Below are 56,943 nucleotides of genomic sequence, written 5' to 3'. Positions count from 1 at the left end.
TCTTTACCATTTTGGTTCGGCCGTCCTGGTTGAAAGAGCTTTTTCTTTTTTTTTCTTTTTTTTCTTTTTTAAATCCATGAATTAGCATAGCACAGAAAAGCTATTGGCCTGTTGTGGCAAGTGAGCATGCGCAAAAGCAAGGATGTATTGAAATGCAAACTTGCAGACGAGTCACACCGTTTGCATATCAGTCAATGTCAACACTGGTCAAAAAACGGGGTGAGGGGTCGTAATAGTTTGTATTGGGAGATTAGGTTGTCGTTGCCTCCTCCCAAATACATACATACCCACCACAAATGAGATATAAATATTTTCGAGGTGGTATCGTGGAGTACAATGTGAGTGATTACTTAAAGTGATATAACATGTGGTGGCAAGGTGGGTGGGTGGTTAGTGCGCAGCCCGACGGTGCAGAGGTTCAGGGTTCAAGTACAGCTACTGCGGTCTCCCCATGTGGAGTTTGCATGTTCTCCCTGTGCCTCTGTGGGTTTTCCTCGAAGCACTCTAGTTTCTTCTGTTGTGAATTAAACACATCAAAATGTATCGTTTACCAAATTATTGGAATGAGTTATCGGACTCCACTAACAAAACATAACCTTCTTTCACCCAACAATGCATGCTCTTTTCTTTTTGAGAAAATTAACAAGAGACCGGCATTTCCACACGGGGGCAGATTTATTTTCTTAAAGTATTTAACTAAGTGAATTCCATCGAATAGCCGAATTTTTGTCGAATTAGTCTTCGCCGAGCCTCCCTCTCAATTGTCCATAGCGATTATTCTTCTTCTTCTCTCCCGGCCACCCCCATGGGCGGGGCAGGAACGCCCATGTGGGTTCCACCTCGTCGCCACTTCTTCTGGACCGGTGCGTCACGAAGGCCCCTCTTGCACCGGGAAGTGCTGATTATCAAATCAGGGCCTGGCCTTCTCCTTCAGCATCCTGTTATCAACAGAACTAAAAGAAACATTCGCATTTGGAACGGCGCGACCTGTCATTCACTTTAAGCCTTCTCTGTGAAAAATCTTCATTGCATTCAATAAATGTAACTTGTATAAAATTGTATAAAATCCCTTATAATCAAATAAATAAAATATAAAATCCTTCACCTCCCACGTTCTTAAAAACATGCATGTCAGGTTCGTTGGCTTAGGTGTGAATGAGCGAATGAGTCGTCTGTCCCTGTTGGCCTGCGACTGGCTGCCAGGGTGTCCCCTGCCCACTGCCTGAGGACAGCTGAGATGGGCACCAGCACCCCCACAACCCTACTGAGGATAAGCAGTGCAGATAATGGATGGATATAACATGTAAAATTCAAAAATGATAACATTTTAATGGCCTTTTATTTTAAAAGGCCGTTTTTAATGAATAAAATGTTTGTTTTTAGTCGGTTTATTAATCTATTGTTCCTTTTTATAACTGAATTATGCCACTCCTGGGCTTCCATAATAACATACTCTTACCGTTTTACATTGGAGCCTCCACAGACTCCGCCGCTATGCCACAAGTGACACTAGCCGAAAAAAAGAGGCGTGGCGAGGGGAGTGAAATTGATGCTAGGAATCTAATGGACTCAAACATTTCAATGCGGTGGAGTATTTCCGACGCTGCTTTGATCACATTATTGTTTTGTTGAACTTTTTTCGTTTTCCATCAAGCGTTCTTCATCATATTTACCTTAAATTCCGGACTATAAGCCGCTACTTTTTCCCCAAACTTTCAACCCTGCGGGTTATTCAGTGATGTGGCCAATTTATGTAATTTTTCTAACGGCCGCCAGCGGCGCTCGAGTACAAAAGGTAAGATTTAGACCGGTAGGATATATGCGCCGAGGAAGACTGCAACTTCACTAAAACTGGCCGCATGCGAAAGGCAACTTTTTCGCAAGTCTGCCAGTGGATCCTGACAGCGTGGGGCAGCATCAAAAAATCCACCATCACCAACGGGTTCCGACAAGCCGGTCTGCTATGTGACGGAGAGGAGGGCACAGAATCAGGAGTGGATGGGAGCGTGGGACCACGTCTATATGACGTAAGTTTCTTTCCGACACTGAGGAAGACGACTTTGATGGCTTCATTTCTAAGGAGGAAGATGAGGACGGTTTACTGTGATTTTTACAAGTACGGTATGTTTTTTTAACAGACCCGTTTACTGTGTTGCGAGCGTGTTGCTAGCGTGTTGCTACCATTAACTGCCCGGATGAAAGATATATTATTATTATTAAAGCTTTGAAAACTCTCTTGGTGTACCGTCTTTCTTTGTAAATATGTGTAACCATGTATAATATGTATTTGCAACTGTATATTTTTGTAATGTATTTATTTGTATTTATTTTGGACACTTATTCTGATATGTTTTGGACGGGCGAATTAAAAAGAAGGGGCGTAACAATAGGGGCTGACGGGAAGTGGGGACCGGTAAATGTGAGTGTTTGTGGACACCGCGGACAATAGTGGATATTTATTTTTCCCACCCTTACCTTTGGAAATATACACTTTTTTTAACGGGACCCGGACTCTGCCGGTCTGCATCAAACCTTAAGTACCGGTATCATTTTCCGTTCATTTTGCCGGCTTTGATTTTTAGACTGTTTACTTCAATGAAGGATATTCAGTTACTATCGCGAGGCTTAAAGTCTGGGTTAATTTTGTGTTAGTGTTATGTTCGCGCATGCGGCTTATACACAGGTGCGGCTTGTGTACAAAATCGGTTTTCCTCTTGAAATGTGACGGGTGCGGCTTATAATCAGGTGCGCTCTATAGTCCGGAATTTACGGTAAGTCTATCCTATCCTTTATTAAGGAAAATGGAGTTTTAAAAATGCTAAAACTTTTGGGGAGGCGGGGGCTGAATTTGGGTGTGCTTGAGCACCTCCAAAAACAAAAAACAAAAATCCATAAACTCCTGGTTTATTTCTCACTAACTTCCTTACTTTTGTGCAAGTACTTTGACCACTTCTGACACAACACACAAACGCACACAAATACACAAGCGAGCCTTCCACCCACCTGAGGAATTTCATCCCTAAGCAGCTAGTCAAAGTTGTGAGGAAAGTCGAAAATATTTCAATCCAGATTCAATCTCTATTCATGTCGCGCCGCCTGTTTACATTCCGCAAGATGATCTCTGGCACGGCGGCGGATAATTAGGCCTGGCAGTGCACGTGCCCGCTCAAAATATTAGCCTGTGTGTGTGTGTTCGTTGGCACCCCGGCCAGGTTAAAAGCACTTAGTGTTGCAGCAATAACAGAAGAGACAGAGTATTTGCGCAGCATGTGACATGTACATTTACGCTCTTAAGACTTTAAACTGCTTGATTATTTCCGTTTCACGTTGTTGACACGTTTTTGCTGGTTTTCTCCTTACATAGTGAAACTCGTGAGGCAGAAAATGATTCGTTTTTTATTAATTGTTGTAAAAATTCAAACGGTTATTTGAAAATCTGGGGCATATTAGGGTTTTTTTTTTCAATAATGTGAAATATGTGTCCATCTTACCCTGTGGAGGGTCAGTTATGAGACTGGGGTTGTTTAGAGTTTTCTAGTTATACAATTTTGCTAAAGGGGCGTTCAACGCCACTTCATATTGTTAGGGAAAAAACTATAATATAAATTTAGCGTTTACCAAATTGTTCGAATTAGTTATCTGACTCAACTAACCAAACACAAACTTTATTCTCCTAACAATGCGTTCTTTTTTCTTTATATTAGGGAAAAATAATTGACAAGAGACAGGCTTTTTCACACGGGGGCAGATTCATCTCATCTCATCTCATTAGCTGCACCGCTTATCCTCAGTAGGGTCGCGGGGGTGCTGGAGCCCATCCCAGCAATCATCGGGCATTGGGCAGGGGACACCCTGAACTGGTTGCCAGCCAATCGCAGGGCACACAGGGACAGACAACTCGCTCGCTCATCGCTCATTCACACCTAGGGACAATTTGCTTAGGCCAATCCACCTGAAATGCAGGTCTTTGGAATGTGGGAGGAAACCGGAGTGCCCGGAGGAAACCCACGCAAGCACGGGGAGAACATACAAACTCCGCACAGGAAGTCCGGTAGCTGGATTTGAACCCACACAGGAGGTTCCCAAGACCTTAGAACTGTGCCGCACACGCGCTAACCACTGCGCCGCCGTGCAGGGGCAGATTTATTTTCTTAAATTATTCCTTAAGTGAATTCCATCGAATTTAGCCAAATTATTAATTAGTCTTGTCAAGCCCCCCATCTTTTCGTCTCCGCTCCTGTCTGTCTGTCTTGTCTCTTATCCGTCTTCCGTCCATTTTGACACGTCCATGCTGACTCCTCCCCTGGGGCGGGCCAGGTGCCAACTGACCTCCTCCTCGCCGGAAGACGCCGCCACGTCTGAAGGACTCACAACAAGAAAGCTTATCAGAAACCTCGTCTCCTTTTCCCGCGTCACCCCTTGTCCTCGTTCTCGTTTTTATGTAAACATAATTCTTGTCCAGGCCACACTGACCCCAAGCCCTGAATCCCTGTGAAAAATCCCCACTGCATTCAGCAAAATTTAATTTGTATTATATTAAATCCCTTATAGTCAATTAAATAAAATAAAAAATCCTTCAATATCAAAACAAGCCACCGTGACAAAGTTCCACAGGATTAATTTTATGTAAATGGTGCTAAAACACATATTGAAGAACAATTAACTTTCTTACTCCATATTTTTCTTTTAATATCTGGGTTGTTAGACAGGTAAAAAAAAATATCCTGGATTGGAGCAATTCCATTAAGGGTTTTTTTTTCAGCATATTCTTGGCACAAATGAGGCACAGAACAAAGCTGTTTGAGTCGCAAGTGTGCCGTCTAAATGGCTGACATTCACTTTTATACCAGTAGGGTAGACAATATGTATTATTTAGCACTTCCGAAAAGTAATAAACTTTATGAAAATACTGGGAGAAAAATGAAAGGAAAAAATAGTGCGGTTTCGTCACTTTGATTCTTCGTTTTTTTGTACTGATCATTGAGCTTTGTAGCCCCCACTTTTCGTTGTGCTTCACAATACAGGGATATCTAATGGTCAAATATTACACAGTGTCCTAAAAAAAGGAAGTGGACAAATCCCTACTTCACACTAGACCAGTTCTGACAAGTACTGATTAAATGTAAGGCCATTTTGGAGCCGGGACTCCAAACTAATAACGCAGCTTAAAGCAATGTAAATACTGAATACTGTGTAAATAGAAACTGTACATCAAGAGGTAAAATGATGATATCAAGAAGTCAATAATTACTCGGGAAAAAAATGAAATAACATGAAGTGTATTAAATACGACGTTATAATTCTGAATATTTCAGACATAAATAAGGTACAGATTAAAGCTGTTTCATTTACAATTCGAAATACCTGACAATTGGTTTTATAAAAGGATGCCAGGAAATGACAAAAACAGTACTTAAAGAAAAAAAGCTGTTATTTGTGTAACCGCGGTGTCCCACTAAAGATCCACATTCACGCTGGACTGGATGATGAGGTTTTTATTACAGTTGCTGCAAATGAATGAGTCACACACAACACGTGGTTAGCTCCTCTGCTGGCTTTCAACACGTTAGCAGCGCGCGGTAGACTGCCCAATACATTTTCTTTACAGTTGAGATACAATACAAGTTCAGAAAGTCAACCATGACAATTATTTTTACATCAATTTTAACATGATACTTTTAACAGAAGATCGTATAGTGTTTTTTTTTCAAAGTTTAGAATGAATTCAACATATTTTTCTTTAAACTGAATTTTAACCAACATCATCCTTTTTACATATAGAAATAATAACAATAACGAGTATAAAAACTGGTACAATTTACCTGCAAATGACTGAGTCACACACAATACGTGGTTAGCTCCTCTGCTGGCCTTCAACACTATAAGGGGAATTAGCATTTTAACACAACATGTAACGTCCGGCAAAACTAACATAAATGGCGACAGAACCAAACAAAAATAAATCCAAGCAGCTTGACAACATCAATCACATTACTGTGCATGTTGAGACATTTGTCAGCTGTGGTTTTAATGTTTAAAATTAACTTTTTGCGGAGCACCAAAGGATCGTGCCTTACCGTTAGCAGCGCGCTGTAGACTGCCAACGGCATCCGCCTTCTGGTCACAAGATCAAAAGCCAAACCAAACCTTACCCCATACCAGCAGGTGGCACTGTTGGACTCATCATTGCAGGACACTTACACGAAAACTATACAACATATTTCAGCAGGAATTCCAACAAAACAAAAGTTATTATTACACCCGTTACATTTGCACCAGCCCTTTGTTTAGACCAGTTCTAGCATGTCCTGATTAAACTCTTTTCTAAGCAGGACGGCAATCTAAAAACACCACTTGGAACAATGTAGAGACTGAATAAAAACTGAATAAGTGGATTTATCAAGAAGTCAAATTATTATAGCAATAATTAAACAATGACATGAATAACCATGATGTGTGTTAATTATGACTAAATAAGTGAAAGACTATTTATGCAGTGACAGATCTTTTTCTTTTTTACCAGAAGCTTGTTTATTTGACGGTGACAATTGTAAATTTGGGGCAAATATTTGAGTAGAAAAGGGTAGAGGGACAAAAGCCTAAATTTTGTTTGGTGCAGTAAATGTTGATATTTTAATATTTACCAATGAGGTTTTGCAAATGATTCTTAAAACGCGGCCGCATAAACATAGCGTGACGTCAACGTGGCCGCGATGGGGTTTGGATGAGAAGCTTTGTAATGAATCGCAGGCATTTTGGTCGCATCTCAACATTACGAGAGAGAAACTGGAAGAACATCTAACGCTAAAGTAACATTTCCCTGCTGTTAGGCTACCTAAGTGCTTGCCGAGAGCCAAGGAACAAAGCAACAATGCTTAGTTTCAACATTGTTCGACATTCCGTTCTTTAAGTTCAAATGAGGTCTTTGCATTACACACGACTGTGAGAATTTGTCAGCAAGATGGAAATTTTTGGGTAGGGCATTCTTCTGCCTTTCTTTTTATTTGATTAAAGGGACACTGTGTATTATTTCCGAGTTCAGAGTTAGGTTAGGAAAAACGTACGGTCATTGGCAAAGAACAACGAAACTTCGTTCGGAGCATCCAGTCATCCTTTTGCAGTTAAAAGAAAATGAAAAGATCCATAAATATTCAGAATAAATACAGATAAAAACCCGATATATGAAAAGTATTAAAAGTAAAAGTGCAGATATGGTACCATAAAAACTCAATAGCAGCATAATTAAAGCAGTCAATGTTCAAGTACAATGACCACTAGATGTCGCTGTATTGTGCAGAGCAACCGAAAATGAGTGCTAGAAGGCACAGGGAACATTACAAACTAGGGAGACTCAAAGTGACCAAACCGCACCATTTTTTTATGTTTTTGGCCAGTTTTTTTTTTTTTAGGTTTTTGTTTTTTAGTGGGACCAGTAGCAGCCAAATGGCGTAAAATTATGTCAGCTCCCTCTACGTGAGGCTCATGTGATGTAAAATAAATACAAATGTTTTGACCTGAGAGTATTTAAGAAAACAAATCATTTAATAGTTTTGCCTATTATTCAATCAGTATGTGGTTTTTCTAATGAATGGAGGGTTTTTTTTTACCTCAAGGAGATGAAATGATCTGCATTTGAAATGATCTGCAGTTTATATATTCCTATTCAAGTCAAGACTTCCCGAAGCGCTTTACAGTGTGCTTCACATTTCCCAATAGCGGCCGTGCAGCCATGTAAGGCGTATTGGGGTATTAGGGGTTCAGTGTCTTACCCAAGGACACTTCGACATGTAACACGGAGGAGCCGGGATTCGAACTGTGATCTCTTGATTCCAAGACGAGCACTCCACATTCACGCTGGACTGGTTGATGAGGTTTTTATTACAGTTTCTGCAAATGAAATGAGTCACAACACGTGATTAGCTTCTCTCCTGGCTTTGATCTCGTTGGCAGCTCTCTCTGTAGACTGCCCGAAGCATATCAAAGAGCTTTCTTTTCAATTTACATAAAATACATTTTAGAATATCACAATACATTTTTACATCCATTTTAACAAGATACTTTTAACAAGAGATCGTATAGTGTTTTTTTTAACGTTTACAATGAATTCTACATATTTTTCTTTAGTCTGAATTTTACCCAACATCCTAAATCTTTTGGTGTTCATTTCCTCAAAGTTTTTGTGACTTTCTTTTTCACAAAACACATTGATTCTTTATTATTGATTATTTCTTAATTATAAATTAAACCACATTCCAAAGATAGAATCATTCATATCACATATCTCAAGCAGTATTTTTGTATGTGTCTGTTCATTTCAACAGTTTTTTAAAAATATTGTTTTCAGGACCATGTTAGCTCGCTCGCTAGAGCCTCCCGCCCAACCCTTTCCCTCCAACAAATGAATGTCGGTGTGTGAACACAAACAGTTTATGCAGAGGCTCGTCTCTTTTGATTGCATGTGACACGTTCCAGACAAAGTGGTCCTTGCCATTTCCAGCAGGACGCCACGACCCGTGTAGCGGGCACATGAGGAAATGAGCCGGCCGCGTTCGTGCGGCCAACAAAGAACAGAAGCTTTGTTCCCAAAGCTACGCTCCAAAACTCATTTTTATTCCTATCCTCGGCCAGTTTGTTTGGAAACCTTCTGCCAAACCTGAACCCGACGACGGACAATCTCATCGAGGGCCCCTTTGACAATGGGGGGAGAATACACTTTGCTGTGACGGATGTGAACACCTTTAGGTGCCTTGTTGGAGGTTCTTTTAGGGTTTGTTGGCTAAAGGTGATATTATGTTCACCAAATGCCAGACAACAACATAGAATTTCCTTTGGATGCTACAAAATGGCATCAAATTTTAGTTGACTAAATGAAACTCCTTACCTCTAACAAAGGCCCTCAAACGTACAGTGTGCATTATTTAGCACACTGTACTCCTAGCTGTAAAAAAATAAAGATGAAATGAAATGATCTGCATTTATATAACTCTTTTCGAGTCAAGACTTCCCAAAGCGCTTTACATTGTGCTTCACATTTCCCAATAGCGGCCGTGCAGCCATGTAAGGCGCTAACCTGCTAATTGGGGGTATTAGGGGTTCAGTGTCTTACCCAAGGACACTTCTACATGTAACACGGGGGAGCTGGGATTCGAACTGCGATCTCTTGATCCCAAGACGAGCGCTCTACCTCCTGAGCCACTGCCGCCCCCGATAAAAATAAAATTAATTCGTTTGAAAAAACAATATTGAATTTTTAAAAAGAGCATAAATACATGAACAATCATACAAACATGTATTTTTTATTCACTCATGGGTTGAGGAATTAGCATTTCTTTTCACCCAGAGTGAGTCAGTCGGATGCGAAGATTATAATTCATGCGTTTGTTGCCACCCATCTCGATGACTATAATGCACTACTCTCCCAAAGTTCCAAATCAAGAGCCTTCAACTGGTACAAAACGCTGCAGCGAGGCTTTTAACTGAGACAAGAAAGCTTGATCACATTAACCGATTTTAGCTAACCTGCATTGGCTCCCTGCTAGCTTAAGATGTGAGCTAGAGCGCTCGTCTTTGGATCAAGGGATCCCAGTTCGAATCCCGGCTCGTCCGTGTTACATGTCGAAGTGTCCTTGGGTAAGACACTGAACCCCTAATACCCCCAATAAGCAGGTTAGCCCCTTACATGGCTGCAAGGCCGATATTGGGAAATGTGGAGCACATTGTAAAGCGCTTTGGGAAGTCATTGACTTGAAAAGCGCTATAGAAATGCAGATTATTTCATTTCATTTCATATGGTGCTTTTTGGCCACTTTGAGACACCATAGATTGTATTCTTCCTTTTTTTTTTTAGCCCTCGGTTTTGATTGCCCAACACCAGAGGCCAAACGTGGTGCCCGTCTGGAGCCTTCAGGACCACCTGAGAAGACTGATTTTGATTGGATATATTTGATTTTTCTAAATAGATAGATAGATGGATAGATACTTTATTCATCCTCGCAGGGATTTTCTTCCTCATGCCATGAGGCTCTTTAACTCCACCCGGCAGAGTAAAGGCCCACATTAAACCACACCACCTACATTGGATATTACCGAATCTTACTGCAATATGTATACTGTGTAGCACTATTTAGTTACTCTATATAACACGCTACAGTGGGCATTTGCACGTCACACTGGGTATTTGTATATTGTATTCTTTTGGCTTTATTATTGTACTGTTCTCAGCTCAGGGATGCTGCTGGAAATGTGAATTTCCCTTAGGGGATAAATAAAGTATCTATCTATCTATCTATCTATCTATCTAAATTCACACTTCCAGCAGCATCTTTGTGCTGAAGAACAAAACAATAATAGAGTAAAAAGAATACAATACACAAATACCCAATGTAGCGTGTTATACAGAGTATCTAGATAGTGCTACACAGAATACACACTGCAATAAAAATACGGTAATATGCAATGTGTTGGGGTGTGGTTTAATGTGGGCCTTTACTCCCCCGGGTGGAGTTAAAGAGCCTCATGGCATGAGGAAGAAAAGATCTCCCCAGTCTTGTACCACAGGACTGTGACAGCAGTCTGTCGCTGAAGCTTCTCTTAGTGGTTAACTGAGCAGATTTTAACCTATAATACTCATAATTGACAAATAATTACAATAATAATATTAATGACATTCTAATGCCATAGTAACAAAACAGTTTTAACATGTTATTTTTTAAATGATTATTATACGGGTAGCCCTTCACAATAATCTAAAACACAAAAGTAGCTCTACAGCTCTAAAAGGTTGCGAACCCCTTCACTACACTATACAGCGACATCTATTGGTCTAATAATACAAATTGTCCCTTTAAGGTCAATTTGGTCGTAAAAGAGATCAAACTTGATGATATCTTACTTTGGGAGATTACGAAGAATGTGTTGGCCTCCCCCCCTCAGATTACTGGATGCCCAACAGGACTCTGATGATGAACTTGCCTTTCTGAGTGCCTGGCATTGTTTGGTACACGTGAGTCCAAATATTCACCCCCTCCCTCCCACTCCTCTTACATGCACAACCACCTTTCAAAACTCGCTCAGGCACTAAGAACATAGCATTCACTGAGCAATTAGTGTGCTACTTTGCAATAGAGAACCAAAATTTGCAAGGTTGAGCTTGCAACCTGGTAGTCATAGGGCGATCAATATGTCTAGGTATTGTTTTATTGTCACTTTATTGGTATCAAATTACTCATCCTGGCAGGCTTTTGTGTGAGGATCTGCTAATAATCCACCCGGTACTTTAAATATTGAATGACAACAGATCTTCTTTATACCGTATCCACCATTTGCTAACGTTCAATCCATTACAATCGATCCGTCTGTCATTCAAGTACGCATCCATTTGTCTACTACCACCACCATCCATCCATCAATCCAACAACCTGTAACCTAGCCATCCATCCATCCATGTATTCACACATTTAGTCGCAAATATACCCATCCTGTCACTGACCAGAAACCGACACAGGACCCTATAGCGCTAGTTTTCTCAGTTTTTATTATTAAAGAGGGAGAGCAGGGCTTGCTTCCACGATCCGATGGTTGACAGACAAGAGGAGCAGGAGATGCGGAAGTGGCACTTCCGTGGCTAGCGAGGAGGGTCGAAGACAGGCGGGAATTACAAGTCGTTAGCCGGGACTAGAGAGCAAGGGCGGTGTCAAGTTCGGAAACGAGGTCGGCAACAGGAGGCAGGCAGGTAACGGGGCAAAACAGATCGGATAACAGACAGACAGAACGGGGCAGAGTCAGGTCCGGAAACAGGTTGGCAACGAGGATCAGGCAGAAAAAAACAGGGCAGGAACAGAGTCTGACGTAAGATCTTATCGAGCTGGGAGCAACGGTTAGCATAACGATCGTCGGTGGTTTGAAAGGAGTACATCAGCCAATCAGCTGTCCGGGCTTTTTGCGCCAATTATTATTTTACATCAATTTATTATTTATCGATCAATACACTAATCCACCATCATCCATCAATTAATCTACCATTTAACAACCCATTCATTTATCCATTCATTCATCAATCCATCCGGCCATGCATCCATCAATCCACTGAGTCATCCATCATTCATTTACCAATACAGCCATTCGAGATACCCATCCATATCTCTAATGATGTATTTATTTTTCATCCACCCATCTATCTATCTATCTATCTATCTATCTATCTATCTATCTATCTATCTATCTATCTATCTATCTATCTATCTATCTATCTATCTATCTATCTATCTATCTATCTATCTATCTATCTATCTATCTATCTATCTATCTATCTAGTACCATTTATCTATCCATCTACTGATCCACCATCATTCATTCATCAACCTACTATCAAGCAATCTAACATCCACCCCTCCATAAATCTATCTACCCATCAAACGTTTATTCACAAATTTTGGCACAAACATGCTCATCCATCTTCTACCAATCCATCTATCAAACATCCTTCCATCTGTCAAACATCTATCCGTCCATCCATTAATGTATCGCGAATTTATGTATCTACTAAAACTATATCCGCATCATCTACCATCAAGCCACCCATCCATCTATCTACACATCAATCCATTTGTTCACACAAGATACCTATCACGACCGGGACCAGCAGGAGACCCAAATGTGGAGCGTTTCACACAATGCTTTATTAAGGGCTCCGGGAAGCCAGGGCGAGAGGAAAAAGACAGCGATCTGGTGCTCGCTGGGCAGGAGGAGCGGGAAGCCCTCGCTAATGAAGCGTGGTCGGAGATCGGAACAAGTCGGGCAGCTGGGACGGGAGAACGGAGCGTGGTCGGAGATCGGAAGCAAGTCGGGTAGCCGGGGCGGGAAACGAAGCATGATCGGAGTTCGGAACAAGTCGGACAGCCAGGACGGGAGACGGAGCGTGGTTGGAGATCGGAAGTAAGTCGGGCAGCCGAGGCGGCAGACGGAAACAGAATCAGGCAGGATACGGGTAGCAGGGACAGGAGAACGGAGTTTGGATCGGGGATCGATACAGGAAACAGGTCAGGAACAAAACAGGAGCCGGAGTCAAAAGTGCTTGCTTTGCATTCGCTGAGGTTTGCTGACGGACTGACAAGTAGTGAACGAGAATGACATGCTTAAATATGAAGAGGACTAATTAGGAAACAAGTGGCAGCTGGGGCTGAATGAGTAAGCGCAGGTGAAGGCAATTGGCAAATCATGACAATACCCATCCATCATCCACCAATCCACGTCGTGATTGACAATCTGGTGCACCTGCGGCGGCTTGATTGGCGCCAACAGCCCGGACAGCTGATTGGTGGACACTCCCTTTTCAAACCCCCGGCTTTCTCTGAGTCTTTGTCAGATCGTTGCGAGCTGTTGTATTCCACTCAGTGAGCACTCCCGTCCGACTCCGTTCCTGCTATACCTTTATCCTGCCTGATCTTCGTTTTAGACCCGTTTCTGGACCTGACTACGCCCGTTCTGCCTGCCCCTGTTACCTGACCCCGATTACGAACTTGACATCGCCTCTGATCTCCAGCCCCGGCCAAACGACTCACCATTTCCGGCTGTCACTCCAGCCTCGCTCGTTCCTGTTTTCCGTCAATCCTCGGATCAAGCAAGCAAGCCTTATTCTCCCTCTCTTTTCAATAAAAACTGAGACACGTATGCTATTGAGTCCTGTGTCCGCTCTGGTCTGTGACAATCCATCTATCAAACGTCCATCCATCCGTCAAACATCCATCCCGTCCATCCATTATAGCATTGCTAATTTATATATCTACTAAAACTAAATCAACATCATCCATCCATTACTCTACCATCAAGCAACATACCCATCTATCTACACATCAATCCATTTATTCTCATGTTTAGTCGTCAAAATACCATCAATCATCTGTCAATCCATCCATCTATTATTGCATTGTTTATACCCACTCATCTTGTCAATTATTCACCAATCCGCCCATAAATAATTATTTTTTTTGTCCATATAACCATATATAATTGACAGCGGTACTAGCCCGTCAATTTTAACATTCATCTACCATCTACTGAGTTACCTCCTAAATGTATTTTTCATTCAACTATTCAAGTAAATCATCCAGTTTTTATATCATCCCTCTGTTTGATCTACCCATTCATTGAAGAGTGTTTATCAGTAGATTGTTGGATAGCCATCTTCAGTCCACCTGCTGAGAAACTCATCCAACTATAAGTTGTGTACTTGAGAAATACAAAAATGGATACACCAATCTACTGCCAACCATGTATCTATACTTTAACAAAGCATTACCGTAAATTATGACATCTGGTTTACCGCTAAAATTACTTAATTCATCCATATTCTGATACGGGTGAACGAAAAATGAGGGGCGGAACAAACGCGGGGTGCAGAGTTTAAGTGGGGACTGCTAAAGGTGAGGGACAGACAAGGAAAGAAGAGGGAGTAAAAAGTTGGTTAAAGAAAAAGGAGTTGCGTGAGTAAATGTGTTCATCTGATACATTTTTCCCTCCCTTACCTTTGGAAATATACACTTTTTTCCTTGGATTACTGTCAACGGGACCTGGACTCTGCAGGTCTGCATCAAACCTTAATTACCGGTATCATTTTCTGTTCATTTTGCCGGCTGTGATTTTTAGACTGTGGACTTTAATGAAGGACATTTAGTTTCAATCTCGGGACTTGAAGTCGGGTTTGGGTTAATTTTGTGTTTGTGTTTGTGTTACATGTTTAAATGCGGGCGCATGCGGCTTATATACAGGTGCGGCTTGTGTATGTACAAAATCGGTTTTCCTCTCAAAATGTGGTGGGTGCGGCTTATAATCTGGTGCGCTCTATAGTCCGGAATTTACGGTAATTATGCGTATCAATGAAATTCAAACAAGTCACTTCTTCTTCACTAAGTTTTATCTTCCTTAAGACAACACTTAGCTACGTGCAGGTCGTTGAGGTCCATTAGGAAACCTGGCAGCAAAGCAGCAAACCACAGCGAGAGACCGCAGAGCCCCGGGGCCAGCTTACGCGTGAGCCTGCTGTTCCAAAGGGTACACGCTGTACGACGTACGGTGTGTACGTGCAAATTGGCATCCACAAAGGAAAGACACTTGAACTGGCTCCTTCAAAACTGCTACTTGTAGCATACTTGGCGTGAAAAAAAAATATAATGAGGGGCTTAAAAAGCCACACTCTCATTTTCCTGTCGTTTACTTTGCTGTTTTTATGCACGAGGGCAAGGCATTTTAAGGCGAGATGCGGTTGAGCCATATCCCTCAACGTAAAATAATTGACAAGACTGTGGTGGGAATGGATGCTGACGTAAATTCCCAATCAGGACTAATATGCTCGCAAAAATAAGATGTGCAGTGCATGCAACATTTTCTCATCAATGCTTAAAATGTGACGATTGCTTGTCAAAGGAAAAGTCCAGTATGGTGTGACAGAATTTGCGGATCCTTTCAGTATTTTCAAGGCAACACGCTGCAGCGATGTGATCGCACAGGAACGAAAAAAAAAGTAGGTCACCAGGCTGTGACAATATATGCCAGCCGTGTGGTTCCTGGCCCTGGTTATAAAAGACAAGAGACAAGGGATACCATCAGCATGCTTGAGCGTGATCGTTAAAAGGAAATACAATTAGCGGTTCATTTGGATAAACGAACTGCAGACAGATTAAGTGCATCTTTATTGGGGGAACATTTTATAGCGGTTATCATCTGTCGAGATAGTTAACTAACATTCTTCCACTCATTCATCTATTGATCTACCAAGTTATTTATATACATCCAAGTTTTCCAGCAGAGGGCTATTTGAAACTTACTTATTTTAATGGCCTGCAGTGTATAATTAAAAGCTGTTTGCTCAAAAAATGGGGTTTATACCCTTTAAATCCTTGTATGGATGGCTTGATCAATGAATTAGGTCAGGGATGTAGGTAGGTAGGTAGGTAGGTAGGTAGGTAGGTAGGTAGGTAGGTAGGTAGGTAGGTGGTGTTAGGGATAAATATATTACAAATGTAGCGTTTGCCAAATTATTCAAAATAGTTATCTGACTCCATTGACCAAACATAACCTTCATTCACTTAACAATGCATGCTCTTTTCTTTATGGAATAATGAACAAGAATAGCTGGCATTTTCACACGGGGGCAGATTTATTTTCTTAAAGTATTTAATTTAACTGAGTGAATTCCATCGAATTAGCCGAAATATGGTCGAATTAGTCTTCGTCAAGCCTCCCTCTCACGATCGATCTCCTATCTCTTGAAGGTCTGTCTTCTGAAGTTCTTTTCACAAGCTGGGGTGTTGGCTCCTCCCATGGGGCGTGCTGACTCCTCCCATGGGGCGTGCCGACTCCTCCCATGGGGCGGGTCAGGTGCCAGCTTCACCACCTCCTCGCCGATAGGCGTCGCCACGTCTAAAGAAAACTCATATCAGCAAAGCGCTTCTCAAAACAATGCCAAGCGTTTATCAAAACAAGGCCTAACGTCCTTCGTCAGCGCCCAGTTATCAAAATTCCCCAGCCAAAACACTCTGCACTTGGAACGGCGCGACCTGTCACTGACCTTAAGCCTTCTCTGTGAAAAATCTTCATTGCATTCAATAAATGTGACTTGTATAAAATTGTATAAAATGCCTTATAGTCAAATAAATAAAATATAAAATCCTTGAGTAGGTAGGTATGTAGGTAGGTAAGTAAGTTTGTAGGTGGGTAAGTGGGTAGGTGGGTAGGTAGGTGACGTGCAGTGAGGCACAGTCAGATTTACGAATCGATGAACTTACATCTCATTCATCCTTTTATTGGCAGAGCTATATAGCCATATAGAAACTGTACCATGGAAAAATATATTTTATTGTCTTACCTTTACTTATAAACAAAGTGTATGTGCAGCGCCTTTTGAATAAAATCATCAAAAAGTTATGAAAAAGAAGTCCATGCAAAGTGACAAAATTGCTAATCCTATCATTAACCCTGTTGTTTGGAGCTAAGGTGTGCGCCAAATCAGAATCCTTGTTCTCACTATCTGCCATTGAGCAAGAGAATTGCCTTATTCTGTATCTGCAAAATCTCAGCACAGTGATGTTTTACATACTAATTGTATATTGTGAAAATTCAGCAATTCTGAAAAATGAAATACAGTACCAAAATTGTGAAGTCAAATGAGCTTGAACTTTAACCATTTAACATATTTTGTATTATATATTTTTATTATGACAGGTGAGGCCTGCCTCCACCTTCTGCACTTTACTGGTAGGTGAGTAGGTCGGTACTGTAGGTAGTAAAGTATGTAGGTTGATAGATAGAGTTGCATTATTCGTTTCCTCCCATTTTCAGTGTGTGTGGCCTCTATAAAACGTTTTTGCACGACTCTGTTAAAAGTCTCCACACTTAGCTTCGCTGGTAATGACTCAAATCAGAGAGTTCATTGTCGAGGCAACTGCTTTTGAACCGTGCCTGCCTTTATGTTGGCGGATTTGCCCAGCAACGAAGTGACAATGATGATGTGCACGTTATTATTTTGTGTGCCAATTGTTGTCAAGAAAAAAGGTACCTTGTCCTAATTATTATTATTCAGTATGTAAAAAATGTACCGTATTTTCCGCACTATAGGGCGCACCGGGTTATAGGGCGCACTCCCAAAAAATAGTTTTTGGTCCTACATCTTCCATACATAAGGCGCACCGGATTATAAGGCGCTACAATGGGAACGTCGACAAAACAGTCAGATAGTTCAGTCAAACTTATTACCCCCTTAACATTCCCAAAGCTTGCAAAGAAGCAAATACGTGTCTCAGACATATACGGAAACAGTGTCCGTACGATGTCACTCAAATGCATCGTTCCAAATATCATTCGGAAGGTTAAAGTCTTGGGATTCAAAAAATACCAACCATTCCTTAGTTTCTATTTTCTTTTTCGTTCGGAACTTTACTGTGCATATGACAATAAACACTTGGAATTGAGTTTAATTTAAAAAAAGACCCATCACAGAAACATCGATATCACTCTGAAACAAGATACAGGGAAAATATATAGCCGGAGTAGCTCACCGAAGTCGTTGTGTTCAATAATAATGTGCAACCATGGTCCTCTTATATCCGTGAGTGTAGTAAATCCAGGGAAGTAAAATATTTACAAATACAGTACAGAAAAGTAAAATACTGTTTTCTCTATGACGTCAACCCAACATGCTATTCACATTCATCTTTTTCGGCCAATTGCAGGCTTTGTTTTGCCCTTTTAGCCTATGCCAGCCTGTAAATGATAAAAAGGATCCGCCCTCTTTACTTTCGAATAACTTTAGCCAATAGTGATCGATTCAACTGATGATTGACACATCTTTTTCGGCCAATTACAGGCTTTGTTTTGCTCCTTTAGCCTTTACCTCCGAATAACTTTAGCCAATAGTGATGATTGACACATTGGTTAGCCAATGAAACGCCGGTATATAAATCCCAGCATACACAGCGGACTAATTTTGCGTTCGGGGGAAAATCTAGTCGGCGGCTGCTTTCATTAGTTGCAAGACTTTGCGACTTAATATTGATCCATATATAAGGCGCATGGTCAGCTTTTGAAAAAAATTAAGACTTTTAGGTGCGCCTTATAGTGCGGAAAATACGGTACCTTCATTTTTAAGGAATATTAAAAAGTTGATTCAATCAAAAATGAAAATGACATTACTGTTTAAGCAATGGTTGTTTTTTTTCGAATGGAACTAGAATGCATTCAATTCAGTCAAAGTTAGTTGCTCAACTGAACGGTGGCCCAGCTTGCACCGGATTGTTTTTATGACAGCAATGTCAATGTGCCGAGTGCCCATCATGCCCTGCTGATCTGTTTAATCAAGTGTCTGCTTCAGACATGTCCAATTCAGGACACGGCGACGTTGGGAACAGAGTGTACCAGTTAGCCAAGAGTCACACCAGGCCTTCAGGGTGTGTGTCCTTAACGTGAGTGTATAAATGATAATGACTTCCCATCTATCCTCCGTTGCTTTGTGTAACTGCCAAATGATGGCAGCACTCTTAGCGTGGGACTTTAGCAAGCTTGTGAGCATTTCCACGTAAGCTGTGGCTTACAGCAGTTCATTGTGAGAGTTTCTATAATGTACAACAATTTTGACTGTTCCATTGTTCCATTTTAATTGTTGACGACACTACAAAATTAAGTTTGGGTACAAATCTACAGGAATTGCAGGCAGATATGGCTGAGGAACAAAGTAAAAGAATGGTTTGATAGAAACAGACTGTTATTAAATGCATCAGAAACATGCTATTTAGGAAATGCAAAAAGACATTGAAATACAAATAAAGATAAGTAACGTTCCAATATAAAAGGTTTCACTGTAGAAGGAAAAAATACATGCAAATATAATTAACAGACATGGGGACTTGAGACTTAGTGACTTGGACTCGAGTCGACTCGAGTCGCTGTTTTTATGACTTGTGACTTGACTTGGACTTGGCAATCTAAGACTCGGGACTTGACTTGTGACTTGACTTGCCCAAGAAAAAAATACTTGGGACTTACTTGGGACTTGAAGGTGAAGACTTGAGACTTACTTGAGACTTGCACATGTGTGACTTGGTCCCATGTCTGATAATTAAGTAGAATAATACATTTTCATATTCAAATTATGAATTCATTTTCTGCATTAAATTATTGTTGGTGATATACTGATTAAAGGTGTCACAATCACCCGGATCTGGAACAGCTGTGCTCAGGACTTGGCGCCAACAGCCAGGAGAGCTGATTGGCGCACCCTGTCCATTTAAATCCTCAGCTTCCGGAAACAAGCTGTCTGATTGTACTATGCTACCTGTTGCCATCTGCTCAGAAAGCTCGTACCTCCGACTCTTTGCCTGCCTCCTGTTTTCTTCTACTTGATCTCCGTTGCCGACCCGTTTCCGAATTTGCCTACAACCTGCCCTGCCCGTCTGACTCCTGATCACTCTTCCGAACACGACGACGCCCTTCTTCTCCAGCCCCGACCAACAACACGACGATTACGCCTGTCCACGACCATTCCTGCCAAGCCTTCACCCGCCTGTCAAGCTTTGTCAATCCATCAAACAACGGATCGAAGAATCACGCCTTGTCATTCCTTCCTTCCAATAAAAACCAAGAAACGAGTGCAAGTGGTCTCAGTTTTCCTTCTGTCTCGCCTGACAAAAGGGATAACCACAAACCTGTCTTTTTGCATTTCTCCTTTTATACATCCTTTTTTTCTTAACTTCTTTATACAACATAATAATTTGTAATATAATGCATCAAAGCAAGTGAGCCTTTTGACAGCCGGCTCTCTTTAATGAGTTGAGCCGAAAAAGCCGGTTCTCTAAAAAGAGACGGACTTCCTTTCACTACATAACTACCACATGAAATCCGAGGCGGCAGACGCATGCGCAAAGTAGCATCATACCGCTCGCTTCGTTTGCAATGGAAAAAAAACGATACAGCGATAGAGGCTACAGCGGCGAACTCGTTTGACTTGATTGATTTGCCGTTTTGTGATAGTCGGTGTATACCGGATGATACCCATAATTGACAAATTTGCGTTTTCCCGTACAGATTTTCTTGTACGTCGTACACGTCTTAAAATGCATAATAAACGTACTTTGTACGGCAAAAACTTACAGGTTGACAGGTATGAGATATGTACTCTTATAGGACTTTTGGTCCAAAATGTTTGTCTCAAACCACTAGAAAACTTTCTAGTTTTTACGCCTGATAAGGTAAGTTCCTTGCACATTTTGTTTGTGTTCCCATTGCTGCTGGACACCTGTTCGGCTTTCGACTAAAAACAAGTTGGCATGGCTTCCTGCGAAGGTTGCGCTCTTCTCTCGAAGCAGGTAGCCCAACGAGAGTAATATATCCCTGAGCTAGAGCAATATAGATTGGTAGTTATAGATGCAGCGGACACCTCTAGTAGTGTGGGTGGTTGTGAACCTGTTAGCATTAACCCTAAACATCCTGCTAATCAGAGTTGAAAAGCTACTTTTTCATTGGAAATAGAATCAGAATTGTCTTTATTATCTTTGTAACAGGGGGGCAGCACGGCGGCACAGTGGTTAGCGTGTGTGCGGCACAGTTCTAAGGTCTCGGGAACCTCCTGTGTGGGTTAAAATCCAGCTACCGGACTTACTGTGCGGAGTTTGTATGTTCTCCCCGTGCTTGCGTGGGTTTCCTCCGGGCACTCCGGTTTCCTCCCACATTCGAAAAACATGCATTTCAGGTGGATTGGCCGGTCCAAAATTGTCCCTAAGTGTGAATGAGCGAGCGAGTTGTCTGTCCCTGTGTGCCCTGCGATTAGCTGGCAACCAGTTCAGGGTGTCCCCTGCCCACTGCCCGATGATTGCTGGGATGGGCTCCAGCACCTCCGCGACCCTACTGAGGATAAGCGGTGCAGCTGATGAGATGTGATGAGATGAGATCTTTGTAACAGGGTAATGAACATTGCTTATAACAATATTAGATATGGGTCATGCCAGGATAAACACATAATAAAAGGGTTAAAAGAGAAAAATAAGAGAAAAATATTTCAGGATATGGAGGCAAAGATTGTGTTTTGAGGCTGGTCTAAATTCTAAGGGTCATGAAAAAGTAGTGCATTGACATTTAGCAGCAACAGAATTTCAATTAAAGCAAAAATTGTCACTGATTAGCACCAAGGGCAACCAGTTTGCTACGCATTTCTAAAATAACAAGTTAATACAAAGTTGTTACTATGTTGCCACCATGTTTTTTAATTGCTGCCGCCAAATGTCATCGCTCTTATTTTCATTGAATTACTGTTACAAATCAATTTTCTTTTTCATTGCATTATTATTATAACTTGGGCCAGTTTTCTAAGCACTATGTTATAATTATTTACATTTTTTGCCCATTTATACTGATATTATTTTATCTTTTCAAAGTCTTATTACATGTTTCACTCTGGAGTTCAATGTTGATATTAATGAAAATACAGGCATTTCTATTCTATTCTAAAACATCTGCCCTGGATAAGGTGTGGTTAACTTTAAAAAATGCTAGTTTTTGAATAATTTGGAAGAATTAATCATGCATTTAAAGACACGCTAGTTGAATATAAGGGCAGCATGGCAGCGCAGTGGTTAGTGAGTGTGTGACACAGTTCTGAGGTCATGAGATCAAATCTTCCTGTGTGGAGTTTGCATGTTCTCCCCATGCTTGCATGGGTTTCTTCCGGGCACTCCGGTTTCCTCCCACATTCCCAAAAACATGCATGTCAGGTTAACTAGCCAGCTCAAATTGTCCCCGAGGTTTGAAAAAGCGAGTGAGTTGTCTGTCTCTGTGTGCCCTGCAACTGGTTCGCAACCAGTTTAGGGTGTCCACTGCCCACTGCTAGAAGATGGCTGGGATGGGCTCCAGCACCCCCGTGACCGTACTGAGGATAAGCAGTGCAGATAATGGATGGATGGATGGATGGATGAATGGATAGTTGAATATAAGATTTCTTGTAAACTGGCATCAACCCATCACTGAGGAGCCATTTACTTGGGTGTTCTTAGAGGGCTATCTGGTGCCCACAGGCACCACCTTGGTGACCCCTGAAATAGGAAATACTTTATTCATTTTCCAGCCACTTATCCTCACAATGGTCGTTGACTTTAGGCAGGGGGCAGAGAAGACCCTGGACTGGTTGCCAGACAATTGCAGGGCAAACAGAGTTAAACAACCACTCATTCATGCTCATTCCTAGGCACGATTTTGACATGCCTAATAACCTACGGTTTTGGTACATGGGAGTACCAAGGTCACAATCGTGCATTAAGGTCTCTCTCTTCCTCTCTCTTCTCACTCACCTTATTTGTTCACTCACTTCCAGGGTTCCATTATCTTCCTTACATCTGCAGTCACTTGTTGGTATTTCCCTCCTATCAGGACCTTTCCTCGTTACAATTTAAACACTTGGTGTCCTAGGCTCTGTGCTAGGTTGTTGCTCTCCATGCCACGCTCAAGCATTCGTGTCTCAGCGTCTTGTACCGAAACCTTGCCTGCCATTTACGAGTATGACGGACTCTTGGACTGTTGCCTTCGCTGTTTAGACTTACTGGAACACCAACCCCTCATCTGCATCTTAGACCACGATTGTTGCCTTGCTTCCTGACTTCCTGTGTACAGAACCCTGACTTCTGCTGTACTAATCAGTGCTTCTTCATTTTGCTTCTTCATCACCTTGAGTTGGTTCGTAACAGCCGAAGTAAACCCACTTAAGCAAGGGGAAAACATGCAAACGCCACACAAAGACCCAGGATCTGTAAACTGTAAGGTGGACATGCTAACCAGTGACTGTGCAGCCCAGAGTGTGCCGTTAAATGTTATTCAAAAAGTGGTTTTGAATACAGAAAAATGAATGACCTTTGACGGAATTTCATATTTTCGTTTCTGATTTTACTGGAATCGCGCTCAGGTTTATCAAACCGCAAAGCGTGAAAAGGTCTCACGTGTGGAGTGAAAGTGCAAAACACTTCCTGAACACTACGCTTCACTCACCTTACGCTAACTTGTTATGAAAACAAAATTCCAAAGTGCCTCCAGCAGAACACGGCCTGAAAAGGAAGATAGCTCCCATTTGATCTCCATAATGGGGGGAGATTTCCAAGCCTGTTTTTATTTCACGGATGCCATGTAGAGTGCTCATATGAAACACACACAATGAGTAATGACAAAGGCAATAAAAAACAGCGTGACTCAGAGAAATTAATAGAATACATCCTTGCGGGGGACTGAAATAGCAAAGCGGGTCTGTGGAACATTAGTATTGAAAGGCCATCAGCGGCAATTGTTTCCTAGTCAATTATGGGTTGAAACAATGTAAGCAAGCGAGACGAGAACACATACCAAACACGAGGCTCTCCCCAACCTTTCCCTTTTGAAGTGCCTCTTGACCCAATTATTTGTGTTTTCCTTTCTTTTTCCAAGCTCCACATTTAAATGCGAAGGAGATAATTGCGAAGGGTTTGTTGTGAAAGCACAAACAAAGCAGGATGATACAGCCTGAGGGGGAGAACACCTACAGAGTGAATTCCGTATTATATTTCAAAGCCCACTCCAGGCTGCATGATGGTTTCAGGTATGCCCCATAATACATAATACATATTTTTTTCTATGATATAGAATAAAATAGAATAGAATATAACTTTATTATCATGGTTACAAAATGGGTTGAACATATTGTGACAACGAATTTTTCATACATAAGGCACATTGGAATATAAGACGCAGCACGGCGGCTGAGTGGTTAGCACCTAGGGACAATTTGGACCGGCCAACTAACCTGATGTGCATGTTTTTGGAATATGGGAGGAAACCGGAGTGCCCGGAGGAAACCCACACAAGCACGGGGAGAACATGCAAACTCCACACAGGAAGGTTCGATCTCATGACCTCAGAAATGTGCCGCACACACGCTAACCACTGCGCTGCCGTGCTGCCATCAAGAGAGATATGATAGCAAAAAAGTTACAGGAGACATGTAGAAGTTGCATTTAGTTGGAAATGTCAACGATCTGACAAAAAATTGGATTTCACTTTAAAATGTAAGTCTTGACTCAGCCAAGGCTCAAATTTGTGATGTCTCATTCTCTGAAGTGGGTGCCCAAACGTAAGGCCACCGAGCCGGTCTCCGTCCGCTGATCTGCATGAGAACAGGGCGCACTGCTCTACAATTTGAAAGAAAATTTTATGTGCGCCTTATGGGCATCAAAATACTGTAATGTCCAAAGCAACAACAAAAGAGGATTTGCAATGAGCGTTTAAAAGTTGGCTTCTGAGCTGCGGTTGAAGTTCTGCAGTTCTCCTATGTTTCCTTTTAGCAATAAACAATTAAAATATTACCCACAAGAGGGTACTTAAAGACAACTCCTTATGTGCCTCAAGGGCAAACCAGTTAACGTATGAAGTATCATTTAATTGTAACTACGCATTTCCAATTGTATCCATCGTATTTTCCCGTATATGTAAAGAAAACTGGAATAATCAAGTCAGGTCAAATTTATTTATACAGCCCTTAATCACAAAAATGTCTCAAAGGACTGCACAGGATTACAATGACACAATTACCTGATCTTAAAACCAACATGCGGGCAAGGAACAACTCAAAAGAAAAAGAGAAACCTTGAGAAGGGACCTCACAAGTGGTATACCCCTTTCAGGATGACCAGGGTGAATTACATTTAGCATTACAGTACACAAACATAGTAAACACTAGTTAACATGTTGAAAATTTGTCCAGAAAGTGCATGACAGCAGCGACGACAGCTTCCCATCTCTGCCAACTGGTCCATGCAGGCGTTCACATGCTTCAGGTCAAACGCTGGTCTGCTGACTCATCTCAAATCGTCCTTCTCCTTCGTATCACCACCAGGTAGGCAGTCGGAAAAAGACAGGACAATACAGAATATGAGGTGGGCATCGATCATAAGCTTTGGAATAGAAGTGTGTCTTAAGCCTTGATTTAAAAACTTCCATTGAGGTTGCAGAATACAAGTCGCACTTTTAATTTTCTGGCTAATTTAGGGTTTCTAGGTGCATTTTATAGTTGGAAAATACAGTACTTTGTATTACCCCTGAACACTAAAACCTAAACAACAGGTTAAAATGTAATGAAATCCAAAATGACAGAAATATGAATAACCTGTATTAACTCCTGAGCCATGGTGACCAAAATGATTTTTTAAATAAAATAAAATAAAAATAGATAAATAGAAGATTTCATACTGTCAATTTAGGAAACATGATACATTAAGGTTAAGAAAAAAACATCAAGCTGGTCCCGGTAATTAATTTAACGCGCGGTATACTCCGAGATAGATTCTTTTTTTATTTTTCAAATCTGTATCGATGGTGAGAAAAGATTGTGTAAACCCTGTCATAATGTGTTCGCTGGATGAAGATGTGGGCGCAGGAGATCTCACAAGTGAGTGATAAGAATCTACCTACATGAATACTCTTATACATACATACAGCGACCACTACGAAAACATATTTCAACCCCAAGCTCACTGTCATTGTACCCGAGTGAGACCTTGTCTAGAGAAGGGACTGCACAATACACAAAGAGGTAAGTATTAGTTTCAGGAGCGAGCAGCAGCAAGTCAACTGCAGGAGAGAGAGTGGGAAAGGTGAGAGGAGAGAGAGTGGGAAAGGTGAGATGGCACAACATTCATTTGGACAGGTAACTTAAAATTAGTTTTACCTGGTTATATCAGTATTATTTTCCCCCCATTTTATTAACACTCCACTTATTGAAACATGAATATTTTGTTTGTTTGTTTGTTTGTACATGATTCAATTGTTTGTTTGTTTGTACATGATTCAAATTGAATCTTTTCTTCCGGCGCCGTCACGAATGGCAGCCACTCCAGCAGCTCCCGTGTTATTTTCGATTGTTCTCGATTGTTCTCAGCTCAGGGATGCTGCTGGAAATGTGAATTTCCCTTCGGGGATGAACAAAGTATCTATCTATCTATCTATCTATAATGTATTTGAATTGAATTAATCTAGTGCAAGATAATAGATGCAAATGATTGGTTAGCAAAAAAGCTCACTTTTCCTAATCAACTCTCTGATTGGCTATAGTTTTGTCAATCAAATGCTTCCTTCCGAGCTAAATCACCCATCTGGCTGCTAGATGCCCAATTAACTGTAGACGTCAGTGATTGGTTACAATGCAGCGGAGTCCCAATGTTTCATCTCTCTGAATGGCTGGCCATTTCCGTCAATCATCATCACAAGCCAATCGTTCTCCTTGCAGGCGTGTAGTCACCGCAGTAGCTTTTTCCTGTTTGTTTTGCTAACCTGTCGCTAGTATCTCGGGGCCATAATGTTACATTTTTATTGATTTTAGTGATGAAGACGGTTCCAATGTGAGTTCCTCTCCTGCATTTCGGTGGTGTTCGCCGCCGCACTTATGGTGCTGCAGGTCGCTTCTTGCTGTGTGTGCATGGTCTAGTTCACCCCGTCAGTCATGTTTATTTCTTGAAGATGGCGGCCTGGCGGACACTGTAAACTAAATGACTGTCAGAAACATCGCCTCCATTTGTAATATGGTGAGTAGGAAATTAATGATCTCCGTGTTGTTTATCGAAAGGTGTTTGTGTTTATCAGCGCTGCATTTGCGACTTGGAGCAAGAGAAATGCTGAGCGGAACGTTCAGGGTCGCGTGATAACTCTAGGAAAGTAAACACTTCCTGCGCCATGACGTAATGGACCGTACCATTATTTTGTCATGTAGAAGTTGAATAAAGTTCCTAATACAGTACAATACAATACGTTGGACGAAGTGAAGACGAAACAAAAAGCACAGTTTTTATCTTTTTTTAAAAAACACATAGTTTTCTTTTCGTTCAATGTTTTGTTTGTATTTAAAGCTCAGTTTCTTCCTTAGGGCCATCGCCACCATAAACAAGAACACGAGACTGAAAGATATACAGTAATCCCACGGTTATCGCGGTTAATGGGGACCAAAACCACCCGTGAAAAGTGAAAATCCGCGAAGTCGCGACGCCCCTTCAAAAAAAAATGAAAATTTTTTTTGTTTTAAATTATTTTATTTTATTATTATTTTTTAGACCCGGTTAATAGGGACCAAAACCACCCACGAAAGGTGGAAATTTGCGAAGTAGCGACGCCCCTTCAAAAATGCTTAAAAAAATGCTTTAAATTGTATTTTTACTATTTTTTTTTTTTTTAGACCCGCAAAGCTCTGAACCCGTGAACGTGGAACTGCGAAGTAGCGAGGTTCCACTGTACTGTATATCTTGCCCATATAGAGAGATATGGGTATTCTTATCTTCTTATCAACTTATTGGAATATTGTTGCTGCAGAATGCTATTGCACTATTTTTCTTTGCACTGTTGTGATGATACCCTTACAACTTAAGCCAGTCCCCAAGCAGTACCATATAAATATTTTTGCCAGTTTATCCTGACATTCTTTTTATTTACGGTTATACGTTTTGACTCTTTATTATGTGTTTTTCTTGGAGTGCAATGTCTAATCTCGTTGTAAGCAATGTTCACTGCGTTTTTATCAATTCTAATTGTGATCAAGACTACTGGATTGTAATAATTTTATAAACAGTATTTTGAAAAAAAATGAGTGACATACTTTTTTTAAATGACAAATTAATTTTGCCATTTCTCTTTATCTGGAGCATTGTTGCTGCATGGATAGTACATTTTCAAATTATTGTGCTTTGGAAAGGAACAATGTATTTTTTACTCCCTCCTCACTGTAGCTATATCCCAATGGATGAACTCTAACCCTAACCCACAGTGGTTCTTCACCCTGTTGAAGCTACCAAACACCGACAGTTTCATATGCACATTTATCAAACCCCTACTATAGAGTTTTTAAAAAATCAGATTTTTTTTCTTTTCTCTTTTCTTTTCTTTTCTTTTCTTTTCTTTTCTTTTCTCTTTTCTTTTCTTTTCTTTTCTTTTCTTTTCTTTTCTTTTCTTTTCTTTTCTTTTTTTTTCTTTTCTTTTTTTTTCTTTTCTTTTCTTTTCTTTTCTTTTCTCTTTTCTTTTCTTTTCTTTTATTATTTTTTCTTTTTCTTTTATTATTTTTCTTTTATTATTTTTTTAATTTTTTAATTTTTTATTGTTTTTATTTATTATTTTTTATTTTATTATTTTTCTTTTCTTTTTTTTCTTTTAATTCTAGACCGATGTTCCCTCTAAGCACAGTGGTCTCGCATTTGCGCACAAGAAAATGTATTCCTATCTATCTATCTACCCTGGTCATATCCCTTGAGAAGGGTGACCGACAGCATGACAAACACAAAAGCAAAGAGAATAAAAAAGCGGAAAAGGGAGCAAATAACGCACTCACTCAAATTTTTGGACCATGGCCAACCCAAATACCCAAACAAGTTAAGCACCTCGGCACCCAAGTTGGTCATGCTTTGGTCCCTCCAGATGAAACGGGACACAAGAAAGCAGCCATGTCACTCGGGTCAGGGTGACACAACACACTATTCATTTTAACAGCAGGGCCTGACAGCTTTCACTGGTTTACCCCTGCCGCATCATACAGGTGCCCTGCCCATCCCTTAGAACGCGTCCAAACATTCCACTATCCTTTCACAACACCTCTCCACTCATTCCTATCACCAACATGTATTTAGTGCATACAATTGAATTATTTTTTTGTTTTTGTTTTAAATAATAAAAAAAATATTTCCCTTATAGCTTGGTGAGTGACAGATGTACAGCAAATGATAGATAAGGTGAACATGCGCGACACAGTCAATCATAGCATTGATATTGTTGATTTGAGTCGAGACTCAAATGCGAACCCCCTTGTCATGGCGAAACCAACAGGCAGCAACACATTGACTCACCAAGCCAAAGTAAAAAGATGGTGTTTCACTTAAGCAGGAGTGTCTGTCAAAGTATGTGCAAATAAAAAAAAAAACAAGCGTTAAAACCCGGTATTGTAATCTTTAATTTTTAGAGTTACAAAGGTCGCTGCAAAATATTCAACAAAGCTAAAGTACTGTTTGAACGTTTTCAGAGGTAAAAGTTTGGACTGAATGGAAGTCGGACTACCTTATGTGTCGCATTTAACTGAAGTCATTTGAAAGCTCTTGGAAATGTAACGAGACTCAAGATGGGACAGGAGATCGGAGATCAAGATGGCGGCGCGTTGGGTAGACGCTGCGGCTCGGGCTCCAGTTCGTCTTTTGTTTTTCAGTGTCCCCTGATCCCTCTTATTTTCCCTTCGACTCCCTTCGCATTTACAATAATATCCACTACATCCTGAGGGACATAGAGAGACCACCGGATCTCCCTGGAAGATTTGCCGCCTGCCGACAATGACAACGACGGAGCAAAGGCTGAGCTAAGCTAAGAAGGCGACCACACAGACCAGCGCTCCCAAGCATGTTCAACCAACGCCAGATCCATCCGTCCACAATGAGTGAATTGAGCTGCGGATCGCCACCAACAACGTCCGGAATTGGAGGACTTTTTTTTTTTGCCATCACAGAGTCTTGGCTTTCCCGACGCCGCATTACATCACCGGCTCGAATGAGACGAAGACTCCGGTTAAAACAGGGGTTGGAGACTACGCGCTACAATAATAGCGGAACCATTGACACACACTGCTCACTCGATATGGAGTTTCTAGCTATGTACCGGGAGAGTTAACTGTGGTCTTTGTTTGCTATATACTTTCCACCGCTAACAGTTTCACCGGATGCTAATGTTAGCATAGCGCTAAATCTACTGCCCGCTGCTAAACAGCAGCTTGCACACCCCAACAGAGCTTTATCGTCGACGGCGACTTTAATCGGGCATGTTTATGGACTGTACTCCCAAATCCATTCAATTGTGGACTGAGCAATTCGGAAAAACGCTGGACTATGTGTAATGTAAGATCAAACATTTAGTTGTGTCCTGCAACTCTGTTTGACCCTCAAACACCCCCCCCCCCCCCCCCCCCCCCCGACAACAAAGTCAGTTAGTTCTTTGTTCCTTTGCGTCTTTGTTTCCTTATCCTCACTGTAAATGTGGAACTGGAGTCGTCCAATTTCGTTGTCACAGCATATCCCATGTTGTAACAATGACAATAAAGGCATATTCTATTCTATTCTATTCGATTATTGCGGGAGAGTGCAAAAGACCGACAGCAAAAGAAGATGCTGTCACATGTAACAAAATCTGACCCCATGCTGCTTATCAAAGTATTCTTTGAGTTTGGCCGACGCGTGGCTAGAATTGCTCAACTTTGAATTGCAAATCATGCAGATAAAACACTGACTCCCTTTTCGCGGTACATCAAAATCCATATTGTACATATTTGTCCGACCACTTTTTCTTTTCTTGACATAAGTAGTATGAGTTATTATTACCATATGAGAAATACACTACCTACTAAGAATCGACCTATATGGGTTTTTCAGGGCTGATACCGATTATTAGTATTAAGAGAAGGCGGATAACCAATATTTGGAGCAGTTATTCATTAAAATATGGCTGCTATAATACGCTATATAAAGCCTGCTTTTTTAGTGCTGGTCGTGATCGTGAACATGGGCGTAACAGCCCATTTTTGGGGGGCTCAAGCACTCCCAAATTCAGTGCAAACAACCCCAAAAGTTATAGAATTTGGAAAACTCTCCCTTAATATAGGACAGGATAAGCTTAAGTATGATAAACACTAGATTTAAAAAAGAAAAATAAAAAAAGAAAGGAAAACAAAAGTGGGAACAACTTAGTGTCGGAAATGGTTCCATTTTGATTCTTAGCAGCTTAGTTAAGATGTTTTCTGATGATTAGGTATTTTCTCATCAGTTGACCACTTTATCATCACTTTTTGATGGATTATCTATAAACCATTAAAAACATTAATTTCTACTGATTTTATGATACAATTTTTTTATCTTCTTGGAAATGAAACACCTTGTCTTTGAGGAGACAGATGTCGATTTTTTTATTTGTCATTTTATTTTTTATTACTTATTTAAATGACTTAATTGATATTTTGAATGGCTAAAAGATGATTGTATGTGGTTGCTGGTGGAAAGGGAGAATGATGAGACACTCCGAGTACTCGGCATCCCCAAGGTTTTGAACCTAAAATCACCCCTGGTCATGAATATTATAGTAATAAGCTCCATTGGGTCGCCTCCAGTGATTGAGAGCTTCGTGTGAATGTCTTTATAAACTCACTATATAGAAAACAATCGCTTTTTTTTTAATCAAGGCAGTCAATATTTCTAAATAAACACATTATACCGAGTACGATCGCGACACTCATTCTATCGGAAGCGAATCGCTGAGAAGCATAGGAAAATCGGAGTTCACGTGAGTTTATGTATCTCAGACAAATGCACGCCGACGGAAAAGTCACGGCTCGTTTTTTTCCTTTTCTACTTTCAGGATTGTTATACTTTAGCGGGCCTGATCCAGCCTGTAGGCTTCATGTTTGACAACCCCTCTCTTAAATGGTTTGCCTGAATCTCAAATGACATTGTTTATTCTGTATCCAGGCTCATTCCTGACTGGATGTTCAAATTGATGCTGATGAAAAAAAGAAACAATGAATCCATGGAGAATGATTGATGTAAAAGTGGACTAATTCCACTACTTTTCCCGGATCGCTTGCACAAAGCGGCGTTCAGCATCTTTGCTTTGACGCTCGCAACCGTCCGCCTCGGTTGGTCAAAGATACCCGTCTAAATTGTGGCCGGTGTCATCCAGACAAAGCTTCGCTTTGAGCTCATGCAGGGGAAAAGCCCGACTTTGCGTCGAGATAAGCGCTCGAGTCCGGCAATCATCTGTAAAACACACCTGCACAATTTAGGCCGGATCCGCTTTCGTCCAGCCAATGAGGTGCACTGTGGGAAAGGATTTGGCTGAGATCAACTTTGAGTTAAGTCTGCATCTCTCTATGTTTGCAGGGCACCAATGCCTCCGCTCTGGAGAAAGACATCGGCCCCGAGCAATTCCCCATCAATGAACACTATTTTGGTCTGGTCAATGTAAGTAAGCATTACATTAACTATCTTAAGACAGTGATTTTTAACTACTGTGCCATGAGATCTTGTCTAATGTTCTGCAGGAAATGTCCCGAATAAGCAGGAAAAAAAACACGCCATTGTTCATTATTGTTGTTTTCATAATGTGATCAACCGAGTAACTGTAACATTCATCCATAGTAGATGGGAGCAGAGGGACTGTTTCAAATACAGCCCAATTGCCAACCAAAACCCATAAAAAGATGAAAAAAAGGGTTAATTCAAGCACATCTAAGAGTATCACATACTTGCACGCGCAACAAGAGGAGCTGCAATGATGATTTTAGCCAGAATATGGCATCAGCAAGTCGAATATTTTGAAGGTACATACACAACCTTGAGCCCTGTCTGATTTTTAGAACAATCCAGTATTTTTTTCCTGTTTAAATTAATGGAAAATGAGATAAACTTGGAGAGCACTTTTTAGTGTTCAAAAACCTTGTCTAAAATTCAACAAAACTCAACAGCTCATAAAGACTCTTTTATCCTTTTCAATATTTTCACATAATCTTTCACCAAGGTTCAAGAATGTGTTTGTGAGAATTGTAATATTCTCTGCCTACAAGTGTTGCAGCAATAATCGTGTTTTTCATATCCTTTTCTGTTTTTTTGGCGGGGTGGGGGCTGAGTTGGTCGAATTTGTGAGTTATCATGATTGAAACACCTTTTAGAGATGAAAATATGGATGGAACAAATTGTAATTTGTAAGACATTCCATTGACTGCAATAGTTGTTGATCTTCCGTTTGTCAGTCAGTCGCTCTATAGATATATTGTGTATTATTTTGTGCCTATTGGTGGTAAAAAACGTAATTTATTTAAAAAATGCATGCACTCTTATGTAAAGTGCATTTATTTTGAGTACTTGTAGGTCACAACATTCCTAATGCTTTTATATAACATGAGGCTACCCTCAGGGTTGGATAGGGTTACTTTAACTGGATTACTTTCAATTACTTTTGGATTACTCCAATACCAAATATGCTAATAAAAGACAAAAGAAACTAAATATGAATAAAATTATGACTCACAACACGTGGTAAGCTTTCTCTCCTGGCTTTGATCTCTTTGATCTCCGGCAAAACTAACATAAAATTCGACAGAAACAAAATGAAAATAAATCAAAACAGCTTGCCAACATCATTTTTGCCGTTCCATGTGTTCCGTTACTCCCCAAGCCTCCACAAAACTTAGTAATTTTATTCCTAATTAGTTTATTTTGCCTTTTTTAGCATATTTGGTATTGGAGTAATCCAAAAGTAATTGAAAGTAATCAAGTTAAAGTAACCCTACCCAACCCTGGAGTCTACCCTACAGGGAGCTGACATTATTGTCCACTATCTCGCGGCTTCAGGTACTCCCAGAAACCAAAAACCTTGTGAAAGACTGGGCAAAAAAAAAAACTAAGAAGAATGGTACAGTTTGGTCAGTTTGACTCTAGATAGTTCGTTTTCTTCCTTGTGCTTTGTAGCACTCGTTTTCGGTTTCACTACACCATACAGCGACATCTAGTGGTAAAATAATTCAGAGTGTCCTGTCGACACAGTCTGTGTCAAACTGACCAAGGAGCAATATTTCTGCTTGTGAACAAACGTAACAAAACAGTTTTGTGCCTTCTGAGAATTTTTGAAAGGTGATTTACGATGGGTAGGTTAATTGCGAATAATCGAACATGCCCTCGGTTAAATTGACCTGAGGTTTATTGTGAAAAGATTTTAACGGAATTGAAAGGTACTGTTCCATTATATCTGTGAGTTAGATAATGTTGTAATGTTCGGTAATGGAGTGACTAATGAGAAACAATTTGGATGAATGAAGACGCTTCAGGGTCAAATTGACCCGGGGGCCATCATTGCCCTCGTGGTACTCCAGAGTGAGGAAGCTCATTTTGTCCTTCTGGCTTCTCCGCTGGCAGTTTGGCAACACGTGCTACTGCAACTCGGTGCTGCAGGCGCTCTACTTCTGTCGGCCATTCCGCGAGAACGTGCTGGCCTACAAAGCCCAGCAGAAGAAGAAGGAAAACCTGCTCACTTGCTTGGCTGACCTCTTCCACTCTATCGCCACGCAGAAGAAGAAAGTGGGCGTCATACCGCCAAAGAAGTTCATCTCGCGTCTACGCAAGGAGAACGGTGAGAATGAATACCGTAAATTGGTGACTTTTTTGCTACATATCAAATACTGGAGCTTTTAAATACGGTGCGGCTTTTTTTTTTCGTGGCGGCCCTGGTGAAAACGGTGAGCTGCTCTTTCGTTCTAAATACAAAACTCCGCTGTGACATTGAAACATTTATGATGCCCGTGTAGGGAGAAATAAACATGTTTTTCCGAACACTATTCATACAACAGAAGCAAAACGGGAGGTTTGAGAGTATTTTATTCACTATACTCAATACAATTATACAATGCGCTCACGATATTTCAACTTTTTCAGTTTTCACCCGCAAATCAAGTCCGAAATGGATACACCTGAATTGCACACCAGTGGAATTATCGATCAAAAACACCACACTTCTCTTTCCGTATCATCGGCGTCTATATCAGGTTACTGAAGTTTCCTTTAACCCTTGAGGAACGGTAACAAGTGGATGTAACACGTTTGTCTCTTACCGTGGCAACGGCCAATAACAAAAACACAGAAAGGCGAAGTCTCATTGAAATCTGGCACTATTCTCCACAGTATAGTTGCCCTGTCGCTGTCATCCAGAATTATAGGGCTCAGATTTTATGTGACGTAGCCCTCATTTACGTTTTCTATCGGCGCAGTAGTAAAAACGTGCTCGTTTTTGTAATCGCAATCTTGAATCGACGCGTGTTCCGTAAGCACGTAGAATAGAATAGAATATACCTTTATTGTCATTGTTACAACATAGGTTGAATATATTGTGACAACAAAATTAGACGTGGCACTCCAGGTCCACGTTTTACAGTGAGGATAAGAAAAACAAAGAAGATGTTTGTACTGTCCTTGCTGCAGGCTTTGTTTTCCTCCGGAGGGGGGTGTTTGAGGGGGTGAGGGACAGACAAAGATGGTCGGATCCAACTAGATGTTTGATCTCACTGTACACACGGTCCACGTTTTGAATGAATTTGGGAAGTACAGTCCTTAACCATGCCTGATTAAAGTCGCCGGCGACGATAAAAGCTCCGTCAGGGTGTGCAAGCTGCTGTTTATTGATAGCAGCGGGCAGGACATTTAGCGCTATGCTAACGTTAGCATCCGGTGGACCGTAAACAGCAACCACAATGACCACAGTTAGCTCTTTCGGTAGATAGGAGGGTCTACACGATACTGCTAGAAACTCTATATCGAGTGAGCAGTGTGTGTCAATGATTCAGCTGTTATTGCAGCGCATAGTCCCCCACCCCTGTATTTACTGGCGTCTCGGTCGTGCCGGTGAAGCGTGCGTCCTGGTGACGTAACGTTAACTCGAAAAATTCTGGGCGCTTTGTACAAAAATAAGTTTAAGAGTCATTGTTAAATTTGAACTGGTGATTTTCGTGATCAGGTATGTCTTATGTACACTTTCATGTTTTTTTGTGTTTTCAATCAAAAAGAGTGTATTGAAAAGTTAACACTTGGGGGCATCCCCAGGTTGTGAGAACATGTAGATTATTGGCATTGTGCTGTGATTTATGTTGTTGCATTTTGGAGCCAACCACATACTATACACAAAACATGATATGTAGATTATTTGGACTTATAGACATCCATTATAGTTAATATGTTTTGATATATCATAAACTTGTGTATTTAAATTTCTTAGGAATTTGGTACCTTTTTTTTTAGCGCCGTGAAGAAAATTGTATGCGAAGTAAAACCATTTTTTGAGTGTTCACACTACTACACCAGCTGGTGGTTCCGAAGCCCAAATAATAATTTTGCCTGCATATCTCTGACTGCAGGATTGCAGCCTGACTGCAGTTGCATGATCTTTGACAGTGATTTCTGGTATTGCACACATGTGTATGGATAGGCCTGGTGCCACTAAACATTTTAAATGGTTGGATGAATTAAAAAAAAAAAAAAAGAGCCATAAATGAGGCAGCACGGCGGCGCAGTGGTTAGCGCATGTGCGGCGCAGTTCATGTCTTGGGAACCTCCTGCGTGGGTTCAAATCCAGCTCCAGACTTCCTGTGCGGAGTTTGTATGTTCTTCCCGTGCTTGCGTGGGTTTCCTCCAGGCACTCCGGTTTCCTCCCACATTCCAAAAACATGCATTTCAGGTGAATTGGCCGGTCCAAATTGTCCCTAGGTATGAATGAGCGAGCGAGTTGTCTGTCCCAGTGTGCCCTGCGATTGGCTGGCAACCAGTTCAGGGTGTCCCCTGCCCACAGCCCGATGATTGCTGGGATGGGCTCCAGCACCCCCACGACCCTACTGAGGATAAGCGGAGTAGCTGATGAGATGAGATGAGATCCATAAATGACTGAGGTATCACTCTTCAAGTTCATGTTCAAATAATTTACAGTCGTAATCATTCTGTCATAAAAAAAAATCACATGCCACAAGGGTTAATCAGGTGCGCTCAGTAGTCAGGAATTTTGGTAGTAGATAGATAATCGATAATAAAACGAAACTTTGTATATCACCGTCGATGGTAGTGAATGAGTTAACTTGTATTTATTTTTGCAGACCTTTTTGACAACTACATGCAGCAGGATGCCCACGAGTTCCTCAACTACCTGCTGAACACAGTGGCCGACATCCTGCAGGAAGAGAAAAAGCAAGAGAAGCAGAACGGTCGGCTCAAGCATAACGGACCCCCTGCGGAGGCCGAGACCACCACCACCACCGTGCCGGGCGAGAATAAGGCGGAGCCCACCTGGGTGCACGACATCTTCCAAGGAACGCTCACAAATGAGACGCGCTGCCTTAACTGCGAAACGGTATGTGCTCACCGGACACAAATACAGTGGAACCTCGGTTCTCGACCAAAATTCATTCCAGAAACCTGTTCCAAAAGCGATTTGTTCGAACACTGAAATCATTTTTCCCATTACAAATAATGTAAATCGTTTTAAACCGTTCCAACACCTTGAATGTTTACCTTTGTTTACCTTTAAGACACAAATAACATAAACATAAATGTAACCCAGGCTAATCGTACGTTCGCGTTATCGTAGTCTTCCGTATGAAAGATTACGCTAACATGAACGTGTAAAAATTAAAAAAAAAAAAGGATAAAGAAAATAATTATGAGTAGGATTTTTTACCTTTGTGGTGGTCAGCAGAAGGCGCAGGTGGACGGTGGAGAGGGATGGAGGAGGAAGGAAAATTATTGTTTGGAAGGACAGTCCCCTTCCATAAAAACTTCGGGGAGCTCTTCTGTCTGAGGGGTGCTCACACATTCAAATCTCTTTGCTACGGATGACTCGGCTACAGGATGTTCTTTTCTCTTAAAATATCTATCCAATGACACTTGCTTCTGCCTTCTTTTTAGCACTTTTCGGAAGTGGTTCATGACAGTGTCGTTAAAGTCATTGATGACTCTGGTGGCTGCAGCTTCATCGGGGTGGTGGAGTTCGACGAAATTCTGTAACTCGGCCCATTTGCTACACATTTGTTGAATCTCGGACGTTCCCTAGTGTAGTGGAGGTGCAGTTGCACCTGAGAAAATTAAAAGGAGTAAAAAAAATATGATGTGAAACATCCACCCCTAGACGGTACCACTGCACTACAGTTAGCCATAGCTGTCGTACCGGCATTCGAACTCTGATTTTTGTTCGAACTACGACGCAAGAATTTCTCGAATTTTTCATTCGAACTGTGAGTCGTTCGAAAACCGAGGTTCCACTGTAGTTTCTCCAGGTGGAGTTGCTTATTTTGAAATTGTACTTGTTGTGGACGAGGCATTGAAAAAGTGGTTGCAGTGTCAAAATAGACTTTCAAATGTTTACCGTAAATTCCGGACTATAAGCCGCTACTTTTTTCCCAAACGTTCAACCCTGCGGCTTATTCAGTGATGCGGCCAATTATTGTAATTTTTGTAACAGCCGCCAGCGGCGCTCAAGTTCAAGGCACAAGACGCAGCTTACAAGCTAAACTCAATCGAGCAGCCCGATAAAGAAGGAAACAGAGCTACTGCAAGCAAACTTTACCTTGCGAGCGTGTTGCTAGCGTGTTTTTGAATAAGGGAGCGTGGGACGACGTTTATGTGACAAAGATTCTTTCCCATACTAAAGGAGGTCATCGTTAATATGACAAAGTTTCTTTACCATACTAAAGGAGGGCAACTTTGATAACGATAGTTGTAGGGAGGAAGATGAGATTGATTTACCGTTATTTCTATATGTACGGTATGTTTTTTGTAACAGACACTCTAACCGTGTTGCGAGCGTCTTGTTAGTAGCGTTTTGCTACCCTTCACAGGCACGGTTTGGGATGAAAGTTATAATATTATTATTAAAGCTTTGAAAACTCTGTCGGTGTACCGTCTTTCTTTGTAAATGTGTGTAACCATGTATAATATGTATTTGCAACTGTATATTTTTGTTATGTATTTATATGTATTTATTTTGGACACTTGTTCTGATAAGTCTTGCACTGACCAATTAAAAAGAAGGGGCGTAACAGACGCGAAGGATGACGGGAAGTGGGGACCGGTAAAGGTGAGTGTTTGTGGACACCGCAGACAAAGGTGGATATATATTTTTCCCACCCTTACCTTTGGAAATATACACTTTTTTCCCTTGGATTACTTTTAACGGGACCCGGACTCTGCAGGTCTGCATCAAACTTTAAGTACCGGTATAATTTTTTGTTCAGTTTGCCGGCGGGGGTTGTAAACTGGTTAGTTTTGAAACTGCATTCTTTATATTCAGTTAAAATCGCTGCTTGGCCCTGTGGCTAGGACCTTGACTCAGCCTCTTGGCTGGGAGCAAGTGTCTCGGCCTCTTGGCTTTGTAGTGTATTATGATTTGACCGATAACGGACAATGCATAATTAATAAAGAATATAAAACAATAAACCTCTTCAAAGTCTCCCCCTCAGTTCAAATCACGGGACTCAAAGTAGGGTTAGGGTTAATTTTGTGATTGTGTTACATGTTTTAATGTGGGCGCATGCGGCTTATATACAGGTGCGGCTTGTGTAAGTACAAAAGCGGTTATCCTCTTAAAATGTGGTGGGTGCGGCTTATAATCAGGTGCGCTCTATAGTCCGGATTTTACGGTAAATAGAACTTGTCCATTTGTAAGATTCAGAAACTTAGTATCTATTTTCTACTCATGAAGTACATTCATCTAAAGCTCATCCGACCTGTACCCATTGAGGGGGAAAAAAAGGCAAACTAAAGACCCCCCAAATGTTTGGCAGGTAAGCAGCAAAGATGAAGACTTCCTTGACCTTTCAGTCGACGTGGAGCAGAACACTTCCATAACGCACTGTCTCAGGTAGTTTCCTTTATTCTGAAACTGCACCCAATGGGCAAAAATCAGGTCAAGTTGAGTAATCTCTCACTTGCCACATTCCTATTTTCTTTTGCGGCTCTGCAGGGACTTCAGCAACACAGAGACTCTGTGCAGCGAATACAAGTACTACTGTGAGATGTGCTGCAGCAAGCAGGAGGCTCAGAAGCGGTCAGTGAGCACGCAGCGTCCAAAACATCTGCATGGGGAAAACGAATAATCTTTGATTAAAAATACAAATGTACAGGATGTGTGTGAAGAAGCTTCCTATGATCCTGGCGCTGCACTTGAAGAGGTTCAAGTACATGGAGCAGCTACACCGCTACACCAAGTTGTCCTACCGTGTGGTCTTCCCACTAGAGTTGCGCCTCTTTAACACGTCCGGCGACGCCGTAAACCTGGACCGCATGTACGACCTTGTGGCTGTGGTGGTCCATTGCGGCAGGTAGGCACATAAAACAGATGCAGCACTGTATTCCGTTATTTAGAGCAGTTAATGGGGACGAGAACTCGCAATTTGTTTTACTTTTACATAATTACTAAATATGCAATTTTTGATCTAATACTACAAAGTGCACGTTTATAAATCTGTTGTCGGTAGACCTTTTCATAGTCAAATTATTTTACATTAAGTACTACTAGGCTATTTTTTTACTAATCCCTCATTTATCATAGTTAATGTGGACCAGAACCATCCGCGATATGCCAATTACTGTAAAGTAGTCCCTTCTCATTTTTAACATGTTGCCGTGCTTGCCCGCGGCTTACAGTAATACTCAACTGGAGGTAATGGATCACGGTCAAACGAGTGTTGTTCATTTTAGGCAGGGAGAACAAAAAGATCATTTTCTCTTAAGGTCTCCGCTCGGAGCCATAGTCGACTGGCGATGATGGATCACGTTTTAAATAGTGCGGTTCATTTTAGGGAGAAAGAACTGGGAGAAAAGGCCGCCAGGAATTACACCAATTTGCGCTCTCTTTCCCCGCTCTCAGCAGTAATCGACTGGCGATAATGGATAGCGGCCAAAACAGTGCAGTTCATTTCAAGCGAGCCACATTGCGGGCTTCACGAACCTGACCTGGAAAAAAAGCACACTGTCAGCTCTAGCTCTCAGCTATTGTCGACCGGGGATAATAGATCATGGCCACAACTGAGCGTTTCATTTTACCCACGCCAGAACCGCATGCTTCCTGACAAGAATTTGCTCTGCCGGTTCCTGCTCGCATCAATTTTGGATGGAGGATAATAGATCGTAGCTGCACAATGGTGTTAATTTTAGGCAGAAAGAACCGGGGATAAAAAGCCAACATACATGACAACTATGTCTTTGCTATCAGCAATACTCGACTAGGGAAATGGATCGAGGCCAAAGCAGTGCAGTTCATTTTAGGCGTGCTACAATGAGAGAGGAAAAAGATGCTCTCTGTTGCCCCCTGCTCTCAGCAATACTTGACCGGGAATAATGGATTGCTGCCACAAAGCGGCATCCCTCCCAACAATATTGCCTTTCTGCTAGGTAGCTCGCTGCAATATTTGGATTGTTGCAGCACATATCTGTTCATTTTAGGAGGAAAGACTAGAAATAAAGAGCCCACCGCACATGACACACATTTTGCTCTTTCGGCCCCCGCTCTCAGCAATTGTCGACTGGGGATTATGGATTGTGGCCACAACTGTGTATATTGTTTTAGGTGGGCTTGGGCCCCATGTCACCTGACCAAAGTTCCTTCTGCTGGTCCCTGCTCTCACCAATATGGGATTTGGGATAATGGAAAGTTGGCACACAAGTGTAGTTCATTTTAGGCGGACAAAAGTGCGCTCTGCCAGTCCTCACAGCAATATGCCATCGGGGATAACCGATCTTGAAATATTTTTCAACCAGTGATGCACTGAAGACCCAAAGTAGCGAAAAATTACAGTACGAGAGAACTTGACTCTTGTGTATATTGTCTGTGTTTGGTCAGTGGTCCAAACAGAGGGCATTACATCACCATTGTGAAGAGTCACGGTTTCTGGCTGCTGTTCGATGATGACATCGTGGAGGTGCGTCACCCTCTACCACTCCCCCTTCTTTTCTTTGATGTCCTTTTCCTGTACTCGCACCGTGTCTGTCTCATCGATTAAAAACCTCCATTTCAACATACTTCTCCCTGCAGAAAATCGACGCCCATGCCATTGAAGAGTTTTATGGGCTTACCTCAGACATCTCCAAGAACTCCGAGTCTGGATACATCCTCTTCTACCAGTCCAGAGAGTGACATTTCCCCATTCATACCCTTTGAATCTTCTTCTCCATGTGTGCCAACACCCACTTACCTTCCCTCATCTACATTTTAACTGATTTCACCTGCATTTGACTGCACTTTATGCAACAGAAAATACTCCGTCAGTCCTGAAGGATTCAATATGAGTGGAACCCAGTGACATTCCTTTCAATTCCTATGCATTTTTTGAGGGCTTATTAAGTCAGATTTTAATTTTGACAACTACCTAACGACGGGGAAACCCCACTTGTATTAAACATTCTGTTGCTTGATTTTATTTATTTAACTTATATATTTCTCGTAGCACAAAACCACAGGACTCGACCAGCATTTTTATAATTTTGAAAAGGCTGTCTATTATTTTTTTTTTCCATTTTAACTTTGTTTTTAGTTTTTTTTACAAATACATCATCAAAACAGGCATTTAACATTTCTTTTAAAACATTTAACCTTGGCAATGATAATGGTGAACGCTAACATTTCACTATGTATTTCTGGTGAGCTGCTAATAACATATACAGTGGAACCTCGGTTCTCGACCATAATCCGTTCCAGAACCCCGTTCGAAAAGCGATTTGTTCGAACACAGAAATCATTTTTCCCATTACAAATAATGTAAATCGTTTTAATCCGTTCCAACACCCTGAATGTTTACCTTTAAGACACAAATAACACAAATGTAACCCAGGCTAATCGTACGTTCGCGTTAGTGTAATCTTCAGTATGAAAGATTACGCTAACATGAACGTGTAAAAATAAAAAAAGGATAAAGAAAAGAATTATGAATAGGATTTTTTACCTTTGTGGTGGTCAGCAGAAGGCGCAGATGGACAGTGAGAGGGATGGAGGAGGAAGGAAAATTATTGTTTGGAAGGAGAGTCCCCTTCCATAAAAACTTCGGGGAGCTCTTCTGTCTGAGGGGTGCTCACACGTTCAAATCTCTTTGCTACGGATGACTGGCTACAGGATGTTCTTACTTGCTTCTGCCTTCTTTTTAGCACTTTTCGGAAGTGGTTCATTACAGTGTCATTAAAGTCATGATGACTCTGGTGGCTGCAGCTTTATCGGTGTGGTGAAATTCTGTAACTCGGCCCATTTGCTACACATTTGTTTAATCTCGGACGTCCACTAGTGTATTGGAGGTGCAATTGCACCTGAGAAAATTAAAAGGAGTAAAAAATGTCATGTGTGTGAAACATCCACCCCGGCGTTTGAACTCCGATTTTTTTGACCAGACAGCAAAGCAAGAATTTCTCAATTTTTGGTCGGACTCCGATTTGTTCAAACTTAGAGGCGTTCAAAAACCGAGGTTCCACTGTATGGGGCATTTCAAACCTTGACAGCAGAGTCTTTATCTGCTGGTAATGTCGTGAGATCACAATTGACAACGTGACAGCCAGGTGCCGCCACTGGACTATCAAATGCTCTTGGTAAAAGTGAGAAAGTCCGGTAATGGATATTATTCAGGGCTATGCAAGCTGCCATGTCAGATGTTTTGACTGATAACAGATCCTACATAAATGCTGATTGCATTTTTAAATTTTATAATACAAGTAAATGATCAATACCAAATACAGTGGCTTTCGACTTACGAGATTTATTCATTCCCGGATCAAGCTTGTATCTAGAATTTTGTTTTTCGAACAAATTTTCCCCTTAAAAAAATAACATTAAAACCAATAAATCTGTTCTTGGCCTCCTAAAATCTTTCAAGTTAACCCAAAATAGATATAAAACAGATTTTCCTGATCACCGAAAACACATTAAAATAGTAAAGGAACAAATACAGTATCAAGGTAAATGAAATGATATTAATGAAATAAAATTTCAAGTTTATTATGATCACATATGGAGGAAGTCAGCTGTTTCTAACAGGTGCGTGGTGGAGGAGTGAAGGAGCATGAGAGACTGTTGATACAAAAAACACAAGCGCAAGATCAGGTCTGTCTGGTGGGAAATGCACGTGCTAACTAGGACAAGCTGATGCTGGTGGTGAGTGACCTCTCCAGGAAATTTTCCAGACTTGGATTTTCAAGATTTTTGCTGTAAAGACATCTCGTAAACAGGGATGGCTAGGATTACTTTAACTTGATTACTTTTAAATACTTTTGGATTACTCCAATCCCAAATATGCTAATAAAAGACGAGATAAACTAAATATGAATAAAATTATGACTCACAACACCTGGTAAGCTTTCTCTCCTGGCTTTGATCTCTTTGATCTCCGGCAAAACTAACATAAAATGCGACAGAAACAAAATGAAAATAAATCCAAACAGCTTGCCAACATCATTTTTGGCGTTCCATGTGTTCCCTTACTCCCCAAGCCTGCACAAAATTTAGTAATTGTATTCATATTTAGTTTCTTTTGTCTTTTATTAGCATATTTGGTATTGGAGTAATCCAAAAGTAATCAAGTTAAAGTAACCCTACCCAACCCTGCTCGTAAAGTAGCTTGTATGTCGCTGGACTACTGAAATTTATCGTGGAACTCATTGCTGAACTGGGTTACCAAAACCTGCAACTACTGATAGCGTGATCTGGTCATCACAAATAAAAATCACGGGTGCTTGTATGGGCTAATACCAGATCTTCTATGAGCCGATTTCAGATTTATTTTTATTCGCTCGCATTCCCTCGGGTGAACACAGCAGAAATAAACTCAAAATACTGCAATAAGGAATTGTAGATGTGCTGTGAAAATGGTGCTTTCTTTAATCAGTAGTTTGTTTTTTCTGTTTTTAGAGTTTCCATCCCCAAAAAACAAAGTTTTCTTTACAGTAATGTGTGCTACAAAGCCCCACTCAAGTATTTAAACTATGTCATTTTCAGTGGACAGCAAATTAACAAATGGCTGCCCGTTGATGTATATAAAATTGAGTGGATTTTATGGCTTAATTCAAGGGTGGGCCAACTTTTTGAGTCGAGGGCCACACTGGGTTAAGAAAAATAGCAGCTAAACCAGGTGGGGGGAAAATCGAATTGCTTTAAAAAAAATTGAATTTGATACCTTGGCAATACATGGAAAAACAAGACTGGGTAAGATTGGCACAGAAATATTTATTTTTTGTTAACACTTTATTTGCTGGGATGGGCTCCAGCACCCCCGCGACCCTACTGAGGATAAGCGGTGCAGCTAATGAGATGAGACTTTATTTTCTATTACGTGTATTGTCATTATATTTTCACCATGTTTTTTTAGCGGGTCAGATTATGGTAGCACTATATTCTTGCGTGTGAACAGGGTTGGGTAAGGTTACTTTAACCTGATTACTTTCAATTAGTTTTGGATTATTCCAATACCAAATTTGCTAATAAAAGACAAAAGAAACTATTTTTTTTTTTTGGTTTGAACAAATTTATTGACACTAATAGCAGCAAAAAAACAATGTGAGGTTCGAACAACCCCTCTCGACAATCTCAACAGCAATCCAGCATATTCACAATTTCGTTATATCTGACAATATGACGTTTTAACATTTTTTTCTGACATTTTTAACATCAATCAAGCAATTTCGTTATATCATATCCCAACATAATGAGTTTTTATCGACACCTTTAACAGCAATTAAATACATTCACAATTTCCTTATATCATGTTCTAACAATATGAGGTGAATATGAATCAAATTATGACTCACAACACGTGGTAAGCTTTCTCTCCTTGGCTTTGATCTGTTTGCTCTCCGGAAAAACTAACATCAAATGCGACAGAAACTAAATGAAAATAAATCCAAACAGCTTGCCAACATCATTTTTGCCGTTCCATGTATTCCGTTACTCCCCAAGCCTGCACAAGATTTAGTCATTTTATTCATATTTAGTTTTTTTTGTCTTTTATTAGCATATTTGGTATCGGAATAATCCAAAAGTAATTGAAAGTAATCAAGTTAAAGTAACCCTACCCAACCCTACGTGTGAAACACAATCTGTCTCTAGAATATTAAAAACACAATGTACCAGAAGCTAACTATTACCAAAATGGATATCTAATGTGATTGTTGAAGCTGTTTATTTACGCACAAAGACATGGTCTCACTTCAAAATCAAGCAGCTGTTGACTAAGATACTAGTCTCAAGTCAAGATTATTTTGTTGTTTTAGATTTGTAAAAGCGTTCAATTTTATTTTTATTTTTGAACGGTAGTCTAACACGTAAAGCGGTTAGAGTTGGCGGGTATCGTTTTGTGAAGACAACTTTCAGGTTTACTTCTTTTAACCTGTTTATCACCATTTTATCTTTTAGTTCTTCTCAATACAGTATGTCATACTTCTCTATTTTGTTATTGCTGTCAATGTTTTGGTGGTAAATATTCATGCGGTTATATTGTTTGTATTTTTCATCCTGGAGATTATTTTTAGCGTCAAACAGGAAATTTAGCATTTCATTGTCGTTTTCCACTCCGTGCCAAATTCAATGTAGAGCTTGTCTTAAAAGTCTTTATTTTCTTGTGAAAGGGTGTACAGTAGTAGTATAGTGTGTAAACTGAGCAAATATATTACTTTTAAAGGATTTTAGCATTTATCGGTGCCGTTTGTCTTACCCTGTATCAAAACCTAACGTAAAAGAGCTTCCATTCTTGACAATGCACTTCTTTGTTGACTCTAAACTGTGACCTTGGCCCGATAGAGCCACCCGGTGGAACAAAGGACAATAACAATGAAGGTTTCTGAAAGGTTTTCACCTGAAAGCGCACTTTATTGGCTCATGAGCAACATGCTTACAGTCATTTGTGTTCAATAAACGTCATTATCGATGAAATTGATGTGGTCTGTTATGTTTAGTGAGCGGAATTTGGGCTTTTTCAAGAGCCAGCATCAATTATTATGCAACAGTATTGTAGTGCATTCAACGTTGGGTCAGAACTCTGTTTTACAATGTCAAAGAAAATGATGAAACAATGTCAGAGCATGTTAACTGAATACTATGTTTTAACCAGTCAGTCGCGGTGACTGAGTTATCTGATAACACCTGGACGTGAGGTTTATTATCTTGCATGTGGGAAACAGGAACAAGTCGGCCAGAGGGGTGGAAGGCTCCCTCCCCCAGAAGGCCAGAACCAGGCGCTTGACACCTCACAATTCAGTTTGAAAGAAGCCAGCGAGCGGACAAGAGGTCTGGCTTACAAGAGGCCAAAAGAATCTCTCAAGCCAGCAAGCTGGGTTCCAACCACAAAAGATGCAAAGGACTGAATCTTGCCCTGTAAACAACAGCAATAACAAAAAAAAGTTCTATGGAGCCAGCTTGACAAGCAACCAGAGAACCTTGCTTGGCCAGCACCCAAGCCTGATCGAGCCGGCGTCCACCAGCAGCCAACCTAGGCTTCCACACACTGCATCCTGTGGTCTTCTTCCCAACAGGGTCTCCAGCTTTCTGGATTCCTCACCGCTCTACCGCTGTAGACATCAAGACTGGGCCGTCCCCTTCATCTAACCAGGACCACAGTCCATCTCATGGCGCTTGGTATTGTGTGACGTTAAGAGATACAGTGGCTTGCGAAACTATTTGGCCCCTTTGAACTTTGTGACCGTTTGCCTCATTTCAGACTTCAAACGTAAAGATATAAAACTGTAATTTCTTGTGAAGAATCAACACTAAGTGGGACACAATCATGAAGCGGAACACACTTTCTTGGATATTTTAAACTTTTTGAAACAAATAAAAAATGAAAAAGTTTAAATAATAGTCATGTATCTGAAAATCGACTCCCTTTTCATCATTAAACCAGGTTTTAGAAACTACAATAATACTAAATGGGTTTTCAAACTGCTGCAAGTATTCTGGAATTGCTCCAAAATTTGCATACATACTTCTACTGTTAATGTGAATCATTGAAAATTTCCCTTCTGTTTTAACGTTATTATATTTAATTTTAGTATAATACTAACAGTTACTTGAGATAAACGATGAGAACTGGTTGCCCTTGTCTAATTGATCATCCAGTTCTAACTTATCATTGTCACTGTTTTCAATACCTCTCAATTCTGATAGCTCTTGCTCTAATTTAGATAGATAGAGTCCTATTTCATAATCAGCCATGAATGTATTTTGGTTGGATGTCATTCCATGAGTTTATCTTCCCTGTCTTGCACAATATTTTTGACTCACTTATACTTTTATTTCATATCAATTCAATTCTTTTAAGTCCCGAATTACCAATATTCTGGCTTGTTCAGGTGGTCCATTAAGTTCGATCAATATTTTACAGTTCATAACCCATGTGTTCTGTATTTTTAGCCATGTCAGCATTTATTTTTGTTACGTGATCGTTTGGATATACATCTATACATTTGTGTTTCCTGCCCTGTTTCATCAGATCAATCTTAGGATCACACAACTGGGATATTGTTTCCTCTATTTGGAAGATAATGGCAATCTTCAAATGTTTGTGTTCAATTTAATGTTTTTAGCTGCTAGGAACGCTACAACCTGTTGTTCTGCAGAGGTTAAATGAAAATTAAATGAAAAATGATCTGCATTTATATAGCGCTTTTCAAGTCAATGACTTGTATTGCAGCCATGTAAGACGCTAACCTGCTTATTGGGGGTATTAGGGGTTCAGTGTCTTACCCAAGGACACTTCCAATGTAACACAGACAATCCGGGATTCGAACTGGGATCCCTTGATCCCAAGACGAGCGCTCTACCTCCTGAGCTTCTGCCGCAGATCAACCTTAGGATCACACAGCTGGGATATTGTTTTCTCTATTTGGAAGAGAATGGCAATCTTCAAATGTTTGTGATCAATTTAATATTTTAGCTGCTAGGAACGCTACATTCTTAAGGATGGGCTGGGCACCCGTATGATGCGGCAGGGGTAAACCAGTGAAAGCTGTCGGGCCCTGCTGTTGAACAAAAGAGTGTGTTGTGTCACCCTGACCCGAGTGACATGGCCGCTTTCTGGTGTCCCGTTTCATCTGGAGGGACGAAAGCATGACTAACTTGGGTGCCGAGGTGCCTAACTTGTTAGGGCAATTGGGTTGGCCATGGTCCGAAAATGTTTGTGTGGTTTTTTTTTTTGCTATTTCTTTCCCTTTTATTTTCCTTGTTATTGTATGTGTGTGTCCTGCTGTCGGTCACCCCTCTTGAGGGATATGACCAAGGTAGATAGATAGATAGGAACGCTACAACCAGTTGTTCTGCAGAGGTTGTGTCCTTGATGGGTTCTGCCAGGTTGCTGGTCATGGTAGCAGCTGCCTTGGCACATGAGCGAGGTTTGATCTTGAGCCCAGTCACAATCACATCGTTGATTCTCGAGTACTGCTCCAGATCTTCAACTCTCCTCTCCAGCTCGGCAATTTTCTTGTCTCTCTCCACGACACGCACCTTTAACTGCGTCATCAGTTCGAGTAACATATCTATCTTGTTTGCGAGATAGTCCAGTAATTTTTTTAATGACCTCCGTCTCATCCGTGGCATTGTTTTTTTTCAACCTCATAATCACGTCTGCTCGGGCTATATGCAAATTGGCTAGCTTGCCGGCTGCTAGGCTACCGTATTTTCCGCACTATAAGGCGCACCTAAAAGCCTTTATTTTTTTCAAAAGCTGACCATGCGCCTTATAATACAGTGCGCCTTATATTTACGGATCAATATTAAGTCGCAAAGTCTTGCAACTAAGGCAAGCAGCCGCCGACTAGATTTTCCCCCGAAGGCGAAGTAGTGCGCGGTGTATGTTGGGATATATATACACCAGCGTTTCATTTCCTAACCAATGTGTCAATCATTTGAATCAGTCACTATTGGCTAAAGTTATTCGGGGGTAAAGGAGGCTGATCCTTTTCATCATTTACAGGCTCGCATAGGCTAAAGGGGCGAAACAAAGCCTGCAATTGGCCAAAAAAGATGAATGTGAATCACACGTTGGGTTGCACTACGGCATAGAGAAAACATTTTTTACTAGTCTGTATTTGTAAATATTTTACACGGTTGGATTTACTACACTCACGGTTGTAAGAAGACCATGGTTGCGTATCATTATTGAACGTGATGGATTAGGTGAGCTATGCGGCTTTATATTTTCCCAGTATCTTGTTTTAGAACGATCTTGATGTTTCTGTGATGAGTCTATTTTTAAACTAAATTCAATTCAAAGTGTTTATCGTCATGTGCACAGAAAGGAACCCCGTTTCCCTGCACAATAAAATTCTTACTTTGCTGTCCACACAGTTACCAGCGAAAAATAAAATAGAAACTAAGAAATGGTTGGCATTTCTTGAATCCCAAGACTTTAACCTTCCGAATGATATTTGGAACGATGCATTTGAGTGATTGGTGACATCGTACAGACACTGTGTCCGTACATGTCTTCTTTGCAAGCTTTCGGAATGTTAAGGGGGTAATAAGTTTGACTGAACTATCTGACTGTTTTTTTCGATGTTCCCGTTGTAGCGCCTTATATTCCGGTGCGCCTTATGTATGGAAAATATAGGGCCAAAAACTATTTTTGGGGGGTGCGCCCTATAACCCGGTGCGCCTTATTGTGCGGAAATCCCGGTAATTTAGCTTTGCTTAGCTTCCTCCCGCTCCGCGGCTGATAACTCCTCCGCACACCAAAAGAACCCTCAAAACAGAGGGAAGCCACAACCTAGCAGCCCACGGACAAAAAGTCCTTGATTTAAAAAAAAATAAAAAAAGTCCTAATTCAATTAAGCCTCTGCAACACCCGTATTCAGCAAGAGAGAAGCTTGGCCCAAAATGAACATTTTAGGCCTAGGGCACCACAGCGGAGCAGTGGTTAGTATGTGTGCGGCACAGTACTGAAGTCATGAGATCGAACCTTCCTGTGTGGAGTTTGCATGTTCTCCTTGTGCTTGCGTGGGTTTCCTCCCACATTCCAAAAACATACATTTCAGGTGAATTGGCTGGCCCAAATTGTCCCTAGGTGTTGATGAGCGAGTGAGTTGTCTGTCTCTCTGTGCCCTGCGACTGGCTAGCAACCTGTTCAGGGTGTCCCCTGCCCACTACCGGAGAATGGCTGGGACGGGCTCCAGCACCCCCACGACCCTACTGAGGATAAGCAATGCGGATAATGGATGGATGGATTTTAGGCCCGACCGACCCGAAATTCAGATTGTGTTGGGTCAGGCTTGTGCTCAGGCTCTAAGATCTTAACTCTAAGCTCAAAGTGGCGGACAAAACCTTTTCCATCTTTCCATTTGTGCTTTTCTGTGCTTCACTTTGGGAATTTTGCGTTTGTGAAAAGAATCTGCTGGGTCCTCATGTCCTTTAAACTCTTCAACATTCTGTGTCTTCTGCTCTGCATTCAAATTTTTCAGCTTACTCTGTCTGATGTTTTGTCTTGTAGTGCCGTTTTCGCTCCACAAGGAAGACACACAGGCTTACCGGCAATCTCAGTAAACAAATATTCAGCTTCTCCTCGGTATTAAAAGGCTCCTTTTTTGGAATCAACTTTTTACTCCACCATTTTGACGGTTTAGCATGCACAGCAAAAGAATTGTCGCCCTGTTTTTCTCCATTAAGCCTTCCAATATGTGATTGATAGAAGTTCGTCCCTTGGCGTTACGTCTCCGCTTTCTGACACTAAAGACTCATATGTAATTTATTTGTCGGTCTTGTTTTTCAACTGGCCGACCTATTGTTTTTTTATAGATAGATTAAATGTGGCTCTGGCTTGTCAGGCTACAGCTAACTCGATTGATGCTTGGAACAATTTCGGGACGTCTTGTGGCGGCAGCAGAAGCGCTGCATTGTGGGATCTGTAATTTGAGAGCTATCTGCGTATCATAGAGCCGGGCCATTACAGTAGATGTATATAAAATGATTTTACAGGCTTGATATAATTGTACGCCGGGTTGGTTGTGGCCTGCGCATACCTGTCAACCTCTACGTTTTTTTCGTACAAAGTACGTTTATTATGCATTTTAAGACGTGTACGACGTACAAGAAAATCTGTACGGAAAAACTCAAATTTGTCAATTATGGGTACCATCTGGTATACACCGACTATCACGAATCGGCAAATCAATCAAACGAGTTCGCCACGGTATCGTTTTTGTTGTTGCAGACGAAGCGAGCATTTGATGCTACTGTACGCATGCTTCTGCCGCTGTAGTGCCTAATTTCGACTCCCCTGCAAAATCCCCCCCTCGCGTGAACGCGCATTCTGCTGCGCTTCCGACAATAGCAATCGTATTCTATATAATAAGCTTATTAAAACAATATAACTATTGTCGGAAGCGCAGCAGAATGAGTTCAGGCACTACACATCAATGGTTGATATTGTAGTTGGGTTTACAAAATAGAAATGCCAATTAATTTTTTTTCCAAAAATATCTTTATTTACAAAATTAAAAGTTAATTTTAAACATTATAACCAGCGCTGACAAATCTCTCACAATGCACAGTAATGTGATTGATGTTGTCAAGCTGTTTGGATTTATTTTCGTTTTGTTTCTGTTGTGCTAAAATGTCAATTCCCCTTGTAGAGATCAAAAAGATCAAAGCCAGCAGAGAAGATATTCTCGTGTTGTGACTCATTTCATTTGCAGGTAAATTGTACCCGTTTTTGTACTCATTATTGTTCTTATTTCAATTTTCTCATATATATAAAAAAGATGATGTTAGTTAAAATTCAGACTAAAGAAAAATATAGAGAATTCATTGTAAATGTTAAAAAAAAAACACTATACGATCTCTTGTTAAAAGTATCTTGTTAAAATGGATGTAAAAATGTATTGTGATATTCTAAAATGTATTTTATGTAAATTGAAAAGAAAGCTCTTTGATATGCTTTGGGCAGTCTACAGAGCGAGCTGCCAAAGAGATCAAAGCCAGGAGAGAAGCTAATCACGTGTTGTGACTCATTTCATTTGCAGAAACTGTAATAAAAACCTCATCATCCAGTCCAGCATGAATGTGGATCCTTGGTGGGACAGGTACACCGCGGTTACACGAGGAGAACATGCAAACTCCACACAGGAGGTTTGACCAGAGAAGTCCTATACAAATAAACATGATTTGACTTGCAGGTCTCAGCGGCCTACCGCTGGTTTCCAACAAACTGTGAGTGTTTCGTGGGGTTCAATGGATCCACGATTTCAGATGACCCATCGTGTCTCTACCCTGGGTCACAGAGTGCAACGTGAGTGTGCGTGTTCGTGTGGACCAGTTTGCTCCGTTGTCAATTCTCGGTACGGCACAATGGCATAAAGGCCACGGGTGGCAAACTTCCACGTTAATTGCTTTCCACGAGAAACTCAATTCTTTCTCAGAACACTGCACAAAAGGCAAATACCAGGGAGTCCAAATTTACGCACATAAACGCAAGGACACAATTCACAGAAAGTTCGAAGAATTTTAGGGACGTGGGGAAAATATGTCGAGGTTATGCTGACATCATGTGGTGGGATTCTATTACTCGTTTTCCTGCTACCCGTGAGATTATTTTAGGAACAATTGAAATGCAGGAAATAGATGTGTGGACATGAGTTCCTTTTATTTGCAATCGTTCATAAAATAAACACACATTTCAGTGGGAGTAGTTCGAAAGACGCAGACTTAAAACCCACCTTTTCAGAAGATTTCCCTAGACAAATTTCCCACTGCATTCTACAAATTCAATTGTCTAAGTTACATGACCTAATGTGCACAAGAATCAGGGTTGGGTGGGGTAATTTAACTTGATTACTTTCAATTACTTTTGGGTTACCCCAATACCAAATATGCTAAAAAGACAAAAGAAACTAAATAGGAATAAAATGACTAAATTTTGTGCAGGCTTGGGGAGTAACGGAAGACATGGAACGGCAAAAATGATGTTGACAAGCTGTTTGGATTTATTTTCATTTTGTTTCTGTCGCATTTTATGTTAGTTGTGCCAGAGATCAAAGCCAGGAGAGAAAGCTTACCACGTATTGTGAGTCATAATTTTATTCATATTGAGTTTCTTTTGTCTTTTATTAGCATATTTGGTATTGGAGTAATCCAAAAGTAATTGAAAGTAATCAAGTTAAAGTAACCATACCCAACCCTGTAAACTAAACACACCGTTCCATACCTGTCAACCTCCATGGCTCCATGCCCTTACAAAATGTATTTTCCCTTACAAAATACAAAATAATCTTATACCATATTTTTTTCAAGCGTGTTATTTACCAGCTCAGTAGCCTAGATGGTAAGGCGCCCGCTTTGAGACTGGGAGGTCGGTGGTTCGCGCCCCGGCCGAGTCATTCCTAAGACTTAAAAAGTGGTCGGCGGCGCCCTATGTTGGCTGCGGCTGCATCGGCTCGCTACAACGGGTCAGGTGCAATCGACATTTCGTTCTGTGTACATTGTTACACAGAATGACAATACAAAGGAAATTATTATTATTATTATTATTATGTAGTTTAACATGTTATATTGTACATGTGTTTCGTTATATCATATATATTGTTAATTAACCTTTTGTTGTGAGATCCTGAGTTGCTCGACATGAATGAGGTTTATTATTACAAAAGTTCCAAAATGAAGTAGCTTGGACGTTCACTGTAGAAGGAAAAAATACATGCAAATAGAATTAAGTAGAATAATACATTTTCTTATTCAAATTAGTAATTCATTTTCTGCATTAAATTATTGTTGATAATATACTGATTAAAGGGATAACCACAAACCTGTCTTTTTCATGTTCTTCTTTTATACTTCCTTTTTTTCTTAACTTCTTTATACAACATAATAATTCGTAATATAATGCATCAAAGCAGGTGAGCCGTTTGAGAGCCAGCTCTCTTCAATGAGTTGAGCCGAAAAAGCCGGTTCTCTAAAGAGACGGACTTCCTTTCACTACATAACTACCACATGAAATCCGAGGCGGCAGACGCATGCGCACAGTAGCATCAAACATCCGCTTCGTTTGCAACGGAAAAAAACGATACCGAGATAGAGGCTACTACGGCGAACTTGTTTGACTTGATTGATTTGCCGATTCATCATAGTCTGTGTATACCGGATGGTACCCATAATTGACAAATTTGCGTTTTTCCGTACAGATTTTCTTGTCATACGCGTCTTAAAATGCATAATAAACGTACTTTGTACGGCAAAAACGTATTGGTTGACAGGTATGAATTCACCACATTCGATTGCGCTCTGGAATAACGACTGTCTACATAGGAACAAGTTATTATTTTTTGAAGATTGGCCATGTGGTTTCTTCTCACACCATTCACCCATTGTCACGCCTGATGGACGATAATTGTGGAATATTAAATTATGAACATTTTAAAACCAAAAGGGACTTCAATCCATCCCAATCTGAATTTAAGCAATTCTTAAATGCCATTCCAATTCAATTTATCTCTGTAACAGCTGCAATTCCACCTCTTACATAAGGGATGTCAATTTTGGACAGAAAATGGAATAATTAATCAAAACGGCAAAAAAGAAAAAAAGACTTCCTTATCGATCATAAACTTCTTCACATGCCTCTCTTCCCTTTTTAACTGTGTTTTGTTTTTAGTTTATTTATTTTTGTATTATTGTTTTATATTCTTTTGTACAGGGGCCTTGGGTGTTTTGAAAGGCGCTTTGAAATAGAATTTATTGTTTTCAATATTATTATTACTATTGATTTTAAAACGCCAGGGTTCCATCCGAAATACGTTTTATGAATGAAAAGTTGGAATGAAAGTTGGGGAAAATAAACAATTTCAAGGCTATAAAAAGACGTTTTTAAACTTTTCCAGGCACTCAAATTTCACCTAACTTGGACAAGTTAAACACAACGACTGTTTGACCCTTTCAACCATAGGTGAGCAATCTTTTCCAAACTGAGTTGCCTTTTTTCTTAAGTGTGAAAGGAAACCAGTTAGATATTTATTTCTAAAATAAGTTCTCCTGTTCTTACTACGTGGGCTGCACTGAATAGGGGGCTATCTGGTGCATCCAGGCACCATGTTGGTGAAACCTGGGCTAAACACAGCCTAATTTTACAAGTATATTTTTGTATTAATTGACGTTTAAAAAAGGGTAGACCAGATTTAGCCCAAAATCGTCAATGAGATGTCCAGTGCTGTATGGGATTCTAACAACTCATTTTATCGTCACTAATTATTAGTAACTGATATTCTGTTGCTGACAGCTAAAACATTAAAATCCATCTATTAGTAAATATAAACAGATCATTTAAACTTTTAACACGCTGCTCGAATGAGGGCCGAATGACCCTAGTTAAGCAATGATGAGAAAATTAGGATATTCTCAAGTAAGAACTCAGGCTGCACAATTTGGGCAAAATACATTAATTGCAATCTTTCAGACATGTATTGCAATTTTAATGCAAATTTCCATTATAAAAGAAAAGTGCATTTTTGTCCTAGTTTTGTTTTCGGGGAGAACTTAAACAGAGTGGCAATGCAAACTTACCTCGAGATGACGTCTTTAAAGACAGAGTAAACGACTGTTAAAAAAAAAAAAACTATAGATCTACAAGTAAAAACAGAATTGCAGTTGAATAAATGGTCTTTATTGTCAGCATACAAAAGTTCAAAGAAATTGGAGGGCTTCTCCTTTTACTGTAAGAAAGCGATTTAGAGATAGGATGGCTAGCTACACGCTAGTGATGGGTAACCGCGACTTCTGCAAGGTCTTTGTCATGATTAAAATACAAGAGTCACAAATGTAGCGGTTTTCCACGAGGGGTAGCTTCAAGTCGTCCGTTCCATGGATAATGGCGCTGGTGACTAGCCATGTTCAGCAGTGGTGGCTTGAGAGTTGTTA

General features: G+C 40.7%; 1 protein-coding gene across 1 annotated transcript; it reads left to right on the top strand.

The window, feature by feature from the left end:
• Window positions 1-26,764: 26,764 nt before the first annotated feature.
• usp46 (ubiquitin specific peptidase 46) lies at window positions 26,765-42,499 on the top strand. The gene is made up of 9 exons (XM_088349699.1): window positions 26,765-27,074; window positions 32,436-32,516; window positions 34,467-34,680; window positions 37,184-37,437; window positions 39,866-39,942; window positions 40,045-40,128; window positions 40,205-40,402; window positions 41,923-42,001; window positions 42,115-42,499. Exons 1-9 carry the CDS (start codon window positions 27,039-27,041, stop codon window positions 42,214-42,216), a joined length of 1,125 nt encoding a protein of 374 aa, XP_088205825.1. The 5' UTR covers window positions 26,765-27,038; the 3' UTR covers window positions 42,217-42,499.
• Window positions 42,500-56,943: the final 14,444 nt, after the last annotated feature.

Source organism: Urocampus carinirostris, chromosome 12 (assembly GCF_059441175.1).
Source record: "Urocampus carinirostris isolate Australia breed hairy pipefish chromosome 12, RoL_Ucar_1.0, whole genome shotgun sequence".
Classification (NCBI taxonomy): domain Eukaryota; kingdom Metazoa; phylum Chordata; class Actinopteri; order Syngnathiformes; family Syngnathidae; genus Urocampus; species Urocampus carinirostris.
The sequence above is the reverse complement of the archived record's forward strand: the minus strand, read 5'-3'. Positions and strand labels throughout refer to the sequence as shown.

What these genes read in the sequence shown, in the direction of transcription:
- usp46 (XM_088349699.1), top strand. Translation starts at nt 27,039, where the DNA reads ATGACTGTCAGAAACATCGCCTCCATTTGTAATATG. An exon ending in ACTATTTTGGTCTGGTCAAT is followed by an intron (nt 32,517 to 34,466) that starts GTAAGTAAGCAT and finishes CTCCGCTGGCAG; the next exon opens with TTTGGCAACACGTGCTACTG. An exon ending in GTGGTGGTCCATTGCGGCAG is followed by an intron (nt 40,403 to 41,922) that starts GTAGGCACATAA and finishes GTGTTTGGTCAG; the next exon opens with TGGTCCAAACAGAGGGCATT.